Raw genomic sequence first — 72,089 nt, 5'->3', positions numbered from 1 at the left:
TTTTTTTTTAATCTTGGTTTGCAGTCCATACAGAAAGTTTAGCATGGCCATAATATATTTAACTGCAGAATAATTGCCAGAAAAAAAAAGGCAAAAATCCCATAAATTTTGTAGAAGGGAACTACATTGGAATGAAGAAACTTAAAGAAGAAACTGAAAAGGAGAGACGAAAGGGGACAGTAGGAATTGTGGAAAAATTTGCAGAAGGCATGAATTAAAAATCTTTCTGTTCTTTTTTTTTTTCCCCAAATAAATGAAAAACAAGAAATTTGTAAAAAGAAAATGAGAGACTGTAGAGATATTGGATAATCAGATATACCAAAAGTATTAAGGGAAGACAAAGCCGTAAATGAAAATACAAGCATTTTTATATATTTAATGTGATGAAAGGGACTATGAGATCTGTTTCAACAAAATAAGTCATGGGAAGAAGATCAAGACTAAAAGGTTGACACTGATATAAAGGATATGGATATAATTTATGAAATCAATAACTTTAGAGCAATCCAGATATGAGGATGCCAGACAATTTACTATATAGTGAAATCTTTTGCTTAAACTGCTTTGATAGCTCAGAACTGAAAGGCAAATATGTGATGCTGATTTAAAAAAAAATTCAAGGAGAATCAAGGAACCTACTTGTTCTGGCATGAACTTGGCAAGTACGAACAGAATAGAAAAATGGAATTAGCAAACACGTAAATAAATAAATGTTTCGTAGGGGAAAGCATTGGTCTTTGTAAAGAGAAATCACACCTAAAAAATCAAGAATGAATGAAGAGCCAGCGATCATTTAGAGAAGAGAAATCCAGCTGTCCAGCTGCCAGTCTTCTTGCAATCCCAAAAGGCTTTTTACAATGTTCCTTATTAAAGATCTGTAAAACAGACTGTGTTGCCATTGAGTAAGAAACAAAGTTTTGAATGGATGAATAATCACTTAAAATACAAAGGAAAAAAAAATCAGTTCATATAGGCAATTTTTTCAGTTGAGAGAAGCAACTAGCAGAGATCTACAAAAGTGTGTGCTAAACCTATGATCTTCAACATTGCCATAAATGAGGATGAAGGGTGGATGAAGAGTGAAACAACAAAGTTTTTTGGTATTATAAAGTCATTCAAGATAAGAGAGATGAGGACCATCTGAGAAAAATTGCAAAACAAAATATTTGGTAACAAAAAGCAATTTAAATGAAAGGTAAATAAATATGGGGAAAAATAATCTCAACTTTAATTATACATAAATTCTAATTTAACAGATGCAGTCTGTCAACCAGGAACGAGATCTTCAAATTATAAATAGTAGATAATTGTAGAGAAACAGTTCTATGAAAATGTCAGCTCAAAATGGAAAATATTATTATACCTCTCTGTAATTTCACAGTGTGCTCACATCTTGAACACTGTAAATATTTTTGGCCCACTTTCCCCTCACTTTTTCTCCAAGTCAAAATGATACAGAGAAACTCACAAGAATAATCAAAAGTATGAAATAGTTTCAGTACAACACTTAAATAACTTAAGAATTGTAAGGCTAGAAAAAAAAAGACAAGTGAAGAGGGATGTTTAAGAAAACATCGAGATTATGAAGGAGTTAAACAAGGACTGACAGCACCAAACAAGCAGCTCTCAGATTAAGTTAGTATATAGCAAGTTCAAAACTAAAAGGAAATAACTCTTTGTGCAATTATGTTACTACAGGACATGTGTGGTGCTAAAAGTTGATATAAGCTTAGAAAAAATTGGAAGCAAAATCCACAGACTTCTCAAAAATGCTGTTGAATAGCAAGAATTGTCCAGTTAGTTCTAAACTGCAAGTATCTCTGATCTAGAAGAGTAGACTCAGGAAATAAATAAAATTATTATTAATACCTGAGGCCTTCTGCAGGCAAGTAACCTCTTTCTTTCATTTCTGAGCCCACAGTTGTTGCATTTGAGCAAATTCTATCTTGCTGCATTCTGGGACCTTGCTATTCTGCTGTCATTATTGTGCTTTCCATTGCATTACACCAGTAAAATGTGATATATGACTTACACCTGTGTAACCAAGCTGATCACCTTGATTGCTTGAAGCTCAGAATTATCTGATGGTCCACTTTGCACACTGGTTAAGTTTCAACCTCAGCTGGAAGCACTTTTAGCAGAGGGATGAGTGAAAGGTTTATGGAAAGTTCAACACCCGATCTGCAGTAAGGGCAAACTCTGTACCAGCTTTGTTGAGGTCACAGAACACTTTCCAATCTGGATTCAAAAGATGAAAGAAAAAAGACCCCCTATTTTTCTACCCTGATATCTTTTCTGAGGAATGTTGGAGCAAGGAGTTTAAATCTAATCAAGCACTTCTTCCTAGACAGTATTTTAACAGCACTGTAACTACCCTTTGCACTTCCAGCACTGAGCTCTGTTTCCCAGCACACATCGTATTTCACATGGCATATGCATTTCCCTTAAATAAATAACAATAATAAAAAAGACAACACCCAGCTCATGAGAATGGAGAAGGCAAGCAGCAGCAGGAAGGCTTCTGAACTCAGCCTGCTTCTAGGGTCAGAATTCAGGAATTCTTTTCATTCCTGGTATTGCATTGAGGTCATCTTGCTCTTTGATGTAGCTTAAAAAATGAAATGAACTATTAACATCTGGATATGTTTCTCTGTTGAATTAGAAACATTTACAAATCCAACACTACACGTAAAACTTAGGATTTCTCATGATACACTGCAACTAGAGTTTGTTTCTAGTATATTCTGGATTGGGTGACCAGTGGCCTCCCTTTCTCCTTTTGGCTTGCATTTTACTTCATTACATAATTGTTATATCTTCTTAAAGGTCAGCCAAAGTATAATTATATTTCATTGGAGGTGAGATGTAAACAAATGCTTGATCTTGCCCTGCCAGTTTTCTTAGGTCTTCTGCAGAGCTGGCTTACAATGTGCTAGTATTCATAAAAGGAGATCATATTTTCAAATCTGTACTGTATTATTCATAAATATTTCAAGGTACCTGCGAACCTAGGTTAATAGCTATCGTGTCTCAGGAAACTAAAAAGGCAGCTCTTTTGCACTCACTGAATTCTGTACAATAAAAATATGCATCTGTGCAACTGGACGCGTGTGAATATTTATTTACAGTGCCCACTTTATTCACTGCTTCCCCATCCTCGCTTGAAAATAATTAAACTCAGGAATGCAAACAAGGAATTCTTGCAAACCTTGTTTCACTAGATGTAAACTCTAAAGCCCAAATATAAATTATTGAATACTTTGTTTTAAGAACTTAAGCATTTATTCATTGAATTTTTACTTTAAACAGATGCTGTAGATACAGATGTAGCCTTTTCGCATTCACATAGGGCTGATATTATTAAGAATATCCACATGAGAAAAGGTTACAAAGGTGAATTGGCATATATTGTAATTTAGAGTACTTTTTGCTGTAGCTGAGTGACAGACGCATTTAGAAAAGCAGATACTTTGATGAGAAGATCAACTGCACGATATTCTCCCAGCATCTTCTCCAGAGTCTCAATGCAAACGAATATAAGTATGCTACGTATGTGTCAAGAGAAATAAACACACATTAAAACAGACATTCATTTTTCTCAAACTAAACTCTGAAACCACATGCAACAAAATACTGGGAAAAGGTAGAACTGCCAACTTTATAGCAACAGTCACATTTCAGATAAAGAAATGCTTTTATATGAAGTTGTATCCACAGTGTCTAGCATAAAATATTAATAGTACCAGCGATGTCATTTATAAATGGGAAGGAAATGTTCGCAAGAGAGAAGCATTTGATTTAAACATTCTGCTGTTCGAAAAATACATAGCATTTGTAATTAAAAACGTTCATCTGTTGGCTATTACCAATAAGAATACTGGTGCTCTATGTTCAATGATTTTATTTAGGTGTATGACCAGAGCTTAGCATAAAGCAGCTTTATCTAAAACTGCAAAGTATTACTGTTGACCTTGTATACCAAGGCATTATATGACCTTATTCTTAATAACTTGATTAACCTAAGATGATCTTCCTGTTTTTTTCTCGTGTGAGGCTAACTCTAGTTAAATGTTGTATTCGTTTGTCCTCTTTTCTTAAAATAGCCTGGGAGGAACTGAGCAGCATTGTACTTCCCCTGTATACAGGCTGGAGGTCATGCGGTTTTGTTTCACACAGGGCACCTCTGCTTTACATCGTATCTTTCCTGCACAAGGTCCAGAAGAGGCGGCAAGCAGCTTTTGACAACGTGAACCTTGCTGTCCTCAGTGTGAAAAGGGACCTGGCTGTGGTCAGACGTGGGCAGCAAGCTAGCATTTAGAAAATAGTTCTCAACTAATGGATAAAGTATTTTTAAGCATGCTGGAATGGCTCCACAGCCAAGCTGTTATAAATGAATAGGCCTTTTGTTGGGAGCCTTGATCTCTTCCCTCCTTCCTCCCTTGCTCCCTCCCCCTTCCCCTTTGTCAGGATGAGTCAATATCTTTCTAATTGGGTGTCCTTTCTGGACTTTTTTTCCAGGTTTTAGGCATTAAGAAAGTTCAAATCCTTAAACACATAGCCTTGGTGCCCAGAAACCATTTTTCCTTTAACGGATTTATTGCTTCAAGAGGTATTCATTTCAGAAGGTTCAACAGTATTGTTATGGTTTTTTTTTTTTTTTTTGCTGTGCACAGAAAATGTAAAAGGCGCTCAGTTGTACTTCAGTGAAATGGCATTATCATCCCAAGAATGAACAAACTGATTTGTTATGTCCTTAACAAGAAGTCAGTCAACTTCTAAATAGTGTTGTGGGATTGTTCTGAAACTGTGCCCTGGTATGCTTTCTGAGATAACTATCCTGCTGTCACAGTGGTAGCTCTTATTTTGTCATCACATCTTCACTAACTCTTTGAGGAAAGAGAAAAGGAGTAAAGCAATCTCTGTCAATAATACTGCCAGTGAGACAGGCCAAAACTGAGGACCAGAGTAAGAGACAAAACTGAAAATCCAGCAATGGTGCCTCCTAATGGAGCCTCCTGACATCCTCTACAGGATGGCTGCCAGGTACATTTGCTAATTTCCCAGATAGTGCTCTGGAGATTATTAACAAAGAATTACTGCTTGGAGTTTGCTGGTGAGAAGCTAGACTATAGCTTTCCTGGGAAGTAAATCCTACTATCCTTACTTCATAGGTAACAAAAAGAAGGCATGCACATACTGTTTTGCTTGTTGAAAATATGACAGTTTGTGCTAGATTTTAGAAGAGAAATGGAGGTTTCCTACATTATATATAAAAAAAGAAAAAGAAAAAGAAAAAGAAAAAGAAAAAGAAAAAGAAAAAGAAAAAGAAAAAGAAAAAGAAAAAGAAAAAGAAAAAGAAAAAGAAAAAGAAAAAGAAAAAGAAAAAGAAAAAAGAAAAAAGAAAAAGAAAAAGAAAAAGAAAAAGAAAAAGAAAAAAAAAGAAAGAAAAAGAAAAAGAAAAAGAAAAAGAAAAAGAAAAAGAAAAAGAAAAAGAAAAAGAAAAAGAAAAAGAAAAAGAAAAAGAAAAAGAAAAAGAAAAAGAAAAAGAAAAAGAAAAAGAAAAAGAAAAAGAAAAAGAAAAAGAAGAAAAAAAAAGAAAAAGAAAAAGAAAAAGAAAAAGAAAAAGAAAGAAAAAAAAAAAAAAAAGCGTTATGGAGCACCTCTGAGTGAAGGGGAGTGAAAAGCAGGGTCCCCCCCCACAACAGTGTTCCTCTGTTTATTTCCTATCTATTTTCCGAAATTCTTTAGGAAGAAAGAATTAGGCATCCAACAATTGTATATAGAAGTACTCACATATTTTACTTTCCTGTAGTAGTCCATCTCCAGTTTTTCTTAGGATGCTGTTGAAAAAAATCTGTTAGGTATGTTCAGCAATTTAGATTTCCTTCCTTTTACCCATGAAGATCATTGCTAGTACATACAAAGAAAACTGAAAGGCAGGAAACTGATGGGACAAATGAGATCTTTCTTTTTCTACCTACTGGTCAGTAAGAAGTAAAAATATTTTCTATTTATTTTTGATTAGCATTTATGGAAATGACAGATTATCACTGGAAGCAATGTCACCTGCTTCCAATGTAGACTTTGAGACATTCTCCAAAACAATCTGTCTGACTCTTCAGCATCTTCCTTCCAATTTTTCCTTTGATTCCACTAAATGAAAGGAGGGTTGATTTTCTTGGCACTTTAGACTGAAGTATGTGAGCTCAGAATAGGACAAAGGAGTATCCTGAGCAGAAGTACCATGATGAGATTGGTACAGATTACAGTCGCACATTCTTGGTTTTAATGATTTAGCTGCAGAAGACATTGTATGTTTTTGTTTTTTTTTTTTCACAAGAGTACCACTGATGCCTTCTTTAAAAAAAAAAAATTAAAAAAAAAAATAAAAAAAAAAACAATAAACATGGTTATTTTGTGGATAGCAAACTACCACATGGGTTCTGTGAATGATTTGTATCTCCTGGCATTCACTGTCTAAATAAATACGGAGTAGGATCTCAGCATTGTTGTTTTTACTTGTGACTCACAGCATTAACTAAAAAAAAAAATAATTCAAAATCCCCCAATTTCTCAACTCCAGTTTCCTCTCCAAGCTCTCATAAGGGTTTTCCAGCAGAGCCTCCCTTCTTCTAATTCCATAATGGCCTATTTCTACACTGTCATTCTTTACTTCATCTATACTTTTCGAGGTATAAATGAAATGAGCCCATTCCCAGAAGACAGGAGAATTGCAGCCACTTTGGACCTGCTTCCAACATGGGCTAACGGGCCAGCTTAGCAGATGACAGTTGTTACTCATCTACAGTTGCAAAATGAAAATGAATCATAAATCTTGATTCAAATCACATATATTTTCACTTGAGTCTCAGCCCTCAATTTCCACACAAGTAACTCCCTCGCGCAATGATTTCCCTTTAGCTCAGCTCTTAAGGAGATGATCATGTTCCTGATGAATTCTTCATGTGCTTTGCCTATACCTGCCCTTCACGTGAAACAAGTGGGAGCTCTCATCTGCATATGCATCACAGCATTTCAAAGTTTCATTTACCTAGCAGAATCTGTCTTTTTAATGTTGTCCATTGAATGTTCTTATCTTGCTTGCTGATGGGAAAAGTGAGGCTGGAATATTCTACTAATAAATAACTCCTGTGATTATCAAATGCCTCAACTCCACTTCAGCATTTAATCACCCTCAAAAGCTATAAATCGCTTCATATACTCCTCCACTATGAACACTGTCTCTTAATCAAACTGGACTAATAAGTTTAAGAGACATTACCCACTTATATGTGGATTTTGGTAGGTCATAAGAATAATGAGCCAGATGCACAGGAGATGTAAAGAACAATAAAAGTGGCAAGTCCTTAACTTAGAGCTCACACAATATGCACAGAGCAGAAAATGCATGGTATTAATAGAAAAGGCTACCAACTGGTTCATGCATTTACACTAGACACGATGTATTTATTTACATCCAGCATTAAAGTTTTTATGTTATTTCTCATCTGTAAGTGTGTTCAAAAAAAAGAAACAAAACACTAATTAGGACCTGTTAACAAGTCTAATTTTCAGTTCTGTCTGATAACTAATACTGACAGTATTTTTACATGGGAGAGGTATTATATTCCACATTAGAGCCAAATATTTTATGTATTAATTCTATAATACTGTGAAGAAGATTTCGTAAATGGATGCATTATGGCTTTTTTGGATATTCTTTTTTGTGCATCGATGGCTGTATGTTATTTAACCATATTTTTTTAAAAAAGTCTCCTGAATATGTGTTTATACAAGGTGCTGTAAGCATTCTTGCTGATAGCTGTCCATAAAAGCCTAGTGTACAAACCTGATCACTGCTCATAAATTGTATTAAGAAATTAAAGTTTTTAACAGCTTGCCTATCCCTAAGCACTAAAACTCAACAATGTGAACTATCATGAGTTATAAGATAAGCAAACCACAGCTGTATGAGGCAGCACAGTGTGTGAGTGTTTGTGTTTTGAGTCATAAAGTTGCAACGAAATTACATTATGGTAGGATCCTCTCAGTCCCTGTTCAAGTCACAAATTCTGGCTGTAATAATCTAAATATAACGCTGACTCGGTACAGTATTGTATGTGTTAGCAACTGGAAATAAAAATCTGTGGCTTTCTGTATGCTTGGAGGCATAGCCTATGCTTTGTGAAGATAAGTGAGACATCATAAACTGAACAGTTTTAAATCTTTTCTGATTTTGCTCAGTGTATGGCACGGGTGACGATTCTACAACTTTTCTGATCTCAACAGAGCCATATCTCCTTTAATTGATAGAGTTATATTCCCAATTTGCCAAATTGCACACGGCATGCAGAAAGCTGATTCTCTTCCAACAGCGGTATTTCTTAAGAATGGCTGTAGATTTATAAACAGCCAGAGTGTTTTAAGAGGAGAGCAAAGTCTGAAGACTGAATGGAAGAGTAAAGTAGGAAGAACCTTGTCATAAATTAATGAGCCTAAATATTCTTCATACATTAAAAAATAAATTGTAGTATTGATTGATGCAGTGAGCAGCCCAATTCCATCCCATATTATTGTCACTTCAACCTGAACTTGCAATTTTCACATGTTTCAGCATTTATCTTTGGAACAGTCACCTGTCATGCTTAATGAAACTAAGTGACAATTGTATTTCTTTTAGTACATTAATATAATTAGGGTTTTTTGAAATCAACTTCAGGGTTAAAATAAATCATAGAACTTCATTAACTACTGCAAGATAAGAAATACAGCTTTCTGCTTTTTTTCTTAAGTACTGTAAGGTTTGCCTTACTGTTACTTTGTCTCCTTTAATAAATATTGATTAGAATTAAATACTTTATAATATATCTTTTTCCATTCAAGAATTCTAGCCATCCACCTTCACAAATGAGGATAAATGTATAATCTCATGGTCTCTTGTGGCATATTCTTTACACATACACAATGTGAGTGTAGTTAACTGTGGGTGTCTAGACAGATACTTACACAAACATGAATGTATATGAACAGAAGTCTACTGTGTATTTCTAAGACATCCACCCTATTATACCAAACAGTGCATTTCTTGGCAGAGCAAGTTAATATAGTATTTTGCACATTGCTATATCCATGGACCAAGATTCTCATTTTGTTTGCATCAGAGAGAGGCAAGAGTCATGGTATTGTTCTCAACTTCACTCATTTATGTTGAGTAGGCAAGATCAAATGTGTTCTTCTTTATTTTAAGAAGTCTCTGTTGTCGCAGGAGATGGCCGCTGTTATCCACCACTTCACGTTCCATAACAAATGTTATATAGAAAGAGAATTTGAAGTGTTACAAGAAGTAAGAAGCAGCAGATGTTATGTGCGAGGGATTGCTGGTTTTTTTTCTTTTGTATCATAAAAAAATTATGTATCTACATATTTCTCCTTACCCTCATGTTTTTGTATGTCTAGCTTCAATTTTATAAATGGAGAAATTGATGAACAATAGCCCAGATGCTTCTGAAGATTTAGTTTTTGAATACTAATCCTCGTGCATGTTTTTGCAGCATGATTTGCAATAATTTAAAACTTTTTTTTAAATTTAATATTTTATTTGTCAGTGTATTTGATTCCATTACTACATCAAGCATAAGGAGGCACGTATTGAATAGAAGACACATTCCTATGTTGAAAAGACTTTCTCTGCTGCACAGTTTTACTGTCACTTTAGTCAATGACTAAACCTGGGCTGTGGAATGAAGAGCATCATGCATACATTTCTGAACTAGTACTATGTTTTGGAACTGCTGATGAGTAGGAGAGTTCATATTAGTTTGAGTGCTCTGCAACAGAAACTTTTGATGTAAATCGTATTTTTTTTCCTTAGGAAAATGACACCTTGGTGATGCTACAGTGTTTTGAGAGAACACTTCAAAAACTCTTCTCTAAATTAGCTATGACTCCTTTTCAGAACTATTCACAAATGGTAACATGAGGAGGAAAGACATCATCAGACAGTCAGCAGCATTTACTGTTTTGGAGTGCAGGGTCACTACAGGAGGAGCACTCCTACTTACAGCCCCAGAACAGACTGATGGTAATGTGATGGAAAATGGAGGGGGCTGGAATTCTCATATCCTTGCTGCCAGTGACAAATAGCTGAGAAAAAAATGGCAGTACTCTTTGTGTGAAAAAATATTCTGTCTTAATTACATTTATGGTGTAAACTAACTAGAAGAATGTACCTGACCATAGAAACAGGTGTGTGAAACTTAAACTAGTCTGTCTAAAGTATTGGATCAAGTTCAGGATAGGTCCAGTACTACTGAATTAAAAAATCTGACAGCTTTTTTTCCATTTTACTAAAACAAAATTGGGCAAAAATTGGTGGAATGGATAGATTTCCAGGACTGGAAAACCAGTGATTCTACTTTGCAGTGAAACCAGCAGTGATACAATGCTGAGGTTGATTTAATTTTACATGGCTGTAGGAGATGGTTACCAGAACTTTACTTTTATTATAATAAAACATATGGGATGAAAATACAAATAATTTATTGCAAAGATATAAAAGTCATCTTGGAAAACTACAGAATTTATTTGACTTTTTTTCTGATTCTTGACGATCACAGTAATTTGTGAACTGCTGGCATTTGTATCTTGAAACAATCTGAGACAGAACAGCTAGCATGTTAGAAACCTAAAATAACTATCTTACTTTTATTTACAGTCATAAAAGAAAGAAAATAACAGCTCAGACCTCAAGATAACTGGTTGTATAAGTTTACTACAGCCTGTTTATAGCTCTTACATGTAAAACAATGTTAAATAAAATTATACTTTAACATTATAACTTTTACAGTATTTTCATTAATACTTTAAAATGGTTAAAATAAACCACAGAAAGAGGAAAAGAGAAATTGAGGAATTTGTACATGGCAATAGCCTTCCTCACTATACTAAAATGTAACCATTTATTTTAAAGGAAATCACTAAAATTCCACTGATTTTATGTACGTACACACACACACACTCTCTCTCTCTGATATGTAACAGACATTACACATTGTACCAGGGAGTATAATCACACCCATCATTCAGTGGGTAGGAACATATCTCCATAAGCATTATCTGAAGGCGCTGCATATGTGGGACTTCTTGATTCTAATTTGAGTTTTCTAATTTTATTATTATTTTAGATGAGATGTTATAATGTTTATCTATAAGGGCATAAATATTTAATTCTTACATGGTTTTCGGTTTATACTTGCCATTAATTGCCAAAGTGCCTATCTGAACACTTTTTGGAGCTAATGTCTGCATTAGTATAAAACCCATGAAATACTTCTCAGTACTACTTATTAAAGTAGTACAACAGAAAATATTTAAAAACTATTACTTGTCACTCTGCACCATGGACGCAATCTAGTTCTTGAAATGATGTAGGTAATTTCCTCTTCACTCTTTCTGGTTATTCCAGTTAATCTACAGGATGAGGTGGGACAAAGCCAAGTCTTCTCTAGACTTTCTTTTGCTTCCTGGGGGAAATCCCCATCCTGTGGGAACAGACTCAGAACTACAGTAGACCTGGACTCAAGATTCCAAGATCTGCAGTACTTTCATTTAGATAACAAGAAACTGAAGCAGAAGACTTTATTTACTTCCTTGCCTTTTTTTCCATCTTTATTTGCATGGGTTGCCAGGATGTTCATTTATCAATGCAGAAAACAACAAATTGTTGCTTCAAAAACCATCATATTTTGTGATGTAGAAGAAAGAGCCTTGTCCAATCCAGACTACTGACTGGGTTAGTAGAAGAATTGTATGTATACTTAATATTCAAATAAGCACTTGATGCTAAGACCTTAGTCCAGTCACTTACAAGGATGCCAAAATGAGAAATGGAGAGTGTATTCAGGCAATTAAAAAAACAATATTTTGATTATAGTTAGCAGATAGAAAAAAAAAAAAAAAACAGTGGAAAAAGAGATATCGTGAAATATTTTACCTTAAGAAAGTCATAGTTTGAAGAATGTTTGCAAAAGTGGATTTTTTTATTTTATTTATTTTTATTTTTTTTTTTTTGTGAGTTGTAAAGATCAGGGTGAGAAATTACTGTGCACAGCTTTGAGTGAGAAGCATGAGCAAATAATTTCTGCTTGTCAGTAGAGAAACAATTTTTTATCAAAGATTTGTTTGTGCTTTCAGCATTATGGACTCATAATATGCAAGTGCATTCTGTTGTTAACATATATTCACAGCATACATGCTGGAGGTTCCAAAGGAGCTTTTATAAGATATGCTCCAAATATGCATTAGGAATAATATGTAATGCATAACTAAGACCTATATAGAACCTATAGTTCTATTCTATATAGAACTGTAACACAGATGCACAGTATCTTTAATATCTGATTCATAGCATACTGAAAACTCCAAAGCAACACCTGTACTGTACTGTTCATTATGAATTCATATTGAAGGTGCACAGATTTAGATAAATTTTTAGAGATCTCTGGATGTGATTCCATGATGTCATACAGCAAAATAGCACACCGTCTTTTGTTCTACTGCATTATTTACTTATATGTAAAATATGCTTGTTCAAGTATTTTTCCTTTTAATATAATTGGGAAGGATTGATTAGGTATTCATTTTATATGGAAATATTTTTATTTTTGTAAAATTGTAGAAATGGTATTTTTGCAAGCCTCATTTGATATTGGTAGTTAGGTTGGTAGTGCTGAGAAATGATAATGTAAATTTCATGAATACTCACAATTGTTAAGAATGTGCACGAAATACTAAGGTAGAATGATGCCAGATGCAGATACTGCCCAGCTTGCAGAAGCCTTGCTAACTTGGTTTTCTTTCACCTGTTATAAATGAAGCTTCTGGGACGAGGTCTAATGTTGTTCTGTGTCTATGCCACAGGATGGGGATTTCCCCCAGGAAGTAAAAGACAAGCTGGGAAGACTTGGCCTTGTCCCACCTCATCCTGTAGACCAACTGGAATAACCAGAAAGAGTGAGGAGGAAATTACCTACATCATTTCAAAACTGGTGTTTAGGTAAATTCAGTAAGTTATTCTAAATTTACTAAATCTCTATGTATTCCATGTTTCTACATTTTTTATTTAGTTAGCCACAATTTTTAATACATATTCACTTAAACTGCTTAACTGTCCTGTTAACTCAAGAGATGGTGATGTCCATCACTTCTCTTTGCAGAGATGATCTGTAATGTCAAAAGAAATTCCAAATAATCTTGAATGCACTGAAGAATCTGAATAGCCTTTAAAGTATTTGAAGTGTTCACTTCTGCTGAATTTCAAGTTTCTTCTGAAGAATTAAGTAAGTTTTTTATTAAGGTGCAATATTAACTGCAAAGTGAAAAGCTGAGTAACTGAAAAGAATATATGCAAATAAATTATATGTTGCAATCCAGCAGACTTAGTTTTAATTGAATATTGAATATTTCTTTGTGACTTATTTGTAGGAATGTAATAAATTACTAGTTGCCGTTTTGTTGTGATGAAACATCATTTTGCATGCCTCAATACATGATCTGTTACTTTTTCATGTGAGATCTATTACTTGCCTGAGTGAGCTACTTGCTTGAGCTTGCTAAGCAATAGCTGAAACTACCATAAACCATATCATGTGATGTGCTTCGCCCTAAGTAGGATAAAGCTTGCTGAGCTGCATTCATCTTTCATACAACTCCTTTGGCTTCACTGGAGTTACATCAGGAATAATTCTTCTCAATATATTTTGTTTCATTTCACAATTTATCAATTTTCATGAAATCTTTGCTATAATATTTCACAGAAAATAGTTCATTATAAATAGGAAACCAGCACAGAGAAGAAGGATATATTTTTTTCTTTTCTTTTCTTTTTTAAAATTCATACTTACTTTAACTGTAATTCTAATTGCCAACTTGAGTCTGCATAAAGCCTCCATTAAGCCTCACATTCTTTTTCTCCCCACTGAGGAGTCCATCCCATGGCAGAGAAACACTAGACCTGGGCAAGAATCATTTATGGTAGAAAGACTTCTTCCAAATGGCAGAGTGCAGCATTACTGGAATTAATTGCTTCTCTGCATTTCTTGACTCCATTTCTGATTGTGGAAGTACTTAAATCTATATGCCTCCAATTTCATTTTGGCACCCTAGTGTTTATTTTTCTCTCTGTGCTCTATGGAGATGGATTTCCTTGGAATAGAAGGGATTGGTTGCCCTGCTACGACCAGCTGATGTTTAAAGTGCTGTCAATCCCACCGCATTTCAGTGGTTATGTTTTAGAGAGTACAAAACCTAATCTAAAACAATCTGCAGGCAGAATCCAGCTATGTTGTGGCTTCTAAAGATGTTTTGGAGAAGGGTAATATACAAACTAGGCCATGAAAACCAAGAACCTATCCGGTTCAGGCATGCTAATGTCCTTCAAATTGCCCTTTAGTGTGTTTCTTTTCTGCTGACCTTCTTATATTACATATATTCTTGATTTCAATATAAATTAAAATGAATTTTTAAATTTAATTTCAAATGCTGTTATTTTATAACATTATTTATCTTTAAAACTAACTCTCTTTTTTTTATCCCTCTCAACTATAGCAGTCTTCCCATTTCGGTGTTGCTACACTATAAAATATTTAGGGCAGAGAGCCTGGGGTATCCTGTCAGTGAAAACAGTTGTGAAGTTTAAAATAATAAACATATGCTAAAAATGCTTTTTACAAAATTCAGTATTATGCTTTTAGGTATAGGAGAAGGATGACTTGAGCTCACAGGTACTAAAGTACTAGCTATCAATCATGGATTTACTATTTTTGTTCATCTTTCAGAAACCTGTTACATGGAATGTTAAGGACATAAAATTTTTGCACTTTTCCCTGCTCTTGTTGACTGAAGGAAGACAACATCTGTTTAAGAGTAACCTTGAGGAACTAAAGGTATGGGGAACAAATCCCAGCTACACCTGTACCGATCCAATTATTCAACAATCACTCGTCTTTCCCATGTAAGCAGTAATATTTCTTGGAAGCTCTACACAAACTTTCTGCATTGCTGAGAAAAGTAACTGCTAGCCAGAACTTCCTCCTTAAGAAACTGATATTTAAAAAAATTCAGACTGAAATTTTTACTTGGAAAACTCAAGCTACAATACAGCTTAAGGTTTTAATAATATAAGTAAAAATACCTTAAAATTTGGAGCAGTTTATTTTGGGATATAATGGATTTAGTTTAAATAACAACTTGTGTCTTTCTAAAATACTTTCACTCAGTGATAGCCCTTATTTTGGTTGGAGGAGATATCTATTTTATGTCTTGTGTGAAGGTCAGTTTTGTCCTGAAGACATATGACTGTGTTCTGCATTTTGTGCACTTTTAATAGGATTTTGTTTTCCTGAAATGTTCAACAAGGAAAGAAACATAGAGCAGGCTTTTAGGAAATTTTTACGTGACTACAAACCATACTTACTTCATTTAAAAATATTTTGAGCTTACCTTCACATTCACCTCCCAGATCTGCCATTATGGTCTTGAAAAGCATACCCGAATTTTCTAATCTAGCAATGAAAGAGTGTAGTGGAATAGTGAATAGCCTGTACCCTGGCTCCTGTAGTAAGATCCATTGTGTCTCATGTTTGTAACGTACTTGAAGGGCTGCTGCTGTTAGGCTGCCCACTCCCTCAGAAGTTTCAATAATAGTTTAGAAAAATTAAACTTTAAGAAACAGTATGAAACAATCAGTTTAATTAGCAGTGTTAGGCTGTCAGGAGTGTGCCATATTGCTGGCTTCTGCCAATGAATTTTGTCTATCTACAGTATCTCACTAACAGTGACCACATCTGGATCTATCTTTTCACAATCAGTAAAACAATTGTGGTACAAGCAGCACCACAGCTTTTCAGTGTAGTTGAATGTGTTGCACAGTATTTTTAATGTTATTTCAGTGAACTGAACGTTTTGCATATTGAATTATCTGAACTTGTTTTATTTGATTTTGCTTGGGCTTATTGCACACTGCATCGATGGCAGTATGGCAACATCATCTGAAGATCCAATTCAGCTCATTCGTTTGGTTGTTTCAATCTCTATGTAGGTAGCTACGCAGCAGAACCTTCACGCAGTGAGTTCATGCCATCATCTTTTTGAAAAAGATAAACTGAACACCAAGACATTTACCATGTGTGTGTTATAGATAAGGTAAAAAAAAAAAAAAGCCATAAAACCTGCATGGTATCTGATAGATACACACGTATATCCAATGAAACATTTTGAAGGCAGGGTGTGGCCGGCTAAATTGTCGCTCCTCCCACTGTTCTGTGCTGTTTCCCAGTTTCAGAGGGAAAAACACAGGCTTGGACGTTGAGGATGAGTCATAACCTCTCTTCTGCTACTGACTCACTTGTAAGTTTGAGGTAAGTCCTTCTACCTTATGCCTGAAGTGCTCTGTCTCCAGGCCAGCGAGGAGAGAAGCAGCTGTTGTATACTGGTGCTGTGGAAAGTTATGCAATGTTTTCTTAGATGAGAAGTGCAGATATTGATACCTGCATTATTATTATGCAATGCAATATTAAGTTTGTGTATGCTAAATGAAATTTTTACTTGGCTTCTTCTGGACATAGTGCATTTTTTTTTTCCATTATATCATGAAAAAGCTTAATGAAATATTACATTGTACCAGAGAACATCTTAGTTTACTGAAATACTTAAAAATGATCTCAGCAGAAAATATATAAACCTGAAACAGCATTTCTTATTAATTGCATCACACTTATCTCTTGCACCAATAGTAACCAATAACAAAGCTGAGCAGTGATGTCTGTTGCAATTAGAAGAGGGCCTAAAGTGGGTGGTGTCCCAAAGGAAATGGCTCCTCTCAGGTATTTACGCCGTACTGTCAGTTTGTGAGCGTTGCAGGGAAATGCTCAGCTTTAAGAAGAAAACTTTAAATATCTGACCACATTACTTAGTACTTATGATATCAGAAGCAATAACCATCAGTTCTCTTTTCCCACGTTAGGATGCAGCCAACTTAAAAATAAAAATAGCCAACTTGGCTATTTTTAATTCCTAGTTCCAACTTCCTAGAAGGTACCTGCTTGTCCACTGTGATGGGAGACAGCAGTAAAGCATCTTAACTAAATCATGCTAAAATTTCTAATTTTAAAGAAATTACAGACTAAAGATGAAAACGTAATGAGAGAGGTGTACAGAGCTGCAGTAGGATGTGCAAGGTATCTTAATGTACGGGTACAGTGTTGCAGTAATGGCAACACTCCATAGTGTGGGCAGCAGCAGAGCGTAAGCCAACCAAACCAATTGGTGTAATGGGAAAGAAATGTGTTTAGAGAACCACAGGTAAGGCTGCTCGGCAGGTACTAGCGGAAGGAGTGGTTTGCTCTCTGGGTTTTTGCATCTGAAAAATACTTGTCCCCTCCTTCCTCCTCGCATACCCTTGCTGTGGGCAGAGGCACACAGGCCGGGGCAGGTGTGAGGGGCGGTAGGCTGGGCGGGCAGCAGAGCCCACAGCCCTGACCAGGCTGCCCGCTTTCTGAGGCACGACGGGACGAAGGCAACCAGTAACCACCGCAACGCACAACTTTGAGGCAGCGGCTGCACCATGAGAAGTGCCTCAGCCAAACCCTACAGCTGCAAGCACTGTCCAGGCATGAAAGCCTTCCTTTCAGGGTGGTGGTTGGTTGGTTGTTTTTTCTTTTTTTTCCCTTTCTCCCTATTTCTGCCTGACGGGTTTCGGCCTCCCGGGGACTTCCCGTGGCGGGAGGCCCGGCTGGGGGCGGGGGGCGGCCCAGTCCGCGGCCCGGCGCTGGCGGGCGGCGGGACACGCACAGCGGCCGCCCCGAGCCGCGCTCGCCGCCAGCCGGAGTGGGATGTTTCATCGTCCGGAAATGATGGCAAAGCAGTGACTGCGGCGGCGGGGGGCCGGCGGGGGGCGAGTGCGGGTGCGTGAGTGCACGCGTGTGCCCGGGGGAAGGCCCGCGGGGCGCGCGAGGCGGCGGTCGCCGGGGGAGCGGGGGCGCGGAGGAGGGACGGGCTGCGCGGCGGAGCGGGAGGAAATGCGGAGGTAGGGCGCGCCCCTCCGCGCCGCGTGGGGCCCCGCGCCCTCCGGCTGCCGGGCCGCCGCCGCTCCCCCCTCGCCCGCGGCCGCCGCCCCCCGGTCCCGCGGGTGTCGCCGCGGGGGACGGGCGGCGCGCCCGGCCGCGAAGTTGCGGCCGCTCCGTCCGCTGTCCCTCCGCGGTCCCGCGCCCCGAGCCGTGAGTTTTCTGCGTAGAACGCGCTAACGAGTCCTTTCGCGTGCTTGTTCCTGCAGGGCGGCGTGTTAGTTCGGCTGGAGGGAGTGCAGGCTCTGCGCTACTCGGTGAGAGCTGGCAGATGTCCCAAGTGAGGGAACCTCTTCCTCCAGGGCCTGAAGGGCCAGAGCGGGCTCCGAGTGACGGCGGCGCTTTGATCTCGCTCCCTCGAGGTGAGTCGCTTTAAAGTTTCTCGGTAATTGTTGCGCCTTCTATTTGAATGATGCGTTTACTGACTGGCTTTAACCCCTCGCTGCTCCCTGCTCCCCGGCCCCTCCTTGGTGTACCTCTGTAACACTTTCACTGCCCCGCCTTTATTGTTTTAGCCAGAAATATCCTATTTTACATAGGATATGTACGCAAAAGGGGAAGAAATAAAGGATGCACTGATGTCAATGCTGCTTCTCACCACTTGAAAAACTGCAGTCATTGAGAGGCAGATGCTGCTCCTTGAAACCGCCTCCTCATTGCTCAGCTTTGGCATTGGTTTTTTAGAGCTCTTTGCCAAGCTCCTCTTCTTCTCAGCCCTGCAGTGAGTTGAGAAGGGCAGTCCTGGGCCAGCAGTGCTGCACAGGTGGAAGGGCACACTCCTGTTTCTCCTCTTAGTTTACTGTGGTGCTGCGCCTAATGCCTGTTCAGAGTCTGTTCACATGTTTTGTGTTTACTGCTCAACTGTTCTTCAGAAGCGTGATCATCACAGCAAGAAATCCTTCAAACTGTGCAGTTTGCACTTGCACAGAGTATATTGATGCTCTGATCACCTTCATGTAGAGGAGTTCGACAAGGTGTTCTGTAAGTTGTCCTCAAAGCAGGGCAGTGTGTTTGCCTGCTGAGTTCTGGCCTGTGAAGATGAGACTTATTTCTTTTCTTGCATTTACAGCAACTGCTTTGTTTTTCAGAGTTCTGACAGAAGTTTTCTGCCTCTGAAGAACAGACAAATAAGGTTGTTCAAAGGCTGTGACTTTATACATAACAGGTTAACTTTGCAGAGCCTGGTAACTCGGTTGTGCAACAACGGATTAAAGATGCAGCCTCTGCTTTTGTAACATGGAAAATCAATAGCTGTGTGAAATCAAAGTTGAAGACTCATTTGAGAAACCAGAAAGTATCCATAGCAAACTTTAAAAAAAAAAAAAAAAATCTGGCAGGGAGACATATTAAATTGGCTTATACTTATCTTATTGTTTTGGTTTTTTTTTTTTGTTTTTTTTTTTTGTCCTGGAGAATGACTCATAACTTCTAAACAGTAAAAAAAAAAATAATAAAAGAAGATTAGATACAGAAGATCAGGCGGAACAGAACTCTCAGAATCATGTTTTGGCCAGAAAAGAACAGTATTTGTGATACATGTTTATTTTCCATGCTTTTCTTTGTCATGTGATCCAATGGCCACCCTGGTTAAATGCATTGTGGAGGCCATACATCAGAGTTAGGGGAGTTTCAAGCCAGTGAGCAATGTAGCCTGGAAAACAGTCTTCTTACAGTACCACTTTGTGTTTTAATTATGAAATAAAGTTCTGTATGATTCAGTTTCCATAAGATTTTCAGTACCTGCTCTTCTTCTTAGGGAGGTAAGGAGAAGAGCAGTAGCCTGCACACAGACAGGTTCTATGCAGAGTCTGAAAGGCACAGCTGCAGCTCAGAGCTTCAGAGTGAAAGGTTGTAGAATGACTTTTTCAGGGATCACTAAGGTACAAAGAAGTGTAATGTGTTGACTCAGGTTTGCTCACCGGCCACACCTTTCAAGGCACATGATCAGTTTTAAGAGACATGGATAGAAAAATAAAGCCTTTTTCATTTTTTTTTCTACTCGGTTCAGCATTCAAATGTGCCTTTTCTAAAAAAAAAAAAATTCTAGTGAACTTAGATTTAAGGTTAACTGTGGATATTTGTTGCTTTTTTCAAGTCTAATTCTGTTGGGGAAATGGGGGTGGAAAGAGGAAGAGGTGAGTTCATAACATTTCCAGTCTATATTCCAGCATTTCTGTTGTCAGCTTTGCAGTGAGTGGTTACAGGGTTAGGTAGTTGAGATATTCCAGGACTGAAGATCTCAGATAATATATCTGGAACTTTCAGCACCCTCCAGCACTTTCTGTACCATCCCACAGGGTACACAAAGTACATCAACTACTGTAGAATTTGGGGATAATTGTAAAAGCTGTGGCTGAAATTCACATTATTTCTGCAAATGGGCTAGAGTTGTAGGAAGTTGAAATAATGATTAAGTTACTTGGAATCATTTCCTAATAGATAGTTGATGACTCCCTATATTTACGATAAGATCTTGTAGATTGCATCCACCTATATAAAAATTCTTTAATCAGAAAAAAAATAATTTACATATAGCAAAGTTTTAAGAAATCCTAATGAGCAAGAATTTCTGTTTGATAGCAACATACTTTAACATGTGTTCTATATTTGATTACCTGTTGTAGATATCTTGCATCCTGAGAACAAACTTCTGTTTTCTTCTGAAGTTTGGTGAAGTGTCATAAAAGAATCCGAATTTTGAGGTGCTCGCTTTGTTTGCTCCCATAAATATTCAGATGCTGAAACCTAATTGTTCTTTTTCATGAAAGGAAAAGAAACTCCAACTGAACTGTAAATACTCAGCAAATAACCATGCTATAATGTGGAGGAAACAAAACAACTTAACTTTGGATTGAGGCCTACAGCTGTGGCATTCTCTGACTTTCTCAACTTGAGAAAACGTTCATGCATTGCTTTAAGCAATATACTCTCTTATCTTCTCCTCTGCCACTGTTCTTTTCTAGTTCATTTTTGATTTAATGCATATATAAATATTTGTGAGAATCTTGGGACTTTGCTTCTCCACACTATGAGAGAGAGTTGATGAAATGGTGCTCTTTTTTGGTAATATCAATACTCCGTTTCAGTCTTTGAACCATTATTTGTGTGAATAGTGTGCAGCTGAAAGAGGATGAAAGATTTAACCTAATTTCTGCAAACATTGGGTTCGTGTTTTGCCATGTCCTTGCAAAAGCATAAGTCTAGTTGTGAACTGTTGTTCAAGATTTTGCTCACATCATCTCTGCTCTTCTGGGCTCCATAGGCCTTGGAATCAAAGTAGGGCTACATCTACCTGTGTGCAGTACAACGTAGTCAGAATGCATGGTGTTGTATCTATACCAGTTTACTTTGACTATGATCAAGTATTTTCAGCACTGCCAAGTGCCAGAATAGTTCAGCATCCCTAAGCAAGGAATTTGGCAATTTGTGATCAGCAACCTTTCTGCTTTAAGGAGAACATTTTGTACATTAGAGGTCACACCTCTATTGGTGTTGGTTGGACTATGGGTAGACTTCTTCCATTAAATCCTCTTTGAATAAACCAGAGAGTGCAAGAGAGAACTTCAACAAACGTGGAACTATATTTTGGGAATCAAGCCACATTTTAGAAGATGCAGCATTATCATCTATAAAGTATTTGGAATGCTTCTACTTTTGCCCATTATTTCAACTGACTGAATAGAACAACATGTGAATTAATATTTGACTTTCTGAATTTGCAAACAATCTAAAGAAATGAAGAAAAAAAAATGATAATCACACTTAAACTTCTAATAGCCATTTAGACAATGGAAATCCATTAGATTTCTTTATTGGGTGATGTGGTGTGTATGGCCGAGTCTAGTAGAAGTACTAAGAGATTCTGTAAGTGGCTGTTCTCTCCTGTGCAAATCATGTCACTGTTGCTGAGTGGAGATGCAGTTATGGTTTGGTGCCTGAAGAAACCATATACAGCAATATTAGTTCATTCAGAACCTCAATTGGGAAAAGCACAAAAACAATGTTCTCTTCTTCAGTAATGTGATTCAAACCCCTTAGTACTTTGTGTCTTCAATTGTTTTCATGACCAGGAGCACTACAGTGCTAGGTGAGGTGAGGTGACAGAAAACTCACTTTGGGAATGTTTGGGAATTCTTGAAGCAACACCTATTACTGTCACTGTGACTGTTGTATTTTACTAGCAATGCCCCAGTGTTGAGAGTAATGGATTTTTGTTTTAATGGTTAAGTTATACACGCAAATTGCTCAAACCTAAGAAGGGTTTGCCCTATTTGAATTTCTGCTTAATCTGAAAAGAGTTTAGAGAATCTGTGTTAATTAGTTTTATAGTTTTCTGTCAGCAGTAAAGCATTTATTAAACATTACTAACTACAGTACCTAAAACTTCCAGAAGTGTCTGACTCTAGCTAGTCATAATAATACACTTCTGCTTTCAGTTTCATGTGCATGCGGTTCCAGTAAAGTGATTCATGTCTACATGGGTGTGATAGACTTGTATTTCACAGAGCTGACTGTTAAGGTCTTGCATCAAATTTGAAATATTTTTGTTCCATCTCATAGGCAAGCTTTATATTGCAATCATTCTTCTCAAATTCTATTTCAGACCTTCAGAAGTTAGGCTTCACTTTAAACACTTGATTTTTCTTCCTGTTAAGTAGTATCCAGTGATGAGTGTGTCTGTGCTAGTGTTTTCATTTGGATCAGTAGTGCTGTTTTGAACTGAACCTCCTGTTCACCCCTGCTTTGATTTGCTTTCTTGGGGAGTGACCTGGACTGGATTCCTTTTGAACTAAATAATCTGGAAGATGCACTGTAGGAATGTGCCTGATGCACCCTAGCCAAGAAATGATCTTGAGACTAGAGCACTAGTTCAGAGTGTGTAGGTCGCTCCAAAAGTAATGCCTCCTATTTATTTCCATGAGTCTACAACAGAGACCAAGAATACAGTGACACTATTTGACACAGACAAGTCTCAGCTAAAAAATGCTGTTTTTCAACGTAGTCACCACCATTAGCTGTTTATTTTCTCTTGTGATGAACAAGAGCCTGCATGCTGTGCTCCTCAAAGTCTGTGCCAGCAGAGGTGACCCACTGTCAATGTCACCACTGCTGAAACACCACCCACAGCTTCACTGTGCTCACATCCACTGTTTGGTCTCCATATATATTCATCAAGCATCAACGAGTCTCAATGGATGCAACTTTTTCCACATGCAGGAATTCACTGACACGCCCTTTCTTCACACACCCTTCCATGTCAGATGCTGCTTTATAAGACTTATCCCTCTGCTGCCATCTGTCACACAGCAACACCATGTAAGGGAATGTTGATGGGATGGTTCAGTCTGTACTGCCATACCACCAATATTTGCCTCAGACATTGCGGGCTGATATAATAAAATAGGAGGCATTACTTTTGGAGCAGCCTTTATACATCCCAGCAGTGACATATCTAGGTGTCTAAGTAAGCTTTATCTCACACTTTCATCATTCTTCTGCCATTAAATAGTCAAAGTGTTGAGTTGCTCTTATTTCTGCATTCTTCGTGGTGGTCAGCTATGCAAGTCCATTCTGCTTGTTCCTGCATCCTTGATGAGAATGATGCACTCAGGTTTCCAGAGGGCTTTCCCAGCAGCTGCTTTTACTTTATTTGGTGCTGCCTCCCATGTTGGTGAGCAGAAAATGAATGCCATAACAACAAAGCCTTTAGTTGTGACAGCTGCAGGATTTTTAACCTTCTTTGTCTACCAGGCCCCTGTATCAGTACATGAACTTTGAACTGGAAGTCCACTTTGTCATGTTGCAGGTCTAGCACTTTTCATCATTCAGCTTTTTGAAAGAGAGGGCTATGTCAGTTTATGGTATTATGTGTCATATAATGAATAGAAATCAGCTGCCTGTGACAGTATGAAGTTACCCGACGCACTCAATATGGGAAGTCGATTTCTTTTTTTTGCTTGTGGAGGGGTTGGATAGTACACAGTTTCTGTGCATTAAGGTATGTTTCTATGTTTGATATCTCAGTCTTGCTGTAGCTGCGTTTGAACTCACTGGGACACAGTTCTGTGTGAGCTCAGGAGAGACAGTAGGTGGTTGGAGACAGCTAGAAAGTAAAGATATGAATGGACAAGCACTTAAAGAAGGAGAGGTGGGTGTTTGTCAAAGGCTGAGATGTGTCCTTCAAATGCACATCCTTTACCTGTCTTTATTTTGTATTTTCAGTCAGTTTGCATGCTAATGAAACCAAAACAGAACTTAAAAATCAATGTTGCAGTCATTTGCAACTGCAAATACAAAGATTTATTCCATGAAATATGTATTTATTGCTGTGTAGTTCTAAAAACAAATATCAAAAGATTGTGGTTCAGTTAATTAATGTAGCATAAAACAGATTTATATGTGCTTTTAAACTAATTCCAAATAACTCAGAAGTACGAGTTCACTTTGTTCATTTATTTCATGAAAGAGACATTTTTAGACATCAATCAAGTTTTTAATTTTTATCTAGTCCTATAATATAGATACAAATAAGATTGTTAATTGTCCCTTCGGCCTCCATGTTCCTTCTTTTCCTTATTTAAACCTTACATCTGCATTATTCCCTGCACAAGTAGAGTTTGTGCCCATGCTTATGTTCAGGATAAATCACAGAGTGATCTGTGTGGCTGTCGAACCCACAGGGCTCTTGGCTGGGAGCTCAGCTCAGGGACTGCTGCTCATCTAGAGGAGGCACATAGCCATCAGGGTTACTGATCAGGGGACTGAACACATCAGTAGTACCAAGTATCTGGGTGAGAAGCCTGTGTTGCTTTTGTGACATAACCTAGAGTAACTTGCAGTGGTTTTGAGGAGAGATTGGATTTCTAAGCACAGCCAGACGCAGAACATAATGATTCTTTTCCTTCCATTATTTGAACTGTTAGGAAGAGCATCTGGTTTTCTTCTTGGCTGTCAGTTTTGAAGGTTAGTCACCGGAGAGTGGAAGAGTGTACTAGATGAAGCAGAAGCTAACATACCAAGTAAATATTACATAAAATTTCTTAAGGCTAAGCTTAATTAAAGCAGAGAAGTGTTACAAATTTATTTGAAAATACAGCGGAAAAATGACATGCTTGACTGTGGCAATATCCAGCCATTAGTACTGGTGGTTGCTGCAGGTTTTATTAACCCTGTTCTGCCACAAGCATGGCACATCAGAGAACACTGAGGCCTTTATGTGGATTTTTACTGTTCTCATGAATTCATTAAATTCATTACCTTTTATAAAGTACCCTTAACTATTCTTATGCACCTAAACCAAAAAATAATGACATCAACGAAATACAGGGTCAAGAGTGTTCTTGAAGCTGTTTTCATGTGTGATCAGTTGTTGATATGTTGTAGCTACACTTCAAGACGGATAAGAAAAAAAAGAGATACTATCATCCCATCATCAGTTATTTCTTGTAAGGAAACAATAAAGAAATGCCTTTGTACTAAAATTTAGGCCTGGTGTACTTCTGAGAAAAATAACAATTAGGGCACCACTATTTGTTTATTTTCAGTGTTCGCACACACATAAGTTTTTTAGTAGTAGAACTTACAAAAAAATTTAAATATACACAACTTAAGGCACACTTCTTCTAAATCCCCACTGCAGCAAGTCTGGCTAGGATGGAAATAGGTTTCTTCATAGCAGCCAGTTCTGTGTTTAAGATTTCTGACTAAAACAGCATTGATACCACACCAGTGGTTTTGCTGTTGCTGAGCCATGCTTCCACAGCATGTCCCTCAGTCACTTGGTGAGAGGCTGGGGGTGAGCAAGAAGCTGGCAGCTGGAACAGCTGGACTGAACTGACCATACCACGTACCCTCATGCTCCTCAGCAAGAACTGAGAGGTTTTCTGGGCGATATATCTGTTGCTTGAAAACCTGTGGGAGGTGGTGAGCAATTGCCTTTGTATCACTTGCTTCTGCTTTGTTTCTCCTTATCGTCACTTATTACTAGTATATTTTGACCTACAAGTTTCCTCACTTTTGCTCTTTCTGCTCTCTCCCCCATGCCCTACTGGGGAGGGAAGGAGCAGCTGTATGGTGCTTAGCTCTGACCTACCACATCCCTATGGCAGCATCTGGCAGGAGTCTGGCTTCTCTGTGGGGTGATGAAGAAGTGGAAAGTAAAATATCAAATAAATGCTTAATGTCACTGGTGCAATTTTGTAGTTATTGTTAGGAACATTCATGGGAAAGATTTATTATGAATTCAATAAATCAAAGAATAGTCACTCAATTCATGTTAACTGGTATTCAATTGCAGTTGTTTTCTTTGTTTCTTAATAGTGCTTCCTCTTTCTTGTTCACTGATAATATTGTTTACAAGGTTTTGACTGGCTGTTTGTCATATCCAGCTAGAACAATGGAAGTAAACATGGAAAACACAAAACCCATGAAGAAAAATGTTTATATATATACCGAGCAGAAAACAAGCACAGGAATGAAAACTAAATTCCTATGAATAATGATGTTTTGGTTGCATTCTGCACTCCTTCCATTTTTGTAGTTAAAAACATAATCTAGAACACCAACAGCCCCACAAATGCTAATACTAATCTTTCCTTACAGTTGTTTGTTGTTTACTGTGTCAAATAGTAAGGCACTACAAACTTGTATCCTATACAAGCTGTATACAGCAACTTTCCTGTTTTGTACTACAGCTGCAGGGTAGATATTGTTTTAATCTTAAGTGTTGTTACTGCAGTGAAGGAGTTCAAGAGCAAAATCTCTTAAAATAGCTCCTTTAAGCTTACTCTGTATGAAAAGGAGATTGTACTGTGCTTGCAGTTCTTCATGCTAGCACTCTCCAGGACACTACTTATTTTCATTCAGCCTATTTCAGAGCATTTTTCAAACACTTTTGAGATACATTTGCACCTAATGCCCAACTGCACAGACAAAATTGTTATACTTCAGTACAGTCATATTTGTGTCTGGTAGATATCTGGGATAAATAATTTGTGACTGAGGTCTGTGAAAGAGCTTCAAGAAAATCTGTGTTTGATTTTTGTTTTGGTTTTGGAGAGGATGAGTGTCCAGATGAAGGTTATAACGGACAGTATGCAAAATTCCTCATTGATGTTGATGAATATCTTGCCAATCTGTGAGGTAACTTTACACCAATCCTGATGTAACTATTCATCTTAGGATGGACTTGAGGAGATGGTGATATGAGGGAGCACTGAGAGAGAAGTAACATGTAGGTAGCAGAGTCAGAAATTTCAGAGGTAGAAAATAATAGAAGAGGAGCAGCAGTGCTTGAAGGCTCATGCTACTATACATATAATATGGCATATATTATTTTGAATGATGTTCAGTGGCTCAGTTTAATAGGGTGAATAACAAAGGCAGAAAGTTAGGATTTAAAGTCAGACTACTGTTGGCTACATAATGAAACTAACTGTAGAAGCTGTAGAAATAAGTGATTTTTCTGCATCTCAGAACCAGAACAATTGCTTTACTAGTGTATATGAAATCATTACATTGTGATAAATGTTATATATATATATATATGTACACACACACACATATATATATAGTTTATAAACAGGTTCTAGTTCGAAAAAAAAAGAGATCTAACAGTTTTCAACAGTTGCTCTTTTACTGTAGTTTTACAGTAGGCATTACTTCTCATACATGTACTGAAAAGTAGTCCACATTGAAAATGATATAAGCTAATATTCTACAGCAGTGAATATGAAAGCTGTCACTCACCTTGGCTTGAGAATATAAAGGCTGTCAAAACAAAAATATCTGCTATCTTTTGAAATAAACATAAGAATTTCTTCTCTTGCATCTTGTATATACCTGGAGAGAGAAAATAATTCTTCTTTTCCTTACAGGCTGTTGAATATAATCACTAATTCACAATCTAATTTTTTAGTGGCATACTGTTAAAATAAATTTAATTGTAGTCATCATTTACATTTCAAAAATATTGATCTTCAATCATAAGTTGCATTGTAAATAATGGAAAACAGACTTTTGTGGGATTTCTGTAGCTTTTATATGCCAGAGGCACATGTACATGGGCAAAAATAATTTTTGTGTGTGTGTGTGTGACAGATTGAAATTTTTATCTGAAAATGTCATGGAAAGTAACTGAACATAAACTCAATTGTTGTTGTTACAAAAGATGCTGACTGTTATTTTGTGTGACTAAACAAATGATGATGAAGACTTTTTTTAAGGAAGGAACATTTTCATCTGGTTAGGAAAACAAATATTGTCTTTATTAGGAGTTATATCTAAGGAAAATATATGAGATGTTAATGAAAGTTGCACTGTATGTTCTCTAATTTTTAACTTTCAAATATGAGATTTGCTCAACCAGAAGAAAAATACCAAAGAAACTAATAACCTCACATTTCTTTTGCCTTAGAAAAAACTGATCAACAGAATATTGCAGCAGGAGATAAAGACATAAACCAGTCTTCCAGTAACCAAAGTATACAGCCAGAGATACAAGAGCAGTCTGTCTGGGGAAATCGCACTGATGGTGACCTCATCAGAAGTAAGTATTTCCAGAACAAATTGCTGCCATTTAGGCTTGCTTTAGTCGTGTAAAGGGGATACCGCCTGTTGACTCTCTTAAATGTGTGTCAAATGCAATTGTTTTGCAACTGTCATGCATGTCTGAGAATTTATTTCCTGGAATGACTTCTGTCAGCATCTCTAAGAAACAATTTGAAATAACAGCGTGATGAGTATGGTGTAATATAATATATACCTTTACAGGATCAATATTTTAACTCTTAATTATATATTCTTCTAGTAAGATTTGTGTCATTTAGTAGGCATGTGAGCTGCAGTATGCAGCTGTGCTCACTCTCATCACCTCACATTTCTCAGGTTATGGAGGTAAACTATACTGAAAGCAGTTTCTTCCAGATTCACTGAGTCAGATGTAATTTTATAAAGAATCTTTGAATCTTTAGGTAGCTAGTCCTCTCAAAAGTTGAAGAATGTGGCACAACTAGGTTTCAGACCTGAAATATTATAGTTTGGGGTTTTTAGGTGCTTGCTGTTTTTTTTTCCAGTTTTTTTTTTTCCTATAAGCCGACATTCCTAGTTTACGTCTTAGGTGCTTTGAATGATAATGAGTGTAAGATCATTCCCATTTTTCTTTCTTCAGGATACTGTGTTGTCCAAAAGATCATCTACAATTGTACTCTTCTGGGGTGAAAGTATTTTAGTTGCCAGAGCTAATGCTACTTTAAAATTCTGTGAATTCTTGAATCTGGATGTTGAAGGGAGAGGCAGCATGAAAAATTCTTCTTAATTATAGGGTGTATTCAGGAAGCAAATGGGCTGAAAGAGGAGTGGTGCTCCAAATCCCAGTCTGAGATCGTTGTTTGACCACATGCTTCGGTCTTTCTTTACACTGCACATACACTCCACTATTCACAGTCAGTTAAATTCATATTCTTTGAGCCCGTTGTTGTAATTGTTCATTTTCTCTGGAGTTATAGAGTTTATTTTTCTCTTAATGTATCTGATCGGCTTCTCCTGACCTTTGTCTTGGCATGTGAACTTCTTTGCTTTGATTGTTGTAGATAATCAATTTCTTTCCTAAATAATTACCAAAGTAATGACAAATACCTACACCCCTAGGGTACTGATTAGTTACCAAAATTCCTTATAGGAGAACTTGAACTTAGCATTGTCAGATAAAAATCTCACAATTTATAAAATTATTTCTTCATGGGCAATAAAAAATTGTTTTAGATGATTTGGGAGTTTCCTTAATCCCTAAGGATTATTAATGTAGGCCTAGTACAAGCAATTGGGTGGTACTTTTTGTTGAGGATGTGGGAAGGTAGGTATGGTGTTGGCTACTTTTGGAGTGTTCTTACTCTGATTACCCATTTCTTAGTCCCAGACCTTTGGGAAAGTGAATTTAGCTGGTAGTGGTTTAACAGGATTCTTGAACTATGGAAGAAAGGAAGAATCAAGGACAGTAGTATGGCAGTGCTATGTTTCCTCTGATCTCTTTGCTGCAATGGTGTGTATTGGTTGCACCAAGGAACTGCATATGTTTTTCAGTGTATGGTAGATTTTGCAGCAGATTTTGCAAGTCCCTGGTAGTGGAAGAAGTGTGAAGAGGCTCGACAGTTCGGTGCAGCTGTATGTCTCTGGGATGGGAATTAAAAAAAAGAGTAGAAAAAAGGCAACATACATGGTAAAATTCAGAGGTATAGGTTCTGTATAGGGCATAAATGTGCCCTTCCTGAAGTTCTTCCTGGTTCACCTTTGTTGAAAGCAGATTTAGGTGAAAATTGGCAGTTTCTGTAACTCCTTGTCTTGATAATTGTTTAATATACTAGTGGCTTTATTATGAGTTTGAGTAGCTGTTGTGACACACTACTTTTTGTTTCAAGTTTGATTTTTTTTTTTACCCTTTAGTGTTCCTATCAGCAAGCAGTCTTCTAGAAGGAAGGAAGAATTGGAAATGAGGAAATGAATGCAGCTTTTTTTTTTTACTTTTTTTTTTGTCTGTGTCTATGAGTAGAGAAGACAAAATTGAGGAACAATCTAAGACGGAATGACAGATATCTCTTGTAGCATGCAGAAGGTCTACAAAGTAATCTATATGGTAACTAAAATTAGAACAACAGGAGTAGGAGAGAGAGAAGATGTTTTATCATTTAAGTTTATCACTTAAATACTTAGTTTTAAGTAACAGGTGATATAGCTCGGAATCACTTCCATTTGACCAAATCTTTATCTCACTAGACTAAATTTTGTGGAATATCACATAGACTTGAGATTAGGAATAAACAGTGTTTTGACTGTTCAAAACTGTTTTAAAACTGTTCCTTTAAGCTGTTTTAGACAGGACACACTTCAGTTTTCTCACGGATTAAGCAACTATTCACTAATATCCTAGTGATTTGATTTCTTTTTTTTTCCCATACACATTGTCTTCCTGCCCCACAGCTGATTCTTAATCCATTAGTGTTCGTTAGTTTTCACTTTATAAATGGTTCCAGCATTTATTTTCCATGGTTCTCCTTGTTTGCAGCTGTTTTATCCTGCTGTTATATGGAAGTAGATTAATCAGTCAGTTTTACTGGCACACCAACAACGAAGTCCAGTGTTAGAGACTCTGTAATGACTTCATTATGTATGATTTCTTATTTGCACTTGTAAACTCAGTTTACCAGGCAACATCAATAAGCTGAAATACTGCGCTCATTTTCCACACGAAGATACTTTCAGTTCACCTTTACTTCACAGTCCCTTTCTCAAGCCACTTTTAGAAAAGTTTCTAGATTGTGAGACTTCCCCCAAATTATCCCTTCCATAACCTCATTTGGAGCATCCCTTATCCTCAGAATGAAAACTTTCATAATATTGTGGTACAAATGCCTAATCTTGGGAAAGTATTATGTATTTATTTTAGCAAGGAATTAATGGGTTTTGAAAAGAGCTTGAGTCATGATAGATGAGAATTATCTTCTAGTACAACCCTGTGCTTCAAAAGGCTACAGTATACTGACATGTAAACAGGGAGAGCTAAATAAGATGGAAATGTTTATATTACCTCTCAGTATTAATTGTTAATGGTTTTCATAACTGTTACTGGAATACTGTGTTCAGTTGGAGAAGGATCAGGGAAGAACCACAAATATCTCAGGAATGGTTGAAAACATGCCTTATTGTGGAAAAACTCCTGGAGTTCAATCTGTTCAGTATTAACAAGGAATGACTTAGAATCACAGAATCATAGATCTTTAGAGTTAAAAGGGACCTCTGAAGGCCATCCAATCCAAATCCCCTGCAGTGAACAGGGACACCACAGCTAGGTCCACTTTGCTCAGGGCCTTATCCAGCCTCACTTTGAAAGTCTCCAGGTCTCTTAGCCTGTCTTCATTGGAGAGGTGTTCCGTTTTGTGAATCATTTTTTTGGCTCTTCCCTGGATGCACTCCAACAGGTCTACGCCTCAGACTTGCTTAGTGCCTAAGAAGCATGATGCCACAATGAACAAATCCGGTAAGATTGGTAAATCTGGTAAATGCTCCGACTGTAGCAGACAAGAACAGCAAAGGGAGAACTGGATCGAATGTATGGAAATTCATTTGGGCTGGAAATAAGGTGCATTTATTAAGTTTAAATTAAAGATTATTAGAGGACCATTAGAACTGCGAGATATTCCTTAGGTGCATTAATTTGACTTTGAGAAGTGACCATTGCTTTTCAGATCCTTCAGTTTCAAAACTTTAGTGAGAAAGAGTCTCTTTTCCAGTGTAGTTCTGCAAACTGGAATAACTAGATTTTTCATATTTTTTTTTTCATTTATTTGGAGCAGTGCTGAGACCTGTTCCTTACCCTTCACAAATGCATACGTAGTTTGCATTTTGTTTAAGACTGTGGAGGTCTTGCTTTTAAAAAGATCTTAGACTTACATAGCTCCATCTGCTTTTTCTTTGTTTTCAGCAATGTATTTTTAATATCTGCAAACACCTTCTTCTTACTTTCATTTTATGATCTGGTAGTCTTTACTGGAGACGTTCTGCTTCTGTTATCACTCACCTTTGGCAAGTGAGAAAGAGCAAATGTTAAACCACATAGCAGCATAGCCATCGGCAACAGGAATGAAACGTAGGAGTTTTTGCTGCTCTGCATTACCACAATGACCTGCTTTGTTCTCTAGAAAACATAATTTTGTCCTTTAAGAAAAAAAAAAAAACGGTAAAGGTGAATTTCAGAATGTTTAGTCAAAAGTTCTGCAGAGGGTAGAGGGTAGGTAATTGGCAGTGTGTGCTGTTACGTAGGGGAAGGAATGCTTAGGAGAGAAGAAAATGCCAGTGCCAACACTATTTGCTTGTGAGGATTTAATCTCGTTTCTAGTTCTCAGGCAGGACCTTAGCTATGTGATATTTAAGAAAACAAAAAACATCTACCATAGATTCAAATTGTCATGAATAATTGATTAATAATAATCCAATTCTCAAGATTAAATACCTAAAATATGCCCATGTTTTACAGATAGAAAGGTCATTGCTATCCATCATTTCCTAGCTTCAATTGCCTCTTTCTCCTCCAGGAAGCAGCCTCCTGATAAGAGTGGTTCTTTAGGGAAGGAGATGCTTCATTCAGCTCTGTGGGAATTAAACAATTTAGTGTGTTCCCGTGCTCACTCTTTTATTAGTACTTTCTTGCATTTTGTTTCCTTGAAATCTAAAATCAGATTTTTTTTCTATTTTTGTTTGATACATTTTACATTGATGTTTTTACTTATAACAGCGATTTATTTAATTATAATATTTGGAGGTTTCCTGCTGGCTAAATGGGTGACTTCCATAGTTATGGATTTGGGACTGTTTTTGCAAACAAGTAGATAATTTGTTGTTAGAGCTGTTTGTTCCGTGTGATAATCATACAAAAGTACCTTTTCTTGTGTAGAGCACAGTCATCTTACTGTGATTGTGATTATTTCAGATGACTGTGTTCATACTGTCTAAAAAATACTACCAGTTCTTGAGATAACTTAAATGGCTCTTTTCAAAGTTAGAAAGTATGACACTTACAGACTTCTTTCATTGTAAACGAATGTGTGAGTATAGAAGTTGTGTAGAATAGATTAATGGAAATTATTCAAAATATCTTGCTGAGTCTGAAGGGTGTATTCTTTTACTTCAAGAAGTGATTGCATAATGTTCCCTATATATGCAGGTACTTGCTCCTTTTGGCTGTGAAGAAATGGGGGGGGGGGGACGGCGGCTGTGAATGAATAGGACTTCAATCAATTCAGTACTTAAACACTGAAATACAGGAATGCAGTTTTTAATATTGTCTTCTTAAAAAAAGACAAGTCTTTGAGAAATCTGGCTTGTAGACATTAATGCTGTGTGAAGAAACCTCTACATACAAACTCCCCTCCCAGAAAGATTTTCTAATCGTTTCTCCAGCAGACAGCTATCTTGTGTCACTCTCCCTCTGACCTGGCAGATCTCTTACTGCTTCTGTTCCAAAATTCCTCAATTATTCTCATGCTTATCAATGAGCCTGATGTTCTATTATTATTTATTATTTGTTTATATTATTATTTTTTATTCCAACTTGTTGTAGTAAGATGGTAAGCAATATATACATTTTTGAAAAATTTCTTTCAAGGTAATGTACATCATTAAATGCCTCTAGAACACACAGAAGCTATAACACCTGTGCAGGACCTTTGGATTTAATTTACTTTGAAGATGCACCTGTTTGGCTGAAGAGAAGAATAAGGATTAGGTCTTGCAATGGGCTGAGAAGTGCAAATAGGAAGCCATAAGTAGCTACTATCAGGATGCCAGTAATTTTCAGCAGTTTGTAGATGGCGCGCACAGATTTGATGATTCTGCTGACACTATTAAGGTTTTTCTCTCGCGGTTTTAATGCATAATGATAATGATTATGTCCCTCTTCCCAGTCTCTGCCTGGAAGACTTCTGCAGAAAGAAGTTTTTTGCTTTTTTTTTTTTTTTTTTTTTTTGCAGACTGTGTATCTGTCTTCTTGCCATTTTGGTTTCCTCTTGGAATTTTTGGGATGACATGACTCAGATAAGAAAAGTTTTGTATCCAAGACGTTTCACAACTCCTTGTTACACAACCATAGCATTTTCATTTATTTTTCATTAAATGCCATTCTAGTCAGAAAGATGCAATTACAGTCTTCGTAATGCAAGACTGGGTCTTCAGTGTTTTCTGAAGCCGCTGGTGATCTGAGTGTCAGTGCTGCAGTGTTAGTGGGACGCAGAAGGTTTCTGTGTAGCCTCTGTCCTTTGACTCAAGGTTGAACATTTTGAAGCGGTGCAGTTAATGATGGACTGTGACTGGTAAGGAATTTGCACACCCTGTGGTGACTCCATGCTAAGAAATAAAATTTTTGCTTTTGCTGATCGGTTTGTAGAACAGTAGTTAAACTTCAGCAAGAACTTTACGCTGCACCAGATGACCATGTCATAAATGCAGTATTGTTCATATCACTGATAGCCAGAGTTACCTGAAGCCTTTCATTTTTTTGTTTTACCTTACTTCTGACTCTGAGAACATCATCTGAATATATGGTCTGAGGCTGGAGAGGTTTGGATGGCGGTAATCATCAGTGCCAGACAAAGGTGAAGTTCTTTAAGTAATGTAAAGATGACTGTGCTTGCTGTGTTTTGGCCTGAAGTAAACTGTATCTTAATTTCAGAATATTTTCATTTGTTATATCAGTACAGTCTCAGAACTCATGTGCTGTTGTGCCTTAGTGCAGAATAATACTTATTCTTTTCCTGATTAGTTCCTCTATATAGGGGAAAAAAGCACAGTATGTTCGTAGTGGTTCCTTAAAAGGAAAAATAATAGAACTCTTGAGTGGGTTCTGCCTGAAATGTTATAATACAAAACCAATGAGTCAGTGTAGTTTCAGTCTGCTATTTTCAGTAATAATGGTATTCAGTTAGCCAGTTTTAGCAAAAAAAACCACCAAATTACAAAGTGCATGGAAGTATCGTCATACAAGTTGTACTTCTGGGAACCTGTTTTCTTGTAGAAATATCTTGAACGTAAACCATGGCAAAACATCTGTGTGTTTTTTTTTTTTTTTTTTGTCAATGTTTTATTTTTGTTATCATGTGTGGATCACTCAGAGTAATTTTATACACCTGGAAAATAATAGTGCATATTGTGTGTACATCAAAATTCTGAAATTAATTCTTCAAAATTTAGAGAGCCAAACTAGTTTCTAATCTTCTGACTGCTGTATTTACTGATATAAAAGGAAAAGATGAAGAGAGGCTTAAGGTCACATCAGAAGGCTTAGCTAAGTAATTACGGTTAAATATTTTTCTTCCTTAAATAGCGATCCAGAGGAAAGTAAGGTCTGAATACTACTTACTTACTCTGCATTCTGGTAATGTCTGCAGTGCCCACAAGTACCCTTTCCCTGAAGGTATTTTTGTAAAGGACGAGCAAAAACAGGCGCCTGTGGCCTATTTGCATGTTGTTGTGCTGGTTTTCTGTTTTCTCTTAAAAATAAAAATATAAAAAAAAATCATGACCCAGACCCAGAAGATCCTTTTTGAAAAACATTCAAATGTCAAACAGTGGTGGTCACTCAGGCTATTTCTAATACTGATTTTAACTCATTATACTAGTGAGGTACGCTTCCAGAAATATTGAGGTTTGATTTGAGGAAGTGATGAAATACTTGCCACCTGAGTCTTGGCTATTCATAACTGAGCTGTAGTGTTCAGGCATGTAGGAAATACAGTTTTCTGTGGTGATTTCTCTTGAAATTTGTGATCATGAGTACTAACTAAGAGCATTCTAGCAGCATTCTAACACAAGAGTTTTCAAATGCCAAGTTCTATATTGGGGCACATGGAAATAAGAGACAAATTTTACTTGAAAACTTGCCTCTCTCAGAGTCTGTGCAAAATCTTGTTTGTCGTGTTTTTACTTTAAGGCTGCAAGTACTGTGACATTTGCTTAGAGAAAATTGTAAGATTGAGCAATGTTAATATTAATTACAGCAGAATTTCAAGTAAGAAACTATTTCCTGATACAGAGATTCCTCAAGTTTAAGTGAGTTTTATTGATTTATGGCTCAGACTTAAGGTTGTATGATGTTTGCATAAAGTGTTATGAAGTTTGCTTTTGAGACAAGTCAAGTAGAGCAAACTGTTAGGCAAGCCTATAAAATATGTGTCCTGTGAGTCAGATTTGACCTTCAGGGCAAGTTTTTGCCCCAGAGAGACGGTACATGCTGTTTGCCTGTTCTTTAGCAGAGCAGGAGTAAGCTTGCCTTCATGTCTGAGTAGCTCCAAAATACATCTTTCTTGAAAAGTGTGACCTCTAATCTGGTTAGAAGGCACTGCTCTTTATTAGGAGACATGCATCTTTTGACTGCTATTCTGTAAGTTGCAAGTTAAAATAAAATCTGTGTTTTAACAGAAAAGCAATGAAAGATTTGTATGATGACCACAATTGGCCGTAAGAGCAGTTAAACTGGAGAACGCTTTTTAGGTCTTCTGTATAGATATATAATACTCATTTTGCTTGAATTTCCAACACAAGGAAAATGTGTTTTGACAAGATGACTTGGGATCATCCTGACTGGAAAGGCTTGTCTGAGTCATCAAATTAAGTTTTTTGTAGAGGTGACTGGAAAAAAAAATAAAATTCAGATGATAAGACAAAGTGAAGAGCTAAGTTGGGATGATGCATATGGAGATTTTATATAAGTCATTCTCTTAAATTAAGCCAACTCATTTAACAATTCAGTATTCACTTTGTGAACTTACAAATAAACATATTTCCCTCTTAAATAAATAAATGCATGCTAATATGATTATATTCTCACTTTGTAGTGACAATATTGTATTTGTAGTGTAAAATCGGTATTGAGAAATATTTTTACATGGAAATAGACCTTTCAGTGGAACTATATACAAACCACTCTAGAAAGTGTTTTGTAGTGTACCTTTGTGTAGTCATAAAATTCTTCCCCATGTTTCGTAACCATCCTCATCACTGCTATTCTGTAAACTGTTCTGTTCAGGCTTGAGACTTGGACACTTTAATCCAGTGTGAGTTTCATATTTAAAACAAAGAAGACAGTGTTTAACTTCAAAAAGATGCAGAGGGGGAGAAGCAGCACAGAAGGAGAAATTTCAAGGGAGGAATTTTGTTAGTGGTTACCTATTTTGTTCTTTGCTCTTGTTATTTCCTTTGTTGTTTAATTTACTGTTGTGTATGTTTGATTTTCTAATTCCATACGTATGTTAGTGCTCTACCTAAGGAATCTTTTCCCTATAATTCAAGTGATAAACTCAGTTCTTATTTTAAATAAATTCTTCTGTTTTATTTGTTTGTTTTGACCATTTGTGTATTACATGGTATCTGCTCTGTGACCAAAGCATTCTTATGGGGAGACCTCATTTACTGTTATGCTCACTTGCTGAACAACAGCAAATAACCTACCAAAAACTTTCTGTTATTGACATATCTGCATCCACACTGGAGATTCTGCTGGAATAGGTGGAATAGGGTGAGAACTATAGCCCACATTATCGATATTTTTTCAAATATTTGTGGAACAAGTTCTTGTGGAAAGGGAAATATGGCTTGTTTTCTTAGCTCTTGCACAGGTAGGGATCTACTTTGCTCTCAAAACTTAAACTTAGTATTAAAAATAATCTTCACAGATACTATAAAGGAATGGCAATTGAAGATTTTAATCATAAAATCTTTCCTTTAGAAATTATGGTAATTTTGAAGGAAAATAAAGAATATGGATTCTTGACATCATTGGAAGAGATGTGATGGCTGTCATGGTAGAGTCAGAGTTGGAGGGATGTTGGCAGTTTGTTCTCATTCTTAATAAACCGTGTTCAGTGCCCTCTTTTCCCTTTTAATTTTATAAATTATAAATAGAAAGAAAAGGATGATCCATTCTTGTTCTGGCTACTGTCTCTAGGGCATTTTTCTCTTCTCTGCATCGTTTTCTTTACCACAACCTTACCCTCACTTCTTTTTTTTTAATTATTACCAATCCTTTTTAGTATTTCCCAGTTCTTTCTCTATTAGAATAACACAACTGGAAGCAGTGACAGGAGGGTCGTGTTTAGAGGGTGGGCTGGAAAACTCTTTAAAGCACTTCAGTATAAAGTCCTGTTCACTTTAACTTGGTGTGTTAACATCAACATTTTAAACAACTTTGTAAGTGGCAATGAGAACCTTCTTACTAGAATCACTGTTTTCATTGCTGGAGAGTGAACAGTCAGTTAAAATTATGAAAAGGTATGGTATGGTGGATACAGGAAAAAGACCAGCTGTTAGTACCATAGTGCACTATGAAAATGTCAGCTTCTGGAGTCATGTTATTATGTGGGATTTAAGTTTTCATAAAACAAACACATTAACTTGGTCTTAATCTTTGTAGTTTCTAACAAAAGCTGAAAGTTAAAGACTCAAAATTGAGAATGCCAATAGAAAGGATATATTTAAAGATAAAATGATTGATAGTATTTACATAATCTGAGTTGGCAGTACTGTGCTGGAAATAAACCAGGAATTCTGTCTAAATAAGCAGGACACTAATTAAATATAAGGTAGCCTGGGGATGTTCCCATTGTATTCTGTTAATCTCAGCAGCCTAAGAAAAACAATGTGGCACAGTAAAATGTAACTAGTTATGGTGGAGGGACAATAACAAAAAGGGTGCTGGTGTTAATTCTTAGAGGCAAGGCTATGGCAGCAGTGCAAATAAAATGGCAGGTGGCATGAAACTTTAGTAGAGTTGATAAGGATGTTTCAGAAACGCTGCAGTTGCAATTGTGTCCTTTTGGCAGTTGGTTTGTTGTTTCCTAAGAGTTTTTCTGCTTGGGGCCAAGAAATGCAAGGAGGGAGGCTGAGGTATTCCCTCGGTGCCAAAGAACTGCACAGCACAAAGGGACGGAGGCGGCAGTTTGGCTTGTTGATGGCTAACCTACTTGAGCTGCTGATGCTGCTGAAGGCATGAATGCTTTTGTGGGGCTGAAGGCTTTTGTGAAGAGCAGAGGAAGGTTGTTTGCACGTAATATAGTTGCTGTCTTTGCTGTGGAATGAGGGTTGCCGCTGGCCTTTTGATCCTTCTGGGGAAGAAAGGGTTCCTGCTTGTGCTGTGACTTACTGAAGCTCTTGAATTGTGAAAGGAAAAAAAAAAAAAACACACGGGTGTAACTTTAAACTGTAATGTTTTCATTTAAAGTGCTGTTTCGATCTTATGAGTCCTTCTGCTTATATGCAAAACCTTCTAACCAAGAGTTCTTAGATGTAAAAACCAATATTTTTCAGTATAGAGAATAAAGCTGACATAGCACAAATTTCACTGTTCTACCTGCACTCCATTCAAAAAAAGTAATTGTGATTGGTGTGAAAATTAATTTTCTTTTTCCCCCAAATAAAAGGAAATGTGTCTTCTAAATAAAAGACAAAGCAGAAGGTTTTATCGTAAAAGATCCTGATTCAAAGCATGGGCCTCATCCAAATTTAAATGCTATAGGAGTATTTCTAAATAATAGGTGAACTAAATAAAGTTTTATAAGTTGAAAGAAGTATTTTTAATATTTAATAGAGAATGAAAATGATTCCACATGTATGCTGAGTGCTTTTGAACATGTTGAAATAAGAAAATTCGCTTTCTGTACGTTAGAGATAAAACCCAGTATTCTACTGCTATTCAATCAATTTTGTAGCATAAGGACTTGCAAGTGCTACTGGCCTCTACTATATTGAAATGGTTTGAGCATAATAATTTCACAGAGATTTATATCTTGTTTCATGAACAGAAAGGAGAATCAGAGTTTTAGCTCAGTTGCAGGGTAAAATGAAAAAAAGTTGTATGGATTGTTTTATACAACTAAGACAATTTGCCTGTTTCATCATATGATCTGGTACTTTCTCCTTTAAATTAATATGATTGTTTCTCTGAATTTTTGTGCCTGTCACTGGTGATTATTAATGTGACACTATATTTTTCTAGCAGTGCAGATTTGCAATTGTGTGACTCTGATATCAGAGCTTTCTTGGGAATTGTTTGAGCAGCTTATGTTTTGCTTCCTTTCAGGAAACTTAGTGCATCGTTTTACAGGAAGTTCAGTCTTCACCAGACACAGTCAGCACTCTGACATTTGCTCTTCTGTAAGGGCTGTGTGCGTGAGCAACAGGCAGAAATGCAGATACTATGCAGATACATCTTGCTTCTCTTTCTCCTCCCGTTTTGTTTTTTTTTTCAGGATTGGGAATTGGACACCTCATACATTCTGCTATGTTTCCCCTTCTCTTTTTCCCACTGAGAGTCGCTTTGTTAATCAACCACTCTGTTGCAAAGACAAAATTAAGTATTGTTGTGGACTTCACATTCAGTTGCTGCTGACACGGGAATTCCATTTCTCATCATTCATGTGTTGCTGAATGTGGCTGATTGCTGGCCTAGGCTCCTGGAGCCTCTCTGACCTTTAGCAGAAGGGGGGGAACTGTTGTTTCAAATCTATCTGAATCACTGTGCAAAAATGATCTTCATTTTATTTCATTGCTTATCAATGAATGGCTTGTCATTTCATTCTTTCCTTACATGTAAAGTTTGTAGCAAATGCTTCATCTCTAGTGGATTTTATGTACAATTTTTCTTCTTTTCTGCCCTCACAGATCAAGGGGGCTCATCTCATCATGTATTTTTCCCTTTCCTATATTCTTCCCCTCCAGTGCCGTCTTCTTCTGGGTATTTACTATCTGCTCCTTTTGATGTTTTTGTCCTGCTATTGGCTTAATAGTGTAAAATCCCAAGTTTTTGCATGTTCCTTTTGGCTACTACCCATTTGCTTCTCCTCTTCCATTCTCCTCACAGCTGTGCTTTACTTCTTTCTTCCTTTGGATTTCTGGTACTCGATAGCTGATGCCAAATTTTGCATCAGCTCTAGATTGCCAGAAATAATAGCACAGAGAAAATGAGTGCAGCAGAGAGGTCAGAATCTCAGATATCAATTTATGTTACTATTTTTGTAATGATCTTCTATTTTTTTCCCCACTCACTATCTTTTCACATTCTCCATTCTTTCTTCTTGTCTTGTTTTTAATCCTGTATCTTTCTTTCTGCGCCTTGTTAATTTTGTTGATAGCAGTACTGTGAAGTGTTTAGAATTACAGAGATGATGCAAGACAAAGCAGTAAGAGCAGGGGCTAGAGACATCTGAGCTGGGGAAGTTCTTGGAGTCTTGGGAAATTTTGTATATAGAGTCAGTGGTGAATGAACTCGACCTTGGGGTGTTTGTCTCTCAAAGGTGAGTGCTGAAAGGGCTTGGCTGCGAAGCCAGCTCTGCTCTTTGCCTCACCATTCCATCTTCTTTCCTACAGTTCAATGATCACTAGTTTGTCTGTGGTTGTTGACCTCTGGAGGAAGGGAGTAGAAGATGCTGGAGCCAAGAGGACCTGTTTGTGCACTGGTATAGCCTGTGGCTATTAATGACATTCAGGTTATCTCTCCTGTCTGGTACATCCTGTTGTGCCGCTTATGAAGCAATACCCAGCAAGAGATATCCTGTTGTTTGTAGCTTCTCTTTTAAGTTTGTTTGATTTGGGAACAAGTAACACAATGGTGAGAGGCATCAAAACTCTTCCAAATATTTGATTTAATGTGTTAGTTTCATGGGACTCCAGTGCGCCTTTATGCATTGGTATAACCATATGTTGTAATATGTACTAATTGCATAAGTGCTGTAATTGTCATGCCAACAGCTTGGATTACTTTTTTGCGCCTGGTGGTTAATTAACCTTCCTTTCAAAATTAGAGCTCCAGAAGCAAACAGTGCTGTTCCTCAGTGAGATGGGATTGTGTTGGTTTTGCACCCCTTTGTATCCTTTATAGCTTTGGGGACTGTCTTCACATTTATTGAATTACCAATTATTTATGGTCAGGGAATAAATCACTTTTGCCACTTTAGAATTTAACAAAAACCCTAATTCTCTGATTCTTATTTAGTGTATCATTTTGTTTTCACATCTAGTTTCTATAAGTCACCGTTCCTTAAAAAACAACATTTAACAAGAACAACAAAAAAATAAAGTGAATCATAGTGCCTCCAAATAAGTAAGCTGTGTGGAAAACATAGGAAGAAATACCTAAGCATTTTACCTAAATAGAAAAAAAAATCACCTTCAGAAGTCATCAGTGAATATGTAAACCACCATCAGTATGCACACAGAATGCTGGAATGATGACTGTAAATTAATCTGGTTTTGCACATGTCTGTGCCTTGACTGCCACTGCTGTAAGTAGTTGGAATGCGGTGGAACATAAGAGCAAATACACTACAGTTCTTTTCCAGTTCCCTAGCAGAACGTATGAGGTAGAAAATGGGTAGGTAATTGTTTTTAGGGGAAAGCTTGGAGTAAAATTTCCTACTTTTGAACACAGCTTTATATAGAAATCTATTTCCCAGAAATCTGAGTGCTTGTTATCTCAATAGCCTGTTTTGTGTTTGGGTTCTCGTGGATTTTTTATGGCAAACTACAGCTGTTTGTTCTCATGATTCTGCAGAGAGAGCTGCATCCCACTTTATGTAGATGTAGTATAACAATCACTGCATTATGTCAATCGTTTTTATTTCTGTGTTACGTTCTAGAAAGAATTTTTTTGTCATCTACACAGTTTATCATAGATGCCAATATTTTCAGTCTCACCAAGAAACACTGTGAATGGTGGCAAGGTTTGTGTATGATAAAGAAGCAGAGTTTGCTGATAACCTAATGGTAATTAGAAGACAAAAGGATGTTTGGAGTTTTGAGATAGCTGCTAGATGACAGGTAATTAAAAAAATGTGAAGGCTTTACTCAATCTAGCAATGATGAAAATTTGATGTTGCTGTCATTAAAAAAATCAGCAGGCATTTCTTCATTTTGAGAAAACACTTCAGGGAAGAGGATTTGTAAATACAGGAATTCACTCCACGTGTTCAGTTGCCTATCAACTTTGTAAACCTCTGGCTACTGGCCCTTTTCATGCTTCCCTGTGGTAACTGCTTCTTTTGGAGTATGTCAAAGACGTCTTTAAACAATTTCTGCAACTCTTCAAACAATGTGCGAGATCCCGCGGTGCTTCCAGAGGAAGGCACTGCAGGTGTCTTTGCACAGATTGAAGAGTACTTTGGCACCTTCTTGTGCACATGTGTCACCTTCTCAACCCATAAACACACATGCACACATGCCATTCTCGTTGGCCCTTCTCAGATTGAGAGCTGACAGCCTTTTCCCTTTGTCCCCCTCCAGCCCCATTTCTGTTTTACCTGGCGCTCCCTGGATGTTCTCGGGCATATTTTAACAAAGTATTCTCAGTGTGGGTCTTACAAAACTCATAGCAGCAATTTTACTGCAGTATTTTCATTACAAAGGGCATCCTGTTTCATAATAATGTATTGTATTCATTTTGAAGATGTCCTCGTGTCTTACAAGATACAGTTCTAAAAAAGTGGTTGATGCCGTTAGTTGAACTTTGTTTTCCTTGTAAAGTCAGCATGGTATAAAAAATTCAGTGTGAAAAATTGATTTTAAAAGATAGGTTGTACCTTGATGGTACCTTGTTATTTAGTTAATGTATGCTTTCTATGATATGGAAGCTGCAGTATATGCCATTTATGTCCTAGAAAATATTCAAAAATAATTGCTGACAAAAGCCACTTCACACGTTGACTCAGAGGCACATCTTGTAATCTGAATGTTAATATTCTGGATAGCTAGGCAGAGGAAACTATTGATGTAGTTTGAAGATCCACATAGAGACTAGTCAGGATTTTAGTTTAAATGTGGGGAGGGAGAGAGACCGAGTTCTCCCAGTTTCACTGAAATTTTATGCTTATTGAGCATATAAATGCATACATATAATTTGTAATATTTTTGAAAAGGTGAGATTTTTCTAGTCAGTTTGAGATGTTGCCTTTTATATTTCAGGAATTTATGTCTTTTCCAGAAGCAATGTGGAATTACCTTAATTTTACTCTAGAATACAGGCAGCTCCTGGTTTTACTGTACAATTCATGTCTATCTGTCATGTGCTTTATTTTTCCCCTCAAGCTTGGGTTTGTGTTATGAAGCAGTACTGATAAGGAACAGAGGCCTGATTCTTACCTTCCTCGCATGTGGTCTCTTCAGTGTGATCCATGCGGAGCGAGCAGGAGCAGCTACCACTGAGATCAAACAATTTCCCAAGCTCAAATTAGCATGCAGATCTTGGCTTTCAGCATTAACAGACCAAAGCAGGACCTCTCTGTTTCCTAAAAGAGTTCATCTGCTTATTGCAGATGCAACTGCAACTTTTTGGGGGAGGCAGAGAAATGCGAAGGATATTCTGAACTGAAATCCTATTTTGTATTTTCCCAATATTTGAAAATGCCAAAGGTTATATTTTTTTACACCCAGCAGTTGTACATTTTTTTCCACTCTAGTCCACCTGGAAAAATATTGCCTTTCTGACCTGATCTGATGTTGTGAACTGATCTGTAATAAATGAAGAAAATAAGTGCTCTTAACTCTCTGGGTGTGTGGTCAGATGACCAGGCTGTAACTGGAGAGTACTTTTTCCATCGGTGGCACTGGCCAGCCTATAAACTCCACGGGCATCTGTATCAGCTGCCTTGGAATTGCTTTTGATGTGATTAGGCTACTAATTAGCTGTCTCAATTTTTCTCTCCCTCCTGATGCTTTCTTTTGATTCACTTTGACTCTGAGGAGCCTGTATTCTGTGCATGTTTGGTTTTTTTTTTCATCTAAAATCCCTAATGATAGCTTAAACTGTCCTCTTTTTGATGAGCATTTCCCTGTGTTTACATACATTTTTCTGTTAAATGCATACGTCAGGATTTTTCTCATATGAGTAGCTGTTATTTTGTGGAGGTTTAAACAACATACTGTCAGTGGGCATACGTATCCATTTTAGGATTATACAGTCAGAATGTGCATATTTACTTCATCCAAAACCATCAGAATCACAGCAAATGTTTAGTATGTGAATATTCACCAGATAGTAACCACACAATTAAATAAGAGCAGAAGTGACTGTGTTAAGGCCCAGTTTGCAGTGACAAGAAAGCAGTGAAACACGCTAATAGATTATATGCTATAGCAATATATTGCCTTTTTATTGCTTTTCCACAGGCAGCAGATTCATGTATAGTTATTACTAGCTACATTATCTGCTAGTTTTCTATCAAAAAAGATTCAGTGTATTGAATCATTAATCCAGTATTTATCATTCTTATTGAAAATCCACTGGTGTTAGTACTGTATGAAATATTGATTTAAATGTACTGGTTTTGCTAAAGATTAAAAACATATTAACCTAAAAAGCACAGTATTTTTTAGTACATTTGAAACTACTCATTGTGGATGCTTAAACAGACAGTATTTCTGTGTTGTGTAAGGAATTAAAAAAAAGTCTTCAACATATACTAAGTGACCAATGCCATCCTGATTTGAAGATGCTGAACATTCATCCAACTCATATTTGAAATTTCGATGTGTATTGCTGTTACTGACTATCAAGAATAAAATTTTTGCTCATACATAGAGTGTAAAATGGGATCTTTTGTAGCAGCACACGGCCTGTTTAGAATGATATAACAGGCACTGAATGTTCACATATCAAACAAAATGCCATCTTTCTGTAGAAAAGAGGTGTCAAAAAGTTTCTTTGTACCTTTAACGCATGTGATTATGTAGTACAAAATGCAGAGTTTGTAAAATTTCTTGAATATACAGGCAAAAAATGAATAATTCAAAACAACTCATAAGTTCTACATTCTATTGTATCTTTTATAACGCAGGCAGAAGATAGCATTGTGTTCCCAGTAGAGCTGAATTTGCACAAGTTACACCTCTGAAAATGCCAGATGGTCTATGGTCTACTTTTGAGAGCTGTCACATATGTAAAGATTTGAAAAAAGAAAGACAGCTGAATGAGAGCAGTGGATCATTAAAGAGAGAGTGAGAGTCCCTGGGTATCACTGTGTTTTAAGAAGCATTGTGTCGTTCCCCATATTACACTTCTTTTTTTTAAGATAGACACAACCTTTAAAAAATAAGGTAAAAATATTTCTGTTTTAAACGGAGTGGTTGTGGCTTAATCTTGGAACTGTCAGTTGCTTTTGTTCTTTATGCTAGAATGCGGTCATATGGTTCCTAATTGCTTTCAAGTGTGTTTTAACCATAAGATTCAAGTCTCCCTAATGCAAAATTATCAATAAAGTTAAAATAAATTTAAATTAAGATAACTAATTCATTTGGGATTTTGTTCCGTTCTGACTTGACCTGCGTATCACATGTGAATACTGTAAAGTCAGTCAGCTAAAAAGTTCTATGGTAATGGAAAAAGACAGAAGTAAGGGTACTTCGGGAACAGGATTATCAAAAAATAAAAAATAAAAAAGCACAGCTCCCCCTTCTCCTCCCCCCAAAAAACCCAGAAACAACAAAAAAAACCCACAACCTGCTCACCTTAGTAAAAGTAGTAATGAAAGCAAAGCCAACTAACTTCTTAGATTCCTATTCACCCACAATTTGATAGAAAATCTGATAATTTTGTAGATTGAATTTGGGATAATTTATTAAGTTATTGCATTATAATAGAGTACCAGAGATACACAAACAGTTGCAAACTGCAGCCACCAATTCAGCCGGCATGGAAAAGGTCATAACTGTCAGTTTTAGAAACTTGCATGTTTGCATGTCCAGGCATACAGAATTTTTAGTATCGTCTGTTGCTTGTATGGGTAACCTCTCTGTATTACGTTTGGGCTATCAGTACCACTCCGCAGCTGAGAATCACAGGAAGTGCAGTATGAAGAAAGTATCTTTGGATGGAACATGAAAAACGCTTTTCCTTAATAACATTTACATTTGAATGGGATAGTAAGAATAAAGCTATGAGGAGTTATGAGCATGAACACTAAACTTCAGAGAGTATTAATTTTGATTCCCGATCCTGCTATTGATTTCATTATTGACTGAAGTTAGGTCTATGCTAAGATTTTTTTTTTAATGGAAGGAATAGCTTTTTTTTGTGCATACATGGAAAATCCTACACAAAGGATTCCTTGTATTATACTTGTAATGAATCTACTCCTGTTTCACAGTTGTTTTGGAACTCTAACGATAGTCTGGAAGCGTTAACAGAACATGTGTGCAGAGTTGAAAAGTCCCTGGGGGGTATTCAGGAAATGTGTGGATGTAGTACTTAGGGACGTGGTTAGTGGGCATGGTGGTGATGGGTTGGTGATTGGACTAAATGATCTTAGAGGTCTTTTCCAACCATAACGATTCTATGATTCTACGCAATAATGCAAAGATATTTTCAGTGAAAGGAACAGCTGCTTCAATATTGCCATTGAAAACATTTTGGGACAAGTTAGTTCAAGTGTCCTTGATAGCTTTGAACTTAGCTCTGAAGCAGTTACTGCTGGTATTGGAAGGGAGTCATTTTTGTCCCGCTACATCTTTGGGGAAACTAACAACAGACATGTCTATCCCAGCACTTCCTTTCTTTCCTGTAACATACAATTCTCACTTCTGTAAAGTAAGAGTACTGTTAGGGTTGCCTTGACCTAGTCTGAGGTTGTCAGTGTGGATTGTCTTCTTAAAATTGGACATGTTGTAGCTAAAAATATCCAACAAAAATATCCAATGGAAAGTAAAAAATCAACCAGTTCTTTTTTTTTCCTCAAAATTTAAACTATCTAAAAAATATCTCTGTTTGCCCAAGAGTGTGACCAAGACTTAAATTAAGACTTGTCTAAAGTTTAATCTGGTAAGTTGGTAATCATTTGAGGAAGCAATCTGACGATGGTATCGATGTCACTGATAAAAGTCCTTGAGACTTCATTAGGCCAGTTCAGAACTGAGAGTTCTTTTAGAGACTTTGTTGCTGTGCATGTCCTTGTAGTATATGTCCAAGTTTAGTCATATCAATCTGATCAATGAAGCTATTTCTTTTAAAGGAAGTTAGCTATAAGTATTTACACATTTTTATCTTATACGTAATCTACAAACAAAGCTATGCTGTGAAATCATCAGAAAATGCATGTGAATCATTTGAAAAGAAAATGAACTACAGTTCTGAGCAGTTTTCCTTTACTGTTGATTCTGTTTAATCTTGCTGCGTTCGGTAGAATATGGGCTTTTTCTTCTGCATAAAATCTGAAAATGGTTGAAGATAGGCCTGCTTGAAAACCTCTTTATGTCCAAGCATGATAAAGTAGTATTTTGATTAGGAGAGGTGATTGGGCTGATACTTTTTGATTATGAAATCTTGTTGTGTTACTATCTGTATAGCGTAATTAGTTTCAGAAGCAAATTGGCTTTTTTAAATAAAAATCCTTAATTGGAAACTAGTGTTTTTATTATAAAGATTCACATTAAAAACTTATCTTCTCTTTTTCTTAGATATATGGACTTTAAATACATGAAGTATTTCCCATGTTATTAAAAATGGACTGCTTTATGATACTGTAGCTTAACAAGGAGAGGAACGATCAAGTTTCATGACATCTCATTAGAATGAGGACATTCTCTTGGAGTCCTAACCAGAACGTTGCAGATTCCTGCCTTGTGCCTTGACAGCTTTTGTATATTTTTGTCTGACCATTTCATTTTGCTGTCATTAAAACCCTAATATGTCCATTATGGCCATTTGTAACTTTGTGATTGTGAAATACAATGGGGGGACTCTAGCCTGCCATGGCTTTGTGCTGTGTTCCCCCCACTGCCTGACGATTTTGAATGTTTTTCTTTTTTCCAGCAATCCACGAGCTTAGTTTCTAACTGGTATTAATTACTTGAATATTCTTATTCATATCTAATATACCGATCTCTGGTGGCTGTCTTTTGAGGTGGCCTTCCCTTGTCACTCGGGTTATTTTCTAGACTGGCTGGTTGCCCAGCCAGCAGTTTCACTTCTGTTACTGCAGACTCTACCTTCTCTTCCATACATTTTTTTTTTTTCCTTTTCATTTCTGTTTCCCTAATTCTTCATTGGGCTCCCTTTAACTCAAGTTTACCTCAGTTTTCATTCTTTTTTAATCCCGCTCTGGGCTTTTTCCTTCTTCCCATCGCTTGCCTTGTTCTCTCTGCCCAATTCACAGAGAACCACAAACAAGTGCAGTGCTGAACAGGGATTCTAGGCCTCATCTAGACGTGAATGAGGCACTTTATAAATGTTTAATTATAATTATTGTTAATCTTGTTTTGTCTGGGGATGTTAATTTTTGCCCAGTCTAGCCTAAAGTATTCAGTGTTCAATTTACAGTTTTAATTAACACTTTCTTTCTTTTTCATTTTAAGCACAACCTCAACGTTTGCCTCAGCCAAATACTTCAGCACTGGAAAGGGGTGAGGAAGAAAGCAGCAAAGTGCAAAATGGCCACGCGGGCTTGAGTAATGGAAGTGGAATGCACAACGGGGTCAAGCATGTATCTGCAGACAACAGAAAACTTTCATCTCCTGTTTCAGAAAAAATGCACAGGAAAATTCAGTCCACCTTGTCTGTCAACAGCAATGGCAGCAAGAAGAGTAAAATAAGCTCTGCGTTTTCTCAAAAGCCTTCACCTGAAGGTAAGCAGAAATTCTTATTAAAAAAACAAATGAAATGAAGACTAGCCAAACCCTATTCTCACTAATAATTACACAATCAACTGAAAATAATTGAAGAGCATGACTCATGCTCCAGAAGCAAATAGAAATCATTATGATAAAAAGCAAGTTACTTCCCCAAAGGAAACTATTAAGTATTTGAAGGAAATTGAAGCAATGGGAGATTTGTTGCTTTCAAATATTTTGCCAACATAGTCTGGTGATGTTTTCTTCTTTGTATTTAGTATCATGAACTGACAGAAACTCCTGTCGACAACATCACAATTAAATCAGGAAAAAGTTAAAGCAGTAGTTGAAAACACAGTAAATACTTAATTGCATTAATGGCAGGCTCCACAAGAGTAGAATTTGCTTTTGAGAATGTTGTGTTAGTAGATATTCTGACTACCTGTGAGGTTTGAACACTAAATAAAATTTAGACCTGTATTTTGATAATGAATGTGCCTTATGTTGTAAATAATTTGCATGAAGAAGCTTCATACTCCCAGTGTACAGCTTAAATAAGCAAAAGTAAATAATTTTGCTTTACATTTTAGCTGTGTGTGTGTTTTCACTGCTTGCAATTACTCTAATGGTCCCAGTCTTCGTGAGCCTTTCCTCAATTCATTGCTGTCCCATTAGCACTGATATACTCAGGGGGCTTTGCTTCTGCCCATTACGACAAGGGTACAGAAGCTATATAAATTTTATTTGTTTGAGACAGGCTTTTAGAGTGCAGGCAGGATGCATAGATGTTACTAGTTTAAAAAAAAAAAAAAAAAAAAGTGAGAGGTGAGTAAAGACACAGATTTTCAGAGAAATGGGAGACTGTACTGTTCAGTGAAATGGGGAGGATTCATAGCCTGGATGAAAGCAAAAGGGATCAGAAGGACTGTATGTACTGGCCTGAGTGAATCCCACTGATTTCAGTGGAGTGACTTCTCTTGGCTTCCACTACTTCAATCAAACCTACTGAGTGAATCTATGTAATAATATCAAGTAGAGCTTCACTTGTACTGTGCCATGGGCTGGTCCTCCTTGCTGTAGCCTATTTTCATATATATCTTCAAGAGCCTAATATTCAGTTGGTTTCCAGTCCTTTAAAATTTCTTTCCCAAATCATAATTCTGTACTTAATATATTCCTGTTGTCTCCTTCTATGTTGTGAAAATTGGTTCACCCTCCAGCATGGTATTTTTTATGTACATTGTTCCTTCATGCAATATACAGAATTTATGGAAATGCAGAGTAATCCTTACTATAACATTCAGTTTTTTGACTTATGTAGTAGCTAGGATTGATTATATTCAGAATTATACATATAATCTTGTAATGTTTTAATTTTCTTTGTTGTAAGATGGACATGTGTTCTGAGTAGCTTGGTGCACCTTAAGAATGTCTGTTGCTCTAAGTTTTCTGTTCATCAACACGAGTGAAACATTAGTTCTGTTGTGCTTGTCTATGGTTAAGGTGTATCCAGAGTACACAGATATGCCAAAAGGGGAATAGTTGTTGAAAAAAAAAATTGTATTTTGCTTTTCAGTTCTGTGCAGACGTTTTAAATTTGTGTCTACACAGTGCACATATGCAAGCCTTCTGACAGTTTCTTCAGTTTTTCAGTAATTTACCCTGTGAGGCTGTGTGGAGGAACTGTAGGCTCTGAGTAATAGTCTCAATCAGGGACTCTGGCAGTGGTCACTTGGCATTCAAAAAATAATACAAAGAACAAATCATAATGTTAAGAAAAATAATTTATCCATAATATAAAAAAAAATGCTTATGAATTTAAGAAGTGTTAACTCCTTATGAATTCTTCTGGAAATCTCTACTATAATCTGTATGTACAAAAAGATATAATTAGGTTATTTGTTCAAAAGAACTTTATTGCATTTAAAACAGTAATACATATGCTAGATGAGTTCATATAACAATACAGTACTGGAAGAGTGCATTAACAAGTTCTGTAAATGGGGATTGCAAACTCACTCTTTCAGGCTGGTCAGTTAATTGAAACATAACTTCTACAACTTATTCATTCTGAATCTTTTGTGGGTAGTGTTATTTTTGTGAGCAGCTCTGCTTTCTGATCCAGTGACATGGATCTGTAGAAACTACTGAAAAGATTTACAGAAAGATGCAAAGGATAGGAAACAATTTGAAAGCTTCTGTATTTTTCTTATCAGCTTTACTTTTCTTTAACTTGTGCCATACTAACTTCACAAGCCAAGTGAAGTGTTGAAGAGCTGCTGGATTTGCTTTTACTTGAAAGTGGATGTGCTTATGCACATCTGTACAGTATAGCATTACAGCCTTTGTGTGATCTTGTGTGCAATCTTATGCGAAATAAATTATATTAATAATGTCATCTGAAGTTAACTTAGCCATATCAACTTACCAGTGTATCTAAGACAGTTTTGGTTGAAGGAAGTACAAGTAAACATGTATGTTCTAATTCACTTTAATTAAAAAATGTGATTCCTTGTTTGACTTTGGAATGTATAGATTTAATTTATATTTATTCTTCTCTTTGCTTCACATCACTCTGCTCCTCTGCACTCTGCTTTGCTTCACTTTACCCATTTTTTCTTTGAAACACATTCCTTGTGCTTTTACTTCATCTACCCTGCCCCAGAAGATATCTTGAATCCTCTGCACTATTGGCAATCAGGAAGATAACTGGTTTTGTTAAGTAAATAAAAGTGGCCAGATTAAAATTCAGTATGGATTGCTACTCCCCACCAAAATCCCCCTATCATAGTTAACAACTTATTAATTGTTCCATCTTCAAGCTCCACTTGTAATGAACATTAGATCTCGTGAGTTTTAGGAATTGAAGTTGTATTGGAAGTGCTTAAAATGTGAAAGACAATTTGGTAGTAATGTACAGAAGCTTAATTCTGTCTTTTTAAATGAGGACATCATCTACGGAGTCAAGTCATCACACCAGGATATGCTGTTTAGAAACACTTTCACACACAGTGAGGCTTAAGAGGATGTAAGTGTGCTCAGTAGCTCTGCTCTTCCTCTGCATCTATTATTAGTCCATATCATCCCTGAAGAAATAGTGTCGTAGTTATATAGAGTTGTAATTATATAGGGTTAGGGTGACTTACACTAGCAAAAAAAAAAACAAAACAAAACAAAACCACCCAAACCCCACAGGAAAGGAATTATGAAACAGAAGGAGTTTCTCTCTCAAAAAAAAACCCACATTTCTGAACACTTTCAGTTCTAGCAATTTTTCAAAGGGACTGGATAGATTATGCTGCATGTTGGGAATAAAAGTTGTTTGTTTGTTTGTTTTTAATTCAAAGAAGCATTAATAATATTTAAAGTGATCTGTGTTGGAGGTGTTGCAGTTCTTCCAATGCTGTGTTCTGCAGACCACTGGCAAAGTGCATTGGCACTCTTGCAGCTATTATGCATAGCACAGAGAAACCTTGGAAAACTGAAAAAACAATCAAAAAGGAGTTTAGAAAAAGTCAGCTGCTGTATTTAGAAGCCTATGTTTATCTGTAGAAAAGGGGAGAGCAATCTCTTTTCTGCCCAAAACAACTTAAAGAGGGAAAGAAGTCTAAAGGAGACAGCAGTGAGGCAGTTGTATGATAAATCTAGGTGTTAGGAAATGAAGAGAGCGTTAATAACTGAGTACACACACGTATCAGAATGATGAAAGGTAAGTAATAATGACATACTCTTGCGTGTGGTCAGGTTGCTGTGACCACACAAGTCCACAGGTCACTACATTTCTTAGGACAGTTACCACAGCTGTAACAGCTTGTCAGAATCTGAGTTTAGGGTGACACTCCTCATTGTCAGGGTCGAGGTCATACACAGTTACTATGCTCATCTGGAAAGGCAGCTTTTTAAACTAGGATGAGCAGATTATGAACCTGATTGCTATATATACATTTCTTCCCAAGCCATCTAAACCAGGAAGGCAGGAGAAAGCATCTTCTTCCCAAGTTCTGGGTTTTTTTTTTGTAAAGATAAGTTATAGGAAATGAGAGAAGCCTGGTTGCAGGAGAGAGACAAATAAAGAAAAATCTTCTGGATTGTATATCCTCTGTATCCTGCATTAGAGATTCCGCAAGCAATCTCACCCAACGTGGTTTTTTTTCCTTAAAATCAGAAGTTGAAAATTCAACACTTCAGGGTGCATTTGAATGTAACAGTTTTTCTTCAATTTAGTATCAACTTCATCATCTGCTTTAGATTTGGAAGTGATGGGCGCTATTTGACTTGTGTTGCTGTCTACATTAATTAGAATATCCAATGTGAAACTGAAGTCTTAACTGAAAACAAAACAAATCCAACAAACAGTCTTACAGCTGCAGTCTTAAGAGCCAATATGTGCATATACAAAGAAAGTAGTGAGAAGTTGTCTTAGCAGGATAATAGACCTCTATTTGAAGTAGTGGATCTTGTTTTGGTTTATATAACTTTATATAAACTGATATAGTTTTCAGTCAACTTCCCTTTCCTTTTGGGCGTATGATTTTGAATAGGATTTTTTGTCTCTCAGATGCAGTAGTTTTTTCTGTATACTGTTCTGTCTCTGGATTGGTATCACAGATAGCCAAATACTGCAGAAATATCTACTAGCCATTAAAGTCCCTCCTTTCCTCTTTTATTTTCCTTCATCTCTTTCCCTTTTCTCTCTTTTCATTTCTCTCTTTCTTATATACACTTTTGAAATCCATCCCACTAGCATTTAGGCAACTACTTAATTAATATCTCTCTAACCTCTTTACTTGTGCCAAAAGTTCTAATGTTATCTTTTGGAACTTGATTTAATCTGGAGCTCTGCCTCAGTACTTCACTATTTCTAACAGTATTTTTGTTAGACAAGGTTGTGGCAGAAGGCAGTTGTCAGTCAGTGTTCAGATAACATCATATGATCAAAATCATAATTTTTAAGAAGGCATTTTGAAAAGTGCTGTATTTTAAGTGTGGTTTATATTTTGTTTGCATAGAAATCTTGGCAGGTGATTTACACATTGTGTTAAATGAGCAAGTGGAACACGGGGCCTGTAATGAAGAAAGGTCTTTCCACAGCATCTGTTTTATAAGGTCACAGTCCAGCTGGCATCTGACTAGTCTCAGTATTTGCCATGATGAGCAATGGGAATGAAAGTTGCAGATTCAAAGGAAGCCTTAGGTATTGGAAATTTGCATGTTTCATAGTATGTTTACCAGCTGGATCATTTTTCTTCTGAGGTTATGGCTATATTAAAAGTTTAAAATACAGGCTTTGATGAAAGTTTCCATTTGTGTTGTGATGTAATTTAACCATTCAGGCAATATTTTAATTTTCTTGATCAAGAGAGATGATAGCTTTATATTTTAAAATGCTGAAATATCACCTATCATAATGTGTAACTTTCTTGTCCCCCATATAAATAAATGTGGCTCTGTTATCCAGGATAGCTATATGATCACCTCCCTTGACCTGCTGGCCACATTTTTTGTAATACACCCCAGAATACCATTGGTCTTCTTGGCCACGACGGCACATTGCTGGCTCAAGGTCAGATTTTAATATGCTAGTCTGGATATTATCTGAGATACGTATATCCCGTTTGAAGTATCTATTATTTGTAACATTGGTTTGTTCTCTCTGGATTTCTTATTTTCATGTCACAGTTTTACTGGGTGTAGTGAATTTTCTAAAAGGGGATGGGTAGCAGAAGCTGTACAGAATCTGCATATATTATGGCCACAGTGTTGCTCGTGCACACATGCAACCACTCTAAGCTGACATCCCAGTGTGGGTACCACATACCTCCTGCAAACCTGGGCTGGGGGTAATCCTCCATGGCTCACTCCTGTTGGTAGGTGAGTGCTGTGGTGCTCTGGTCAGAGCTGTTATCCCTCGCAGTGGGTTATCCCTGTCTGTGGGTTATCCCAGCCTGTGCTGGCAGCAGGAAGCCCACCGTGCCTGCTGGGGCTTCTGTTCAGGGCGCTGCAGGGGCTCGGCGCGATCCCCCACTGAGGGATCTTTGATTGTGGTTTTGCCCTTTTTTGATTCTTGCTGTGAGACAGCGGAGTGCCTGGAGATTTGTTTTGAGTTGTCTGAACTCAGTGGATATAGTTAGTAAAAAGCTGACCAAGGTCACCATTCTGTAAGTGAGCTTATTTACCATTGCAGACAGGGAGACCTTTTATCGCGTGCGACCTGCCAGCCTGGAATGAAAGCATATTGGGTCAGTTTGTGAGAGGGTAATGTCAAACGTTACAAAAGCAGCACAGATCAGCCTGACTGTGCGTTTCTCTGTACTTTTTTCAGTTTAACTTCTGCAGATCTTATACAGTTTAGATGATCTCTTAAATCTCTTAAAATGTGTTTCTTAACTGGAACTGCACCTTTTAGTAAAAATGAAGATAAGGAAGTTGAAATAAAAAAAAATGTATGTTTCAGTATTTAAAGTAAATTAGAGCAACGTGTACACAAATATTTTAGAAATAAATAATGTTGTACATACTTGCGCAAATGTTTGAAGACATGCGCTTACAAAAATTGAAGTTGTTTTACTGTTAATATTGTTTCTTTTCCCTAATAGAACGTAACTTTGTCACTGGGATAAGATACAGTGTTGGGGTCTATGAGCTTTGAGTATCAGTGGGTAGACATTTTTCACAGACTCGCAGAATCATAGAATAATTGCATTGGTTGCATCAAGAGAAGTGTGACCAGCAGGTTGAGGGAGGTGATTCTGCCCTTCTATTCTGCTCTCATGAAACCCCATTTGGAGTACTGCATACAGTTCTGGGGCCCCTGACTCAAGAAGGACAAGGAGCTGTTCGAGTGGGTCCAGTGGCAGATCACAAAGATGATCAGAGGGCTGGAGCACCTCCCCTGTGGGATCAGGCTGATCAGGCTTCATTCCTCCCCTGAGGAATGAAGGCTCTGGGGGGATCTTATAGCAGCTTTCCTGAAGGAGGCCTACAGGAAAGCTGGGGAGAGCCTTGTTGTAAGGGCAGATAGTGACAAAATGAGGGGAAATGGCTTTAAACTGGAAGAGGGTAGATTTAGGCTAGATATTAGGAAGAAATTCTTTACTGTGAGGGTGGTGAGACACTTGAACAGGTTGCCCAGAGTGCCCTGGAGGCATTCAGAGCCTGGCTGGATGGGGCTTTGAGCAGCCTGCTCTAGAGAGAGGTGTCCCTGCCTATAACAGGGGGTTGGAACTAGACAATCTTAAGGTCCCTTCAAACCAAACTATTCTATGATCATAAGAGGTCATCCAGACCCACACCTTGCTAAAGCAGGTTCCCTACAATGTGTTGCACAGGAAAGTGTCCAGGTGGGTTTTGAATATTTACAGAGAAGCAAATTCCACAGCCACTCTGGGCAGCCTGTTCCAGTGCTCTATCATCCTCACAGAAAATAAGTTTTTCCTCGTGTTCTCGTAGAACTTCTTCTGTTCCAGTTTGTCACTGGGTACCACTGAAAAGAGCCCGACTCCCACCCTTCAGATATTTATGAACATTAGTCAGATCTCCCCTCGGCGTTCCCTTTTGGAGGATGAGCAGCCCCAGATCTCTCAGCCTTTCTTCTCATAAGGAGGTGCTCCAGGCCCCTCAGCATCTTCATAGTCCTCCAGTTGACTCGCTGTAGAAGTTCCCTGTCTTTTTTGAACCGGTGAGCTCAGACCTGAACACAGTGTTCCACATGTGGCCTCACCAGGGCAGAGTAAAGGGGGATGATCACCTCCCTTGACCTGCTGGCCACATTTTTTGTAATACACCCCAGAACACCATTGGTCTTCTTGGCCACGAGGGCACATTGCTGGCTGAAGGTCAGATTTTAATATGCTAGTCTGGATATTATCTGAGATATGTATATCCCGTTTAAAGTATCTATTATTTGTAACATAAACGCTCTTGCGCTCCAGCACAAAGTAGCTGGAATTGCATCTGTGATCTAAGCAATGAAAGCTTGACTGAGTTTGTTGAGATTCTATTTGCCTTGGCATTGTTTAAAGTTCCCTAACAAATCTGTCACTTTTGGAGATGTGCCAAAGAACTAAGGAAACAGCTTTACTTACATCTGTATATAAAAATGCCTCATGGAATGACTCTTTTAATTTGGGTCTTACTTTCATCCAATTCAAAATGAAAGGATAACTCTGAATGAACTTGCATATCTGAAGGTGGATCTGCTTTTTTCTCTTTACTGTGGATTGGTCTAGTGAGAGATACTTTCTCAGCTGACAGACCAAGCCTAACATAATTTATGCAATTCAGCAGAGCTTTTGGAGCTTGAGTGTTAGTCAACAAATGTGATACAGTGTTGTGATGAAATCATAAATGTATTTGATAAAAGAGCAAGGGCAGACATATCCTTTTCTACTTTAATGTGCAAAATATACCTCTGTGCAATGTTTAACACCCCACATCCATATTTTTGTGTAGCGTTCATCTGTAGTGCAGTACTTCAGTGTTAATTAGAGAAAAGTAGATTGAAGAATTGAAAAGCAAAGGAAATTTGAGATTGTTACAATTTAGTTTGTAAGTCATGAGGAAAATCTTATTTTCATTAATGGATTTATATAACGAGAAATAGGCTAAATTCTCTGTCTTTTAAAGTATTTAGTTGAAAACTTAAATTTCAAAAAACTTGTAAGTTAGCTGTTCAGCAGCTATGCTGTATCAGCAGCAGCAGTTTGAATGAAGTGTTCCACTTCTCACTCATCTACAGAAACTGTTAGGATTTTATGTAGTAAGGTCAAAGAATGGAAGTTAAGTACAGTCTTAATGTGTTAAAATAGTTGGTCATGGAACTAGGGAAGAATTACCAGGTTGTGCAAGTACTGAAGTATATTTTAGTTGTCTCCAAGGTGGAACTGATATACCTGTGATTATCTCTTTGGGAGTGAGTATGTTGTAGTATCTTCTTCATGGCCATGTCTCTTTGGCTGTGGCACACCACTACAGCAACCAAAGAAAGCATTTAAAACCATATGATTTCTTCTTAGGAGCTGACAGTTCGGAGTATGAATAGGGGTACTGTAGAAGGATGTGTGAGTTTTGTAACGTGTTAATATTTTAGGAAACCTTAAGGTCTCATATCACTGCTGTTACAAAAACCAGTCTGATATCTATTCATCTTGCTAGTATTATATCAGTAGATGAGAAGCTAAGATGTAGTTTTCATACGTGGAAGAAATTCTTTCGGTCATCTACACAGAAAGAAAGGTATTGCAGATGTGATTCTGAATTTAGCTGGTTAGTGAGGGCGAAGTAAGACCATGCTTTGTCATGTGCTTAGTAATTGTTACATGGTTAGCTATTAAAAGCCAATACCATGAAGAATATAAAAGCATGATTATTTCAATTTTGTCATTGAAATGTAGATCAAAGTTTATTTTAACCGTACAAATGAAGACTGAGGAGATAACAAAAGGTATCGTAACTTCATGTTAATAAATGCTTGTGCACTTTAAGTAAAATTGTTAGGTAAAGATGAGTTTTAAAATCCTGACACAAGGAAATCAAACAGTAGAAAAATACTCTAACAGTGTTTTAGTCAGTACAGAAAAAATGGAAAGAAAGACTTACAGAGGTTGCATCATACCACTAAAGACAAAAAAATGTTATTTGTGTCTGCTGTTATCTTGGACCTATCATCATTTAAATCAGAATGGCCTCTCCTTGTCAGTACTGACTTAGTGTGAAGATTTTTTGTATTTCAGGGAAAATATATTTTGGGTCCATAATGTGCTTTTGTTTTAATTTATGGATTGTCTCTCTTGCCAAGTAACAAATACCTGTGTTAGAATTTATGTAAAAGTTCATTTCTCACCCTGCAATTCTGTATATCCCTATGTGAAGCAGACATGATGACATGATTTATTTGAGCATCCTATTTTCAGTACTGATATTCAGAAAGTTTTATTGAGGTATTTTATTTAAAAATATATTTGTAGTTGAAAATTTGTTATATTAGCTTCTTGCAGCTGTGTTTTAAACATGCAAAACAATAGGTATCTCAGTTCCTCAAATATGAAGGCTTCTTAGTTACAACTCTTGGCTAATTTATCTTTCTCCTTCACATTAGAAGAAAATCTGAAAGGAGATTGTACCTGAACAAATTTAACACCATCTCCATGACAACCAGCTAATTAATTGCTATTGGTATGGCTTTGGTCCTCTTCAGTGAACTGATACTCCCCAGCTTTTTTTCACATATCTTCTGGGTTTTCTGTGAAGGTCATTTATTTAGTGACAGCATATACTTAGAAGAAGCAGCCTTTCAATACACGCAACAACTTTCTTTAAAAATAAATCAGTCTTACCTGTGTTCTCCTCCCAGTTTTACTTCCCGCACAGTAACATGAGCTTTGTGGCAGAGTTCTTTCTTCTTGCTTTTCATTTCTTTTGATTGTTTGTGTTCATTGTGTATATTGTGACTGTGACAACATTGCAGTACAGGCATTCCTCAGCTAAGTGTGGATATGACAGTAGTAATGAAGAGAAATTCGTCTGCATTGTGGTGGTAGTATGAGCTAAGAGCTAAGGTAGTTAATTTCATTCTTGAGAAAGATTTTCTAAATGATGTTGAACTTTGAACTGCATTTCTGTATTTGTGCATGCTATTGTAAAGATAATAAGATAATAACATGATCATTTTTGATACTCTAAGTGTTTTGGAGTCTTGATATTACTATTGGAACCAATTGCAAGCTTTCCATTACAGTAACAGCCTCTAATCTATGAATTTTAAGAAGATTCTGTACTTGGTTAGAATAAATGTCCATATAGCTCAATATCCTGTCTTTGCTAATAGTTTCTTGTAGCAGATACTTGTGATGAACTTTAGGGACAGGAAAAGAATGAGGTGGTAAAGGATATTTTCCCCAAAACACCTTCCCAATGTTCAGTTGTTTGTGACTAAAGGAGTTAAAAGCTTGCAAGCTGTAAAATGAAGAATGAAAATTCAGTCTAGAAAAGAGCAATATTTTTCAAGCTGAACATTTTGTGTATTTTTAAGTTTCGGTTTTCTGTCTAGACTGGTTGTTCATTGCCTCTTAGAATCTTCGTAAATAGTACGTTTGTTATGAGAGGATATTTTATGCTTACTGTTGGTTGAATGGTCTCACTGGAAGTGTTGTGAGCAACAGCTCAATGTTCAGGTGGACACCAGTGATGACTGGTGTGCCTCAAGGAACAGTGTTGGGACCAGCGCTGTTTAACATTTTTGTTGGTGACATGAACAGTGGGGATTGAGTGTGTCCTCCACAAGTTTGTGAATCACACCAAGCTGTGTGGTGCTATCAACACAGTGGAGGGTAGGAGTACCATCCATAGGGACTTTGACAGGCTCAAGAGGTGGGCCCATGTGAACAACATGCCATCTGACAAGGCAAAGTAAAAGGTTCTACAGCTGGGTTTGTGTTGGTCATGTCTAATTGATGTATGAATTGTTTGAAGCTGTTCTATAAATTTGTTTGTTGGCTGCCAGATTTTTTTGCTGACAGTTTGTAGAATACTTCTGGAATTATTTCAGGTAACTTACTAATACCTGTGGGAGATGCATTTTGATATTCAGTTATTGTTATGAACTCTCTTGAAACAAAGTAAAACATTAAAAGGATTGACAAGAGGCTTGTGTAGGAAAAGGAAACTTCCACCAAAACTGATGGCAATTGGAGATGTAAGGCTGCTTAAGTGACCTTGAAGATAGGGAACATGTTCTTTATGATGCTGGATTATGTCTACTCTGAATCGTTGTCTTTCAACTACTTATCTGACATTTCAAATGACATATTAATGTTTTTTTGTTTTTCCTTTTCTCTTTAATATGTGACGTTCTACTGAACACGTGAAGATTGCTGTGTTCACTGTATCCTGGCTTGCTTGTTCTGTGAATTTCTCACCCTCTGTAACATTGTTCTGGGACAAGCATCCTGTGGCATCTGCACATCGGAGGCCTGCTGCTGTTGCTGTGGGGATGAGATGGGGGATGACTGTAACTGCCCGTGTGATATGGACTGTGGCATAATGGACGCATGTTGTGAATCTTCAGATTGCTTGGAGATCTGCATGGAATGCTGTGGGATCTGCTTCCCATCCTGAAATACTTCCTTTTCCTATTTTTTTCTCTTAAAAACTGGAGACAGCTTTTCTTTAAATACATTTGAAGAGAGACAAGGTAAGATTTTCACACAACCAACTGGTATTGCACTGCTCATTCCCGATATATAAATATATTTTTTAAGCAATCCTCAAATCTGTATTCTAACACAAATTGTACAGTTTTGTATGTGAATCTCAAACTACATTCCAGCTTTCTTTTGGCTTTGCAGATGGAAGATTTTATTGAAACTGAACTATAGGCCTGCTGCTGCAGGTGATATATGAGGGCAGAGTTGTCATTTGAATTTAGTGACAGGTTTTGGTCGGAGAAGAGACTACAGGGCAAAGCCTTAAGTACTTGTCTTTACCTACTTTAATATTTAAATGCTCCAGTGGCTCCATACATAACATTCCTTTACAGGAATTCTTAAGTTCTTTTTTCAGTCTCTTTAGGGGTTGAAAACAACCTATAATTTTAATCTAAGTTAAATTCTTAGCACAGGTAATCTACTGTTGATTTTGCTACCGACATCACATTGACAGTGTTTCTTTTGTTTTGAATATCTCATTGGTTTGAGTGAGATTTTTCATATTTTCCACTGTTGGTAATACGTGAAGGTTTGGCAAACTAAAGTAAATATAGGTTTTGCCATCTATTAGAATACCAGGATTTTGTTGCTATCAGTCAAGGCAGAAAAGAGAACTTATATTTTACTTCAGTACTAATATTACTTGAAATGCTTCTTTTTAGAAAGAGACTTTGGCAATTTATGTAGACATTAAATGTATCCTTACACTAACAAACTAACAGACTAATAAATCTTTAAAATTCGGCTATAAAAAGGAAATGATCGAAAGTTTACTCAAGAGTCAAAACATAAATGATCCTGTCAGTTTTTGTTGTTTCACAGATAGTGTTGCATAATTTAATATTTATTTCTTCACTGTGTGGGAAATATCCATAGAGGATAGCACCATCCTCTAACACGGTATAAAGACTAAATTAATACTGAATTAATCAAGGAATTCTGTTGTCATAGGCAAAAAGCAAATACAGTATTCTTATACATGCTTTAATTGTTACTTAAAAAGAAGCTGTGTAGAAAATTTATACTTTGGAAACGTGTATCCTTTTCAAAAAAGAATAACATGATCTGAAATGTTTGATAAGTTGGGATTTGGTTGGCAATTTTTTATCTATTACACCGTTAAGGTTTTCTAGTTAATATCTGTTTTTGTCATTGAAACTGTGAAATGAATTTGGTCCAACACATAAAGAGGTTTACGACATTCCCAGATTTAGGGAATAATGGTACCCATTTTCTTTCCCATTTGCTAGTTTCTCCCCTCTACATCTGTAAACTATTAACTTTTCTGCACAAACCACCTGTACATCTTGATTTCACATAGTGTAACTTTCCTATCTACACTCCAGATTTCCCATTTGTAGATTATTGTATGTAGTAAACTTGTTAAAAGGTCATCAGTAGCCAATACCTTACTTCTGTTAAGTGAATTGACCATTAATGTCTCTTTCCACTGTAGTGAATTCAGTTTATGTAAATGTGACAAACTAAATATTGCAGGAATGTGAAGCTAAGTCAACAAATGGTCTAATATTAACCCAGGCTTCTCCCTGTGAACACTGACTAGTAGTGCTTACTACTGCAAGTTATCACTGAAGGTAAAATAGCCAAATCCTCAACTAAAACAGGAAGCTGGGAGGTGCCTTAACATCTGCAGTATTGTGGTATATTCTGGTGCGATGCAGTTTTACTCAGAAGTTGTCTTATCTGTTTCTTGATTCATATTTTTTGGTTTTGTTTTATTTCCCCCTGTATATTGGGCCAGATTCAGATCAGTGTTGCATTAACTAAGTACATTTCCATTAATGTCAGAATTTTCCATTGGTGTAGCTCCAGTTAGGAAGCACAAAGGTATTATGGTAATAGGCAGGCTAATAAGCAATCATATAGTTAAATTGATAAATTCCCTGAGCTCAGAATCAGGCCCATGGGGCTCAATTATGACTCCTAAAAGTCTGAACCACATTGGGAAGGGGGAAGAGGTGCATTGGTTGAGTGGCAGTGCCTGGAGGCATTTTGCCTTTGTAAGGCATAATGCCTCTGGGGAAATTGGGGGCATCACGTTGAGCACTGGGACTTGATGCACCTTGGAAAAAGTGTAGACAGTGCTTCACCCATCGGAGGCCTGTGGTTGACACGGTGGTGATGGGGACATGTTCTCTGGGGCTAGGTAGCAACACTAGCTGTCCTTCCTTGTGTCCTCATCACAGAGGGGTGAGTTATGGCTGTTTCTTGTCTGTTTGTGCTTCTGGAGGTGGGAAAAAGGACTTCCTGCCTCCTGTCCTGCTGGGATGTCTCTGCCTGAGCAGTTCCTGCTTCGTGTTTGGAAAACTGCACATTTGCATTTGAAGCTTTCAGTGAATACTGGATGTTAGTAAAAATTACTTTTACCACAGGTTAAGATAGTATGAAAATGTAAATGTCAATCCAGGGAGTCTTTTTTCTATGTAAAAATTCATACAGTTTACATAAGCCTTGTTTCTACTTACAGGAACTCAGATATTGTTTTGCTTAACTGAAATTATGAGATCCTAAGAAATGTATTTACTGTTAAGAATTTATTTCCTGTTAAAATACAAATTCTAAATACGAGAGCTCTATTTATATGTACATGCATGTGTACAAACACTCCTACACATGTGTACACATACACACATATACAGATATATTACTTTTTTCCCACTTCCTTTGTGAAATACTAAGAACTGAAAATGCTGTGTTTACCCTTGCAGTGATTAGAACTATCAAAGTATTACAGACAATTTAAAAAATAAAACGTGGGATTTGTTTGTCATTTAAATGTAATTGCTACTATTTGTCATAGAGATATTAGCACTTTTGTAAAATGTATCTTCGTAGCAGAGAATATTAGTGTGTAGTTTAAGGACTTTCTTCCTGTATTTATATTAGTAAGTTCTGTTTTGTAATTTTCACTCCATAGGCAATCTTATAAGCACCTTGTGTACTTAAAATAAGCAGAATTAGAAGGAGACAAATGTGAAAATATAGTTTTAAGTAAAATTAAAACATCAGAACTTAACTGTGTGTTTTATAACAGTTCTTGTGAACCTGTACAGTGTTTCAGTATATAGCTCTGCAAACTGGCCCATTTGAAAAAATGGTAACTTGCTTTTTGTATTTTATATTAACTGGATGTGCTATTCTCAAACACTATTTTGAAATAAAGATCTTTATTTTGAAACTTTGGGATATCTTATTCTACTGAGTTTTTATTGTGAATAATAATTCGTGTTTTACTTGTGTTTTTTCTGTTACAATGTTTATTGAAGGCTTTGCCCTTCGGTTGCTTTCACAAAGAGGTTGAGCCAGTGTAGGTGAGCAGAATTACAGGTGGATCTGTAACAGCTCAGGTGCTCCTAGCATGACACTCCATCATACAGAACAACAGTGGAACAGTTTATCATTAAGGGGCCAAATTCATGTGTTAGTGTAATTAATAAATGGAATTCCAGTCATTAATAGATTTGATTAAAATGAGACATATTTAAATACAGCTGCTGCAACAGTATCTGGTTTTCTAAAAACAACCTGAGTATTGGTTGTTTCATAACGGTGCTATAAATAGATAATGATGAAATAGCCTCTGTGGGCTATGAAACTGAAGGTTTATATACAATACCACTGCTTTAAATTGAGAAAAAAAAAATTAAAATCAGTTTTTTTAAACTCAGATAGAGTAGACCATTTCATGTGTGATTTAAGCAGGTATTTCTTCATGTAGCTTAAGCAGATGAGAACAGGTTTGTGCTACTTTAAAACTGTAGAAACTACTAATTTGCACTAATTTTCATACATCTGTTTTAAAGTTATTGAATGTTCTACTGTGTCAGTGTATGCGTGGGTTTTCAGAATGTCTAAAATAAAAATACACCTCTTTGAGATGTTTTCACAAGTAGCATGAGACAGAAATTCTGTGCTTGGGTGTGTACCATAAGTTCTTGGTACTGAGACTATGCTGGAAACTAGCAAATAATGGCACAAGTAGCTCCACTTGAGACTTGCTGCTGTGTTCTAGGCAGTGTCTGTATCACCTAATATTCCCCCCAGCTCCTCCCACAAAAACAAAGGCTTTTATGAAAAGTGATCGTGATCAGCAGCATAAAGAAGCTTTTGGATTGAATGATTCTACTTCAGCTAGAGTACTCATGCTAAGAACTGCATGTTGAGTATGGTGAATCCTTTGGTGTAGTCTCTGGATGAAAAGCTTTTATCTATGTTTTTTTCTTATCTTAATGGTTGCAATAAATGATGGATATTATTTGAGAACATTGCCATTTATATTGCTGTATTTCCGCAGAAAAGCTTTTATCAGCAGCCTAGCCTTGTGCAAGAAACATAGGTATCTGAAGTCTTACTCTTAGACCCAGAATTAAATCAAAGATTTGAGAAATATGTCTGTTGTCTTCTCTCTGTCTCTTGTTCTTTGTGTGTATGTGTACACCACATGTTGAAGGACTTAATGTTGGTAGTGACAACAAAAGCTTTAGGCATTAATCTTACAGTGTTATTTTTAATCTTCTAAACCTTCTGCCGGTTGTTTTCACTTACAAAGAGCAATTCAACTTTACCTCAATCTTTAGTATCAGTATATTGAAAAAAGATAAATAAAAATAATACCTTGCACCCACTTCCATGTTGAACTTTTTCGCTGTACTCAGTAAACTCAAATGTTGAGTTGATTGCTTCTACAAAATTCAGCCTTCTCATAAGCACACTCTTATGCTATTTACCAGTGATTTGATGCTAGTGACATAAAAGGATGGCCTTCCTCTCCTTCACAAACCTCTGATGTGATGGCCTGTTTCTACTGTAGATGGAATACAAGAATTTTCTATTAATTACCATTCTGCAAAACAGCAGGTGTTGAGTTTGATTAGTTAGTCTTAAGCTCTGTATAGGTTTTAGCATATCAGCTCATCTCTCTTGAAAATAATTTAATAAAACTAGATACTATCCAGGTTGCCTCTTTTATGTATATATATTATAGCAATTGTTGTACATTACCATTCAGTACTCATAAAAATATGATGTTATAGTACCTTTTTATACCTTTAATAGTATCTTAACTAATTTTCATTGATATGCATATGCTATTTTAACTGACAAAATACTCCACTGTAATTGAAGCTCTTTATATCATCTCAGTGGTATGTAATTGGTGCCCAAGCACTATACAATTCCTCTTCAATCAGTGGCATAGGCTTCTGCAATTTCTCTCATCTCCAAGTTGTTGCAAGAGTGACCACACAGTGAATATGCTGTACTCCAGTTTGTATGCCTCTCACATTACCATCTTTTTTTTTTTTTTTACAGTAACTGTTTCTTTAACTTAATCACACTGTGATTTTTGCTGTTGTGTATTTATTTATTTTTTTAACTATCTTTATTATTCAAAGAAGAGCAGACAAAGGACTTTTATGCGATGGTAGGAAAATATTACATTCTAAATTACTTCTTTCCTTTCTCTGTGTTCACTACTATGTGCAACTCCTAATCAAAGACTTGTGGAAGTGGCATGTTTGGAAATTTAGAATATATCTAATTTACTGTAGTTCACGTGTTTTACATTTGAACATACAAATCTCAAACAAACTTGAATTCTACTTTGCTCACTGAAATAAGGAACTGAAAGTTCTGTTAGTTGAGATGTACTCTGCAGTCTTGCAAACCAACAGTCTTCAAAATAGTTCTTCTCACAAGAATAAGACCAATACATTATTTTAAAATTAATAGATTTTGCAGTGTCATACAAGCGTTTAGATTCTGTGCTATTTTCAGTTACTGAAGACTAATAAGAACATGCTTGGAAAAGGAAATGCACTGAGCACCATGCGTTTGCTTTTCTCCCTAGGAAATCTAGCTCCATTTGTCTGTTTCTTCTGTGATGAGGAGACACCTTGATTACATATTTAATGTAGACTAACAGCGATGGTTTAGAATCCATAACTTCAAGGTCATTATGAGTAGTGTCTGAAGGATAGAGCGAAACACTGCACAAGTATTTTGCCACTGTTGACAACTGCTGTCTGTGCGTCAGTAATCTGCTTTGCAGCTATCATGCTTTCATAAGGTTAAGTATAAAAAACATTAAGGTATCCATGACTGAAATTTTATATTCTGTCTTGTTTCTTCAGAAAGAATAATTAAACTTATTTACACAGTTACATTTTAGTAAACTATTAGCACCAGCTTAACTGTAACACATATTCTGGTGAAAGTACATTAAACAGCAATCCAAATGCAATTTAGCTGCTGAAGGCATTATTTTCTATCTAATTATTCATAAATTAATGAATAAAATTAAATTCCAATCACTGAAAAAAAATGAAGCAGTGGTGAGAATCAGAACTACAGATTAGTTAAAGCTATGCAATGCATAACAGAATTAAAGCTTTCTTTTATTCAAATTCAATGCTTAAAAAAGAACAAATCCATCATCTTGAAATTTGACTTGTAGCTTGACATTAAAAATAATATGAGTAGAATTTTCAGTGGGGTAAGCACAAAACTAGTTCAAGTAGTGTCACTCTCAATTAATGTACTCAGGTGGTGTGCCCATTAAAATTCCCACTTGTGGGTTCAGCTTTCTATGCAAATGGGGTCATTACCTGGAGAATTTAATTGGGTATGACACTGGGAGTAGGAATTTTCCTTTCAAAATAAACCTACTTGCACACATTTTCACTAGAAATTTGATTGTTACATATACTTCATATTGTTTGGCTCTATAAATATTTACCAAAATTGAGAATGTCTTCACTTATTTATTTTTTTTACAGGGGATTCATAATGTATCAAAATGATTTTTAAATCATTCCATGTATTGTGTATGCAAGTCTTGTTACAAAGACCTGTGGTGAAAATGCGTTTTGGGTGTTAAATTGATATTTTTACATGTTTCACATCCTTCTAAAGCTCACATTAATTTTTATAGCATCTGAAACTAGAACTGTAGTATTTTTATAGTATATGTATGTGTTACTGAAAACAGATTATATAATACTGAAGTTGTATCTCACATTATTTTGAATGGACAAAAATATATTGTGTTTCTAAGTAATACCATCTTCTAACTTTTGCTGCAAATTACTTTGCAGAATCACTTTTGTAAAGAAGACTAATATTGCAAGACATTAATTCCAAAATGCACACATAAATATCGAGGAAAAGCAAACGTATATGGCTGGAAGGAACTTCTAGAGAACTTGTAGTTCTGCAGTGTAAGCTGAAAGAGTGTCTATGCTCTTGATTACCTCCAGTGAAGGGAATTTGGGGCACTGTAGAGACAGTAGGCACTAGTGCTACAGTAGTCATTAGAGAAATAAAGCTTCTTTCTAAGATCCCATTTAATCTTATTTCTCTAATGCTGACGTATCCATGTTCTATTCCCAATGGATGTGTAGAACAATCACCATTCTCTTGTCATAACCTTTCCTGTATTAACCTTTCATATAATTTGTGTACTTCTGCCTAATTTACCTAGTCCAAAGAAATCCACTCTAATTTCTTCAACCTTTCTTCTTAAGTTCAACATTTCAGTACAACATCCATTTTAAGCATTCTCTACTGTATGATTTTTGCTTCTTGTTTCGAACTACCACGAGACTGAGAAAACAACTTGTACAGGGACTTCTCTGGAAATAAGAAGCTTAGATGTCACACACAGAATTGAGGTAAGAAATACATTTGTGTCAATAACATTCATAGATTTCTGGGCAAGAAAATTGATGGTACTTCAGTTCCACCTTCTCTGAAGGAAACAGTTGAAAGAATCAAAATTGTGCAGTATGGAAAAGATCTTATTGGGATTTGTAGAAAACTTTTAAAAATTTCCAGGATGATTATTTGGATTGCTGTCTTAACAAATAAAAAGAGAAACTGAATCTAGAACATCATTAAAGCTTATCCTCATTTGTTGATTCTGTGTTTTTCACCATCTCAGCTTTCAGTGTCTTTTTCCTAACCAACATCCTCCATGTTTTCAGTGAAACGCCCTGTCCAGTTCTATTGATTCTCATTGCTTCTTTGATGAATAATGCATACCAACCTATGCAGGAAAAAAAACAAAATAAAAAACAACAACAAAAAAAAAACCCCAACAACAACAAAAAAAACACCGTATAATGAAAAGTGTTGTTTTCTTTATTAAATTAGTGGAGATTACCACAATACTCTTCATATTCAAAAATGGGAATTAGGAGAATTTGGAGAAATCTGATTTAATTCCACAGGAAAATCACTGGAAACTTTTTTTCTGGAAATAATGAATAATTATAGGAAAGGTACTAATACACGTCAACATAGTTTTGTGGGAAATAGGTCTTGACTGTTATTAACAAATGTGATTAACAGTTTGGCAGATAAAATAATCATATAACCGTGATATACTTGAGTTCTTATGACATCTGACTTAGAATTCATATGACATCCTGATTTGCAAGATTATGCTGTAATACATACATATGCTATAGACTGAAAATGAGTTAACTGCTAGGTCTCAAGAAGTAGTTGTCAGATGAAATAATTGTTAAACCGATGATTTTAGAGAGGTTCTGCAAAGATTGGTACTGTGCCTGGTGCTATTCAACATTTTCCTCAATGATCTGGAAAATTTTCCAGCAAAATTTGTGGATGAATCAATACTTGATGGAATAGTGAATTAAATATGTGCTGTGTTATGCTCATTTACAGCAATTTGGATTTCGTAGGTGGGACGTATGCTGAGAATTTTTTTTCCACACTAAGAAAGACAAAGGAAATATTTTCTATTTTCTTCAAAGAAAGAAGATTTTTGAAACACTTTGAATGAACACTGGTTTTCAGTTGAAATGGTTTGGCCTTTCTTGATGACCTTTACACTCTTAAATGGGCAATGCAGTAAGAGAGAGCAGGGAAGCGTGTCTGTTCAGGAACCCAGTTTCTTTTTTTGTTTTGAAAAATATCAATAGTCTGAAATAGACCCACAGAAATGATTTAGTGTCATGGAATTGCTTTATAAGGAGAGAACTACAGAGCTTAATCTAGTCATTATCAAACAGAAGACTGAGATGGGACATCATTATACTGTACCAGCATCTTCACAGTCAACAATTTACTTTGTTCTAAAGTTTGGGCTTTTTTTTATTCTGTCAGGTGCAGAATGCACTGAAATCAAAAGGCAAAGAAATATTGTCTGATTTCTTATCTGATTATATCTGTGAATATATAATTGGTAGAATAAACTATTCAGGCAACATTTGATTACATACCTCCTGATAATCTTAGCTCAAACCTGAATGCTTTTCTGGAAGATACCCTGGAAAGTCTGTCTGTTTGTATGCATAGATGTTTATGTACACACTTACATATGACTTAAAGAGAAAATGTTACTTATTTATATATGTATATATATATGGGCACATGCACACACACACACACATGCCTCTTATGTTATTCTGTTGGCCCAAGACATCAAAAGCAGATGGTGGTACAGCAGTGGAGGCTGAACCTTCCCGCCAACATTCTGTTACATTTTAATGCTGTGTGACAGATGGCAGCAGAGGGGCACTCTGACAAAATGGCGTCTGACATGGAAGTGCGTATGAAGCAAAGGTGTGTTGTTGAATTCCTCTGTGCAGAAAAA

The 72,089-nt window shown here is 36.7% G+C and overlaps 1 protein-coding gene across 4 annotated transcripts; it reads left to right on the top strand.

The window, feature by feature from the left end:
• Positions 1-16,280: 16,280 nt before the first annotated feature.
• On the top strand, positions 16,281-65,656 carry MDFIC (MyoD family inhibitor domain containing). Of its 4 annotated transcripts, XM_090137358.1 has the most exons (6): positions 16,343-16,415; positions 17,469-17,960; positions 18,329-18,481; positions 28,534-28,665; positions 49,992-50,261; positions 62,113-65,656. In XM_090137358.1, exons 2-6 carry the CDS (start codon positions 17,621-17,623, stop codon positions 62,358-62,360), a joined length of 1,143 nt encoding a protein of 380 aa, XP_089993484.1. In that variant the 5' UTR covers positions 16,343-16,415; positions 17,469-17,620; the 3' UTR covers positions 62,361-65,656. The 4 variants fall into 4 exon arrangements, with proteins under 4 accessions (XP_031471375.2, XP_089993484.1, XP_089993488.1 ...); XM_031615515.2 differs by lacking the exon at positions 17,469-17,960 and having other exon boundaries at positions 16,281-16,415; XM_090137362.1 differs by lacking the exon at positions 16,343-16,415 and having other exon boundaries at positions 17,469-17,666.
• The last annotated feature ends 6,433 nt before the right edge of the window (positions 65,657-72,089 follow it).

Source organism: Phasianus colchicus, chromosome 1 (genome assembly GCF_987193195.1).
Source record: "Phasianus colchicus chromosome 1, bPhaCol1.hap1.1, whole genome shotgun sequence".
NCBI lineage: Eukaryota > Metazoa > Chordata > Aves > Galliformes > Phasianidae > Phasianus > Phasianus colchicus.
The sequence above is the reverse complement of the archived record's forward strand: the minus strand, read 5'-3'. Positions and strand labels throughout refer to the sequence as shown.

Excerpts from the sequence above, each read along its gene's own strand:
- MDFIC (XM_090137358.1), top strand. The coding sequence starts at position 17,621 with ATGAGAAGTGCCTCAGCCAAACCCTACAGCTGCAAGCACTGTCCAGGC. Across the intron at positions 17,961-18,328 it reads CCGGCGGGGGGCGAGTGCGG|GGCGGCGTGTTAGTTCGGCT; the intron begins GTGCGTGAGTGC and ends TTGTTCCTGCAG. Across the intron at positions 50,262-62,112 it reads TCAAAAGCCTTCACCTGAAG|ATTGCTGTGTTCACTGTATC; the intron begins GTAAGCAGAAAT and ends GAACACGTGAAG.